Raw genomic sequence first — 72,089 nt, forward strand, 5'->3', positions numbered from 1 at the left:
TTCTTGTGTGATCAACTTTTTAGTATTCGACACTAGGTCTCTTTTGACAATGAATTTGCACGAGTATCTAAGACTATGATCTCTTTACACATTTAAACTTACGTTACTCTTTGATTCTTGTACATCAAACATACATTTGTGACTTGTAATCTATCATTCATTCAACAAACCATGACATATAAATTCCCATAAACATAGAGTTTGCAATGCTCATTACTACTATGCACTTGAGAAGGGACAATAGAACATTAAATTTTCCATAATTATTCTAGCAATTTCCTACATTATTGGTTTCGATAATATAATATAACTTGAAAAAAAAAAGAATATGATTAATTTTACAAACTTTGTAACTTGCTTATCAAATTTGGAACACATATATACCAGTCTGAATCCAATTTAATTTTTTCTATATGAAAATACTTTAAAAAAATCCTTAAATTTATTTCTTTATCTTTATACTCTAAAAATAGATTTATACTAAAAAAATTAATCTATTTCTATACATTATAAATTTAAAATTAAATTGACTAAAAAATATCTAATTTATCATCAATCTCTATATTTAATAAATTAAAAATTTATTTTTAAAATTAGATTCACTAAAAAAATTAATTTATCAATCTCTATATTTAATAAATTTTAAAGAGTAAACAAAAATTATTATTAAACAAATGGTATATATTCTTTCTTTCTATACCTAATAAATTTAAAATTAAATTCACTAAAAAAATCTAATTTATCATCAATCTCTATATTTAAAATTCATTTTCAAAATTAAATTCACTATTTTTTTTTTTTAAGATTATCAATCTCTATATTTCATAAATTTAAAATTAAAGTAAATTTTCAAGAAAAAACTAAAAAAATTATCATTAAACAAATTGTATATATTCTCTTCTTCTTTTTTTCACGTAAACTCAGGCTACATAAATAATATTATGTTTGCTTGGTTAACACCTCATTCAAGGTCTTTATTTGATTCTCTCTTCTTTTTTAGTCTATTGATTCTATTTTTTTTAAATTATTATTTGATTTTCTCTTTCCTTTTTCAAAGTAAAAGTATTGTATTGTTAAACAAGTTGCACCCAGATTTTCCGTTTTCTTTCTCTTAAATCAAGAAAGGAATCGTAACGAAAGAGTGTCCACCGAAATGATTAAAGGTTTCTCGATTCCATCGAACTTGCTTTAAAGGTTTCTCGATTCCATCGAACTTGCCTTTCCGTGCTTCCCGGAGAGATAACGGAAGAATGTTACCAAGAGATTATCAGTGTTTCCTTTCCGTTCCCGTCAGGCTTTAAAATTGACGCCCGTATGGACGTTTTACCTTTTTTAGCCGTCAAAAACGGGTGTATAAAAAATTTACCAGTTTTAAATTTTTACATATATATATTATATATCTATATCTATTTTATATATCAAAGACTTATCTTTCTCCCACATGGAATCTGCATATAGATTTTGTTGGAAATGGTGGCTCTTCATTATCATAAAGGCTCTTAATGTAGAGGAATGAGGGCAGATTGAATTTCGTCACAAAGAAGACAAGGACAAGATGACTTCAACGATGTTTAGGTTGGTGGGACCTAGGAAAGATGAACTAGGGTAATGAAAGTGATGAATATACTTCGTGTTTTTGGATCTTATAGTTAATTGCGACTTGCACACTATACTCATTTAAAACACAAAATTGCTTTGAGACAAGTCAATCCTCGCATTTACAATTAATTGTTGTACAGGAATGGTTCAGAGATTTCTTAAATCTCTGTTTTGTGCATATGGATCTCCTCATAATTATAATTATACCAGGTAAGGTAGGGCAAGGCATGGGTTGCTTCAGAGACAGCTAATTTGAAATACATAAATTCATTCTCATTTCCCATTCACATAATCCCTATTAAGATTTTTTCAACTAGCTTCAAGACCAGATCACTAACAAAGGCATTGGGACTTCCTTGGATTCAAACTTTGGCAAAACCAAAGAGCCACACGGTTCCCTGCACTACTCGGCTCCCCCGTGGGTTAGAGGTCCTAGAGGTTGGATTTTGGGCTCTCCATCCCCATCGAAGCTGGTTGATGCCTCATATTTAGTCGATCTGCTCTACATTCTAGATAGTAGGCCCGGTTTGTCCATTTCATTTAATAGATTTGTGCATTCTTCATCCACTAATAGCCATCAAAGTAACGTGGAATTGAGTGGATAAGTGAGTAAGTGCCTACAGAAAGAGCAATATAGAAGAAATAGCAAGCCAACTGAAAAAGAGTGGATGCAGAGTTAGAAAACAAAATGATGGCCATTTCAAAAAACGAAGCATGGTACGTGGACATCATATTTACGTGTTCAGGTTCTCCATTTGTTTTTCTCACATAGTTATTTTACGTATTTCCCACACGATTGCATAGTATTTTTTGAAAAAGTATTTTCCCACACAACATTTTAGTGCATTTGTCTGAGAATTTCCCAACATGAATTAATATTTGGAAGAGAAGTCTAACAGTTTTACAACTTGAACTTTGTTTGACCATAATTGTGATGCCCAAGGATAAATGTAAATATTTTATTTTACTGTGGTACTTGATAAACTGAATTGACTATTATTATCTGTTTGGATTTAATAATATTTCATGTGGTTCTTTAAAAAAAAAAAATGTTCTTGAAAAGCTGGCAACTTCCCAGGGAGGTGGTTGATGTGTGTCCCAAATACCCTAACTGTTTTCTTAACAAGGGTTTTTCTCGAAGGAAAAGGGTTTTTTTTTTTTTTTTTTTTTTTTTTTTTTTTTTGCACTGTAGGGACAGGCAAAGGGAGAGATACACACAAAAGAAAATAGAGAAAGCTAAGTCTGGTGAGGACCAGATAGCCACGCACGAAAGTGCAGCAATTTGCTGTGGGTAGTGGTCCGGCAAGGGAGCTAGGGGGAGATTTTGGTCCTGGAGGACAAATCTCAAGGTAGGGTGGCATATTGGAAGTGGGAGTAACAGAGGAGGCCTGACTTCAGAGTATTAGGAAGTTACAGCAGTGCAGGAAAGTGAGTGAACATTTATAAGTATTTCTATAAAGATAATAGGATAGGTAGTGTGCTGTATAGAATTACTGATTACTGCAGAAAATTCAAGAACTAGCTGTCGCCACTAAGGTGGTGCTAACTGGAATTAAAAAAAAAAAAAGAAAAAAAAAACAATAAGAGACGTAGGATATGTTCTCTGATTGATTATTAAATGCTGGTTTTTTTTTTCTAAAAAAAAAACATAGTAACAGTATAATCGAAACCTCACGAAGATGGCAAAAGGCTATGGCCATTACTGGGCGGTTGTAGTTAACAGCTTTAGTCGGCCTACCCCTAAATACGGAGGGACTTCGTAGTAAAGTTACTCTGAGAAAGAACTATTACGGCACCTTTGATAAACATTTGTAGCAAACGCGTGAAGCAAGATTTAGTGCAACAAATAATAGAAATACAGGTTTCATAGTATGATGTAAATTCTTTGTCGTGAACAAGAATAGTGTCAAGCACTGCGGTTCCCGAGACAAAACAAAAGAAATAAGTTAGGTTGACTCCTCTATGGGATCTTCCCAAGGCTTGATAGCTTGAGCATTGGACCCCTGTGAGTTGTGTCGGAAGGGAAAGTTTGTGGACCCTGAGAGTATAAGCCGGGAATGGGGAGTAAACAACAGGAAAATAAATTCCCTGCGAACTAGGACAAGAGTAGTAACCATGTTACCAACTAAATAAGTGACGTTTAATAAACCAGAATTCCAGTGGAATAATCCTACAATAGGAAACCTCCACTATCAGGAACCCATGAGGTTCTAGGTCTGTGGAATTACATTGCATGCATTTGCATGAGAAACCGCTGGGTTCTGAAGAGCGTTGAACTCATGAGGCAGGGTCTCGGGTTTTCAACTGCATTGGAAACGAGGTAACTGGAGGATAAGATACCATGGATATGAGTGGTAGGGCCGTAACCCATGAACCTTCAAGCGAGACCAACCTCCCCAACTGATTAAAGGACGGGAAAATACCTCTGTTTGGTTAAGCAGAAAGCACCACAATTGACACAGTCTAACACTGAAACCCTTCTTTAGAATGAAACGTAAAGATGGAAGCTGAAAAACAAATGTATATATACATACTGCTACACAGAGCCATAATTTCAGGGAATTGAACCAGCATTAAACAATTAAATAGAATTAAAAATCTGAGTGATAAATCCATTCAGTAAAGCCTTAATATACATGTATACTCAAGATTTCAATAAAATTCTCCATGTTCAGTTCCAAGTCCAGTGGACCAATGAACGGAATGCACAGTACACATTACATAAAAAAATACTGGGCCATGAAACTGGAGGAGTCGCCCAGGGTCACAAGTTATTCCCAGGCAGACCTGGTATAATTTTAACAAGCAGAACTGCATGCAAGATTAACAAACCGAACCACATGCACAGCCAGTGCGGCTCAGTGAAAACAACAAGAGGAACGAAGCCTCATACTCATTTATCTAAACAACAAAGGACTCCTCAAAAATGACTTCATCGAAACCCGAAAATGGGTTACCCATCAAGCTGTAGACAAAAAGAACCAGGCGCAGTAGCCTGTAGACCGGACCCTGATTCCCTTCTACAACAAAAGCAAATGGAATATCCTCATACCGGTGGAAGCCAGGATGGTTATCCGCTCACCACTTCGCCCAATGTTCTTCGCAACCCAGACAGAAGGATGGGGGCACCTGCGTGTGAACCAAAACACTGGGGTTAAAACTTGTACATATTAAATCTGTATATGGTAGATCTGCCTGCAAACCAAACGACTGTAAATCAATAAACTAGGAAAGGAAATTGTAAGTATTTACCCGGTCGATGAATTCCGGTAGTGGGATTGGGTTTTGAAACTTCACATACTCATTCTCTGCAATCCCAAACTTCAGAGCCGAGACTGCCAGCCTCAGTCGAGGCAGGAGGCGGAGCGGGTTCCAGGTCCTTCCGCGGAAAGAATGTGGCAACAGCTCAGCGCCAAGGTAGTGTAAGGTAGCAAGCATCCAGGCAGCCGTTGGATTGCCTCCCCTGCTTCGCAGCCGTCGATGCATGACGGATCCCAAGGCGGCAGCTGGAGTCTTCCCACGCCACGTACCCGGGGTGGGACGGATGAGAGACTGCTCAATTAATGTCAACCAAAAACAATGCGTACCAACTAACACAAGAACCATAGCATCGTTAATTTTCATACCCCTGGAGGATTACACGAATCATCGGGTGGGAAACGTGGCATTCGTTGGTAGATTCGAGTCATAAAGAATTGCGTGAGAACCCTTGCAGTCCTATCCACCCGGTTGGGTGGTGGTACGCCTACAGGACATTGTTTATGCCAGTTTTAATTGAACCATCATGGGAACGTACATACAAGGATAGGATTTCAGACCTGTCAACCGTGTAGAGTTTACAACAAAACCCGTTTATGTGTTGATAATTAGTGGAATATGTATAGATAAATTAAAAAAAAATATCACAGCGGGATATATGACAAGTGGTATTAGAGCTAAGTTTCAAAAACTGTGGCCTCTAGGGAAAACACCAGAGAAAAAGAGACAGAGTCAAATTATTATATGTTTTTCAATTGCAACCCTTTTTATATTTACACAAAGCAGTTAATCTGTTAACTCTCCTTTTTGGTTTTATTCTCAGGCTAAGAGCAGGGGGAAAACATCAGATAGCCAATATGTGAAAGTAGAGCAGTGCTCCCATCAATTTGTAGCAGGCTAGGGATTTGCAAAAGACCTTGGGGTTAACCCAGAATTATGGGTTCAACTTGGGGAGGAGACCCGCAGTAGAAATTTAGCAATATTAGAGACAATACAAGAATTGAAAAATGAAATTGCTCGATTGCAAGAAGATAATACCATATTAACCATGGAGCAGGAAAGGATCTTAAAGAGCCTATCAGACAAACAGAATCAGCCACCACTGAATCCCAGTGCTGAACAACAGCGAGAATCAAAAGAGCGAAATCACCATACAGAACCAGAGGAGTCGGAGGGAAGGGATGAAGAATGGGAAGAACGATCCGACAATGCTTCTGAGAAGCAGACATCAAAGAGGCAATGAATAGAGCTGCAAGGGGAATTCTGCAAGATCAAACCGCCCCACTTTGATGGAGAACAAGAGGAAGTAGCTGAAGCATGGTTGATTAATATGAACAAATATTTCCAGCTGTACGAATATGATCATAACCTCAAGGCATGGTTAGCCATTTTCTAGTTACAAGGGAAGGCCACTCTCTGGTGGGAGGAAGTTAAAATTGTGAAAGGAGTAAGTGAGTAGAATGTTACTTGGGACAAATTTCAAAAATATTTCAAGGAAAGGTACCTAACGGAGCATTTCTATGATGAAAAGGCGAGGGAATTCCATGACTTGCGGTTGGGACAGCAGATCATGGATGAATTTATCACTCGTTTTACATCCTTACTTCGTTATGTACCTTATATCAAGGAAGAAAAGACTAAAGTGCAGAGGTTTGTCAGTAGTTTACCCTCGAATATGAGGGAAATGATTGAATTTGACAATCCGAAAACAATGGACGAAGTAATACGTAAGGCCAGAATTTGTTACCAGCAGAGTAAGCAGAAGGGGGAAGTCCCGGGCAAGAGATGGGCTGATAAAAGGAACAATAAATTGGCTGGGAACAATAAAGGGAATCGAGGTGGAGGTAGTAAGGGCCTTGCCAAAGGGCAAACCAGTAGGAATTCCCAGAAAAGCTCCCTCAGATCAAAACCAGCTGGTGAGTCAAGGATCAGTGAACCACTTGGAAAATTTGATAGCGAAGGGTCAGCAAGGCCTCCCGTGCAGTGTTGGGGCTGCAGTGGACCTCATTACATCAAAAACTGCCCATAATGGAAAGGAGCTGAACAGATTTCCCAGATCCACGAGGCATCAATAGTCGGTGATGTAGGACATAGTCTGCCAAGGATTAATGCTGCCCTGGAAGATCGTCAAGCGGAGTACCAACCGACCATGGTGGAATTTGAAGGTAAAATTTCAGACCTTACTGTCACTATTTTAATTGATCCTGGAGCCACATTAAGTTACATTAGTCCTAAGATTGTGGAGCAATGTAAATTGCAAACTGTTAAATTTAGGAATCCATGGTTAGTATAGTTGGCTACCAGGGCAAAGCGGAGAGTACAGGCTAAGGTCGATAACTACCCCTTAAAGATATCAGGACAGTCAATAAGGGAAGATCTGAATGTACTTCCCCTTGTTTCATATGATGTTCTTATTGGTATGGATTGGCTGGAAAAGCATTGGTCCCTAGTCAACTGCAAAACAAGGACTATTTACTTCAAGGATGAGTTGGGGGCAAGGCAAGAAATGCAAGGGATTAAACGGCCTTTATAGGTGCAACCAATAATTGCCTCTCAGTTAGCTAAGTGCATTAGGAAGGGGTGTCAGATTTATGTCATCCAAGTAGGCTACGCTAATTCGAAAGATAAAACGGCCACTTTGGACAACATCCGTGTGATACAAGAATTTGTTGACGTGTTTCCGGAGGGGATTCCCAGACTACCACCTAAGAGAGATATATATTTTACTATCGAGTTGGTACCAGGGGTAGCAACGATATCCCGAGGCCCCTACAGGATGAGTACACCTGAGTTGACAGAATTAAAAATGCAGTTACAGGAACTGCGTGACAAAAATTACGTTCGCCCCAGTGTGTCCCTGTGGGGAGCTCCAGTATTGTTTGTTAAGAAAAAGGATGGTACCCTTGGAATGTGCATAGATTATCGTTAATTGAATAAATTGACCATCAAGAACAAGTATCCCTTACCTCGGATCGACGAACTTTTTAATCAAGTGAAGGGAGCAACAGTATTTATCAAGATCGATCTACGATCAAGCTATCACCAAATTCGGATTAAGGAGGAAGACATAGCTAAGGATGCTTTTTAGGACAAGGTATGGGCATTACGAGTTTGTGGTGCTACCCTTTGGGTTAACTAACGCCCCTGTGACCTTTATGTGTTTAATGAACAGCATATTTCATCAATATTTGGACAGATTTGTACTGATATTTATTGATGATATACTGATATATTCTCACACGATGGAAGAACACAAGGAGCACCTTAGGCTGGTGCTACAAACCCTTCGGGCACACCAATTATATGCCAAGTTCAATAAGTGCGACTTCTTTAAAGAGGAAATACAGTATTTGGGGCATATAATCACGAAAGAGGGGATCGCAGTGGACCCTGAAAAGATCAAGACCATAATGGAATGGCCTGTACCAAAGGATGTGGCAGACATCCGATCTTTCATGGGATTAGCCGGGTATTACAGACGATTTGTAGAAGGATTCTCTAGGATAGCGTACCCTATCACTTCCTTACAGAAAAAGGGGAGAGCTTTTAAATGGACCCCAGATTGTCAAAAAAGTTTTGAGCAGCTTAAGCATCTGCTCACCACCGCACCCATTCTGAGCATAGCTGATCCCAACAAGGAATATGTGGTGTGCACTGATGCGAGCAAAGAGGGTGTGGGAGGCGTGTTGATGCAAGAAGGGAAGGTAATCGCCTACGAATCTAGGAAACTGAAAGAACATGAGCATAAATATTATGCTTATGATCTAGAATTGGCAGCTGTTATTCACGCCTTGAAAATGTGGCGACATTACCTTATGGGTAGGAAATTCTTACTATTGACGGACCATCACAGCCTAACCAATTACTTCAGCTAGCCCACCCTAAATGCTAGGCAAGCACAATGGGTGGATTTTCTAGGCAGTTTTGATTTCGAGATCAAACATTTGAAAGGGAAAGAGAATCGGGTGGCGGATGCGTTAAGTCGGAAATTACAATGTCTATATGAAATTTCTTGTAGCGAATGGAAGAGCCCCTTTGAAGAGATGATTAAAAAAGCAGCAGAACTGGATATAGTATATCAACAAATAAAACAGCAGGTACAGCAGTTGACCAGCCAAGGAAATCAATCAAATTACTCGGTAAATGTTACTGGAATGTTGTGTTATAAGAAAAGGCTGTATGTGCCCAATCAAAACAGCATTAAAAACTTACTGCTGGATGAATTTCATAAAAGTCACTATGCTGGTCACCCAGGATATCAGAAAATGATCACCTCTCTTCAGAAGGAGTATTATTGGCCAGGTATGAAGAGAGATGTGGTTGAATATCTGGCACACTGTTTGGAATGCCAGCAAATTAAGGTAGAACATCAACACCCTGCAGGATTATTGCAACCGTTACCCATTCCAGAATGGAAGTGGGAGACCATCTCCATGGACTTCATAACGGGTTTGCCCAAAACAAAGAAAAATAACGATTCCATCATGGTGGTGGTGGAAAAACTAAGTAAATCGACACATTTCATACCCATGCAATCGACCTATAGAGTGGTGCAAATTGCCCATATCTTTATGCAGAACATATTTAAGCTACACGGGTTACCTAAAACAATAATTTCCGACTGTGACGTGAAATTTACCTCGGCCTTTTGGAGAACACTATTCGGGGAATTAGGAACTCAGTTGAATTTCAGTACAGCTTATCACCCTCAAACTGACGGCCAAACAGAACGGGTGAACCAGGTGGTGGAAGATATGTTATGGGCATATGTTATGCGGCAACCGACCAAGTGGGAAGACTATCTGCACCTGGTCGAGTTCGCATATAATAACGGCTATCATACATCATTGCAGATGAGCCCTTTCGAAGTATTGTATGGGTGGAAGTGTCGCACACCCGCAAGCTGGGGTGGGCCAGAAGACCGATTAATGTTGGGACCCAACATGCTTAAGGAAATGGAGGAAACGGTCAAGGAAGTAAGAGTCAACTTAAGGGCAGCCCAGGATAGACAAAAAAGTTTTGCAGATAGGAAAAGAAAGTTTAAGGAATATCAAGTCGGTGATCATGTATATGTGCGAATTCGAGCAAAAAGGAGCACGTTACAGTGGAGCGGGTGTGCTAAGCTGGCACCCCGATTTTGTGGACCCTTTCAGGTCTTAGCAAGAATTGGGTCGGTTGCCTACCAGCTCGCTCTACCAAGTCACATACGGGTCCACAATGTTTTTCATGTTTCCTTATTAAAGAAATATGTTTATGATCCCAAACATATAATCAGATGGCAAGACATACAGGTGAGAAGGGGTCACCGATTAATTAGTCCAAATGTTTTCCTTTTTAAAGAAAACTGACTTAGGATGTTGCGTGCTGTAGGTCGAACCAGAAGGAGAAGTCTTGGTCGAACCGCTGAACATCCTCGACCGGAGAGAAGTAATGTTGTGGAAGCAAGCTATTACCCAAGTTAAAGTGCAGTGGCAGCACTTTGGACCTGAGGAGGCCACTTGGGAAGATGAAGAGCTGATGAAAAAGGCTTATCCAGGGCTATTCATGGCCAAAAGACACCGGGACGATGTCTAATTTTAGGGGGGGACGATGTGATGCCCCGAGATAAATGTAAATATTTGATTTTACTGTGGTACTTGATAAACTGAATTGACTATTATTATCTGTTTGGATTTTATAATATTTCCTGTGGTTCTTTAAAAAAAAAAAATATGTTCTTGAAAAGCTAGCAACTTCCCAGGGAGGTGGTTGTTGTGTGTCCCAGATACCCTAACTGTTTTCCTAACGGGGGTTTTTCCCAGAGGAAAGGGAGCAGGAAAAGGGTTTTTTTTTTTCTCTGCACTGTAGGGACAGGAAAAGGGAGAGATACACACAAAAGAAAACACAGAAGGCTAAGTCTAGTGAGGACCAGATAGCCACGCACGAAAGTGCAGCAACTTGCTGAGGGCAGTGGTCTGGCAAGGAAGCTAGGGGGGAGATTCTGGTCCTGGAGGACAAATCTCAAGGTAGGGTGGCATATTGGAAGCGAGAGTAATAGAGGAGGCCCGACTTCGGAGTATTAGTAAGTTACAACAGTGCGAGTAAGTGAGTGAACATTTATAAGTATTTCTGTAAAGATAATAGGATAGGTAATGTGCTGTATAGAATTAATGATTACTGCAGAAAATTCAAGAACTGGTTGTCCCCACCGAGGTGGTGTTAAGTGGAATAAAAAAAAAAAAAGCAATAATAGACGTAGGATATGTTCTCCAGTTGATTATTAAATGTTGGTTTCTTTTTTTCTCAAAAAGAAAACATAGTAATAGTATAATCGAAACCTCACGAAGATGGCAAAAGGTTATGGCCATTACTGGGTGGTTGTAGTTGATAGCCTTAGTCAGCCTACCCCTGAATACAAAGGGACTTTGTAGTAAAGTTACTCTAAGAAAGAACTATTACGGCACCTTTGATAAACATTTGTAGCAAACGCGTGAACCAAGATTTAGTGCAACAAATAATAGAAATACAGGTTTCATAGTATGATGTAAATTCTTTGTCGTGAACAAGAATAGTGTCAAGCACTACGGTTCTCGGAACAAAACAAAAGAAATAAGTCAGGTTGACTCCTCTATGGGATCCTTCCAGGGCTTGATAGCTTGAGCATTGGACCCCTTTGAGTTGTGTCGGAAGAGAAAGTTTGTGTACCCTGAGAGTATAACTGGGAATGGGGAGTAAACAACAGGAAAATAAATTCCCTGTGAACTAGGACAAGAGTAGTAACCATGTTACCAACTAAATAAGTGACGTTTAATAAACCCTAATTCCAGTGGAATAATCCTACAACGGGAAACCTCCACTATCAGGAACCGGTGAGGTTCTAGGTCTATGGAATTACATTGCATGCATCTGCATGAGAAACCGTTGGGTTCTGAAGAGCGTTGAACTCATGAGACGGGGTCTCGGGTTTTCGACTGCATTGAAAATGAGGTAACTGGAGGATAGGATACCATGGCTGTGAGTGGTAGGGTCGTAATCCATGAACCTTCAAGCGAGACCAACCTCCCCAACTGATTAAAGGACAAGAAAATACCTTTGTTTAGTTAAGCATAAAGCACCATGATTGACACAGTCTAACACCGAAACCCTTCTTTAGAATGAAACGTAAAGCTGGAAGCTGAAAAACAAATGTATATATACATACTGCTACACAGAGCCATAATTTCAGGGAATTGAACCAACGTTAAACAATTAAATAGAATTAAAAATATGAGCGATAAATCCATTCAATAAAGCCTTAATATACATGTATAATCAAGATTTCAATAAAATTCTTCGTGTTCAGTTCCAAGTCTAGTGGACCATTGAACGGAATGCACAGTACACATTACATAAAGAAATACTGGGCCATGAAACTGGAGGAGTCGCCCAGGGTCACAAGTTATTCCCAGGCAGACCTGGTATAATTTTAACAAGGAGAACTACATGCAAGATTAACAAACCGAACCACATGCACAGCCAGTGCGGCTCAGTAAAAACAACAAGAGGAACAAAGCCTCATACTCATTTATCTAAACAACAATGGACTCCTCAGAAATGACTTCACAGAACTCAAAACTAGGTTATCCATCAAGCTGTAGATAAAAAGAACCAGACACAGTAGCCTGTAGACCCTTAGTGTAAAGAATGTGGCAACAACTCAACGCCAAGTTAGTGTAAGGTATCAAGCATCAAGGCAGCCATTGGATTGCCTCCCCTGCTTTGCAGCCGTCGATGCATGACGGATCCCAAAGCAACAACTGGAGTCTGCCCACGCCACGTACCCGGGGTGGGACGGATGAGAGACTGCTCAGTTAATGTCAACCAAAAACAATGCGTACCAACTAACACAAGAACCATAACATTGTTAATTTTCATACCCATGGAGGATTACACGAATCACCGGGTGGGAAGTGTGGCATTCGCTGGTAGATTCGAGTCTTAAAGAATTGCGTGAGAACCCTTGCAATCCTATCCACCCGGTTGGGTGGTGGTACGCCTACAGGACATGGTTTATGCCAATTTTAATTGAACCATCATGGGAACGTACATACAAGGATAGGATTTCAGACCTGTCAACCATGTAGAGTTTACAACAAAACCCGTTTATGTGTTGATAATTAGTGGAATATGTATAGATAAATTTAAAAAAAAAAAATCGCAGCGGGATATATGACAATAATTATCAGAGGAATTTTACTACATAATATTTTGAAAATTTCCCAACATAAATTAATATTTGAAAGAGAAGTCTAATCGTTTTACAGCTTGAACTTTATTTCGCAGTAATTATCAAAAGAATTCTACTACATAATACTTTTAGCAAATTACAATTTTTTATTTTGTTATATGATTTTTTGAATTAATAGTAGAAATAAAGTTTAAATTTATATATTTGGATGTTTATATAATTTCATTAGGTTATTCTTGGATGTTTAATCTTTGATGGAGAAGTGTAATTATTTGCTTGAGAAAAATGGTTTTTGTTTTTTTTGTTTTGTTTTGTTTTTTTTTATAATAAATGCCATAATATTTGGTGTTTTTTTATAGGCTTTTCTCACATATACAAACCATGTCTATACTAGCATATTTGCATGTCGGAAAAACACCCATAAGTAATGGAATAGTTTGTACGAAATATGAAAAATAAGAAAATTGGACCTTAATATTATGAATGTGATATCCCTAGATAGTAGGTGAACTCATTGTTTGTAAAAGTTGTTACAATTTGCATGTTATTAATAATTATAAAGTTTCACTTTTGGACTTAATGCAGCAAACAAACACTACAGACATGCTAGGTGACACAGTTGAATATTTGAAGATCTTTTAGAAGAAGGCCCAGATATGTAGTTTGTTTTTGTTTTTTTATTTTTATACATTTACAGATCCTTATGGCCCTAACATGTATTTATTTTGACAATTACTTTGTTTGGTAAAGCTCTCCAAAATTTAGTTTTTGTACATGATGATATTAAATGTATTTTTTAAAACATTTACATATTTCATGCACATTATGTTTTTTTGTTTGAAACTTATGTCATGCATATTATTTTTTAATTGAATTGGCATTGAAGCCACTTAAATGGAAAACATGGTATGTGCATTCAATTTCTGTTAAACTAAATTTAATTGTTTAATTTAGTTGCCTACATTCACTATTTTAATGTGAAAACAATTATGAATATGATTGGTAGAAGTTAAAAAAAAACTTGTAAAAATAAATATTAAATGTCAGGCCCTTTAAAAATAAAACCGTCATTAATTCTGATGGATGGGTAGAGTGACCTGTCAAATTTAACCCCTGTACTTCCCGTTCCCGTTCCTTCTTTATGGGAAAATCGAGAGAAAATGTAAAGAATGGATGCTGTTCCTTCTTTATGAGAAAATCGAGAGAAAATGTAAAGAATAGATACTAATGCTATATATTTTGTACATATATAGCTGTGGAGTGCAGTGGGAAAATTTCACAATAATGCAACTTGATTTCTAATTACACGGCAATCATGGCAGGAGCGGAGAGCAGCGGCTGTATTTGCAAGGTAGTTGACTCACGAATGACGTAAATTCATGTAAATCGATTATGTTATTGTAATAGGATCTATATTTTGTACATTGTTGTTCAATGCAGTGGCCAATTTTCACACAATTTTACTTTGATTTATAATCACGCAGCAACCATGGCAGACCGTGAGCGCAACAGAAGCTCCGAGGGTTTGGGAAAATTTGACAGAATTGTAATTTGATTTCTAATTACGGAGTAATCATGGCAGACGTGGAGAGCAGCAGCTGCGAGGGTTTATTCGCATTCTACGAGAAATGAAAGGCTGCTTTGGCTGTGAAATCTGTTAAACTTGGCCCCGCCGGAATGGATATGATTTCAAAAATTGCTCTTCATCAACCAATGTCACACCGTTCTGTGTGCCATTTATATCTATTTTGGACAGATGTACATTGTTACAAGACGGATATGCATATTGAACATGAGCGCTAAGATTCTAACAAAGTTTGTATTTCTTTTTTCATTTGCTGCAGGAGGGCCAGGCCATTTCTCACATTTACCGCTTTCAGCCTTATTTTTATCCGCCCATACTACCTTCTAACGTCCCCGGCCCCTAACCTACCTTACACCACAGCTAGGTATTGCGAATTTCCAAACCATGGCTCTCTGCCACAGCCCTTGAGACGTCACCAGGTCACATCTAGCCCTCCATGTCCATTGAATGCGCCTCATTGCTTGTTAATTATGTGTCAGTACTACCATGGACTGAACCGGCTGAGAATAAATTGTGTATTATGAAATGCATATCGACATGCTTATGTAGTGCAATACCCAGCCATACGCATACAGACAATTACATTAGTATACATTCATATTAATTAAATTATGCGCAATAGAAATTGTAATCATATAACATAACTCACCCTAGGGTTTATAGAAGACGAAGATTAAAAATAAATACAATAAATTGTACACTGCACCAGCTGAGAGCTTTCCACGTTCTACTCAGTTGGGAGTGAACGGGGTTGAAAAATTGTGAACCGAGTAGAGCACATTTATCACTTTTAAGCTGGATTTTTTTGAGTTTGTATTTTATAAACAATAATATTGTTAGTCATTATTTTACTAATTTTTGTTTCTGGAGTTTTCGTGTTTGGAATCTATTTCCTAAAGTGTCACTGGTGTTCCCCTAGTGTAGGAAGATATAAGCAATATGAAAGCAAGTCCAATAACCAATTTGGACATTTGGAGTTTTGGTGTTTGGAATAGATTTGCAAGAGTCCGGCCTATGTTCAAATCTCTCAAGGTGTCTTCCACTTCCACCCATACTCATGTAGTGTAAGAAGATAAAAGAAATATAAAATCAAGTTCCATCACCAACTTATGTTTAATTTAATTATTGATGATTATTAGGTGGATGATAAAGCCATTTAAATTGAATTGTTTAATTAAAAAAATGTGATAAGAACATGTTTTATATATGCGAGTTATAGTAGTATTAGTAAACCATGATATTTGATCATAGTATTTAACAAAGCCCATATATAAGTTAAGAATCTACATGATAAAATGAGAGTGAATTTCCATGATAAAGAATATCATTATATATTTTTTCAAATGTATATATATTTAACTCATATATTAATTATTTTAATAATAATAATAAAGTTATAAATTAATAATTAATTTTATGACAATATAAGATATATCATGAGATCAATGTTTAGATATTTATCATCATTTACTAACAATTTACTATACATAATTGCACTAGTTATTTATTTAGTATCCAAGTGTTGTTTATTTGTTTGTAGTGAATTTGATATATTATTAACTTTGCATTACCTTAATATTAGCATGTTGCTATGAAGTTTGAGAGATAAGTATAATCCCAAACTATTATTAATAGAAATGTTTCTAAGATCTCAATCTTTTCCAAACCACCCATTCTTAATAGAATTGGATTGAGGGTTGTAAACACTAGCTTCAACATATATGTGAATATTTTATAATGTTCTTTATTGATCTAAAATATTATTTATTTTTTGAATTATTTAAATCTATTTATTTGCTCTGTGAGTGATAGAAACGTTTGAAATATTATTAATTAATTAAAGTTTTAATTTTTTTTTTTTTAATGATTTTCCAGGCTTCTTAATTAGGATTTTAGTCTTTTATGGCTTTCCTTGGTTCTTGATTTTATATTTGCACAAACTAAGTTGCCATGTAGCATTTGGCTAATCATCTTATTTTATATCTACACAAACTAAATTGCCATATAACATTTCTCTAATCAGAGGTCACTTAATATTCATAAATAGTTTTTTTTTAATTGTAATTTTCAAACTTAATTTAGCGTGGGATAGATTTAGGTTTAAAATATTAAATTTTTATTGTTATGTATATATCACCTTTGGTTACAACAGTTTTGGATGATAATATATGCTTCTAATCTTCACGATTGTTATATTTTGGCTTTGCACAAAATGTTTAGGTTCATGGCTGAGGTTTTCAGCCTCCATTGTATATCTGGAACAATATATCATCTTGTCTGTAGCATCTCGCCTAATGTATCCACGATCTTTATATCATCTTAATATAATATATTTAGCTTTTCTTTCTGAAAAAAAATATATATGTAATTATAATTATATATATAAATAATAATATTTTAAAACATTTTAATTACCATGTATAAGAACTTTTATTTTAAAATTTGCTAGTTAAAATGATTGTTTATCTCTTACTTTTTCATTGACAATATCATCTATCATCAGAATATCTCATCAAATGCGCCTCTCGCGGACGGGAATTTGACCACGGTGCCCAATTGCTCATGAACTGGAATTTTAAATCCATTGGGTGGTTCATTGTCGCGAGTTGCTTACTGAAATGAAACGAGATTTGATAGGTTTTTTTTTTTTTTTTTTCTTTTTCTTTTTTAATTTCAGATAAATTAATTAGGCGTGTTTAAGTATTTTAAAAATAAATTTTATTTGTCCTTATTATTAAAATAGTTTTGGTTTATAAATTAAATATCTATTATTTATGTAATATTTATTGATAATTATATAATATTATTTCAAGTTTATTTTATTTTTATTATAAGATTTAAATGTTTAAGTATGTTTTTTTAAAAGTTAAATATTTAGTATTTATATTAATATATTTATTGATAATTAATTTAACATTATGTTAAGTTTTGTTCTATTTTAAATGTTTATACATACTTTTTAAGCATTTATATAATCTAAAAATTTATGAATTTCAAACTTTTTTTCAATAATACTGCACTTTCACTATTATCCTTAATTAAATTACCTAAAAAATACTAATTAAATTACCTAAAAAACTTTGATTAAAAAATAAAACTTTATATTTTTCGAAAATTATTATAACAAAAAAATATTATATATCTATATATCTATATATATATATATAATCCCATCTCACTCATCCCAATACTCTCTCTCAGTTTATATCCCATGTAGTTCAATAGGTTACTTCGTGATGGCATTGGATATGGGGATCTTAAAGGAGAAGAGTGATTTTGGAATCTGTCATCTTTAAAACACATTTATTATTTATTTATTATATTGTGACTGTTGTTCAAATTGTATTTAAAAAATAGATTAATTTTAAAATTTGAAATTTTGTTTAAAAATTATATTTTATGATACATGTTTAAATATGTTTATTTTTTTTATGATTATTATTAAATGTTGAAGACATAATTATGGGTAAAATCATAATTTTGCATTGAGCAAATTACATTTGTGGATATATAAATTTATTTAATGTTTTTAGAAATCTTCAAACTATTTTCATTATCCAATAAGATTTTCGGTAAAATTGATTTTAGGAAATATATATATATATATATATATATATATATATATATATATAAATGATTTAGATTTCATTTATTTTATTTTTCATTTAAAATTATCTCATTCCAAACTAATTAATAATAAATAATTAGATATACCATAAATTATGATTATATATAATTTTATAAATTAAAAATAAATGTAAGATTAAAAGTTGAGTTTTATTTATTTATTATTTTATTTTAACATTGAAAATTTTAGGAAAAAAATTATTTTTGCAAAAAATTGATTTTTAATGTAAAAGAAATAAAATGAGACAACAATATTAAAAATTAAGATTGCTATTTACAATTAAGAAAATTCAATATATTAATAAAGAGTCCAAAAAGAAGATGAGGGGTCATAAAGCATTACATTTTGAATAAAGATAAAACAACCACTAAATACAACCAAGTAATCATATTCATAGATCCCAAATAACAATCATAGAAAATCATTCCTAATAAAAATGTTGTAAAAAACAATGTTCACACTTTCCAATTCCATGGTTCAATTTTACTTTCTTTATTCTACAAACAATAATGGACCTTCATGACCCTAGTGCTTTTGATTTTTTACCATAAAATATGATCATAATACCCTTATTACAAGTTAGTTGTCATCCAAACAACATCATATGCATAAACTAGTAACAACAAAGAATTTATTATTATGTGAACTTCATATGCATAACGAGTAATAACAAAAAAAATTCATTATTATTTGTACTCCACCTTGACATTAGTATTGATTTTGACTTCCTTCTTTTAATTTTGACATTTGAAACCTTAATTTTTCAATAAATTTTTGATTTACAAAGAAAGTAGTTTCCCTCATCCCAATCAAATCCTCACTTTCTTCTTTGTTTGTTAAAGTTTTATTGAAAGTATTATATCAAATGAATTTAGCAAACTTTACGAAGTAAAAATATATATCACTACCTTTTCCAAATAAGAGTCACCCGTGAGAGACTCAATTAAATTTAAATATTACCACACTTAACATTTATAATGTAGGTTTGACAAATGAAGAAGCCATGGCCACATTGAAGGCAGATGAAATACCAAAAAAAATATAAAAATGTTGAAATGTGGTAGAAAATATGCTCCTCTTTGGTATTGAATCTTTTGACACATTGGTGTTTCCTAAGATATTTGTAACATAGAAACTCTACCACTACCACTATATTTATGCACTACTTTAAATTCATAGTGTCTCTAGCTCAAGATGCTTTTGCATCTACCAAACTTGTTCTATGGGAGGCGTAATCTTATTGAGACTAATAATTTCCATCTACCAAACTTGTTCTATGGGAAGCATAATCTTATTGAGACTAATAATTGAGCCTCTTCACAACCATCTACCTAAAGATATGCTTAAGCTTGCATGTAGAGCTCACTATTCTTGGAAGATGGTCTCTACCATGTAATTTTCTAAGTCTCTTATAGAAATCCAAAGTGGGGCTGTTTAGAGCATTAACCTTGTAAAGAGCTGTCATATGTTTATTTTTTCACTAATGCTAATTTTTTTTATTTTTATTTTTTATTTTTCTCTTCTTTTTAAGATAAGTTATCAAATTTAGACTTGAATTTTAAAAGTTTATTTCTCTATTAACACTCTTTTTTTTAATACTATATGATAAACTTTAAATTTATATTTTAAAATTTACTAAAAAAAATCAACTAAATCAATTAATTCATTTTCTCTTCAAAATCCCCTACCTACCTTTCTATTCACCCACCACACCATTATCTTATGATTCATCAATACTACTTCACACACACACACATATATATATATATATATATATATATATATAACTTTGCAAGGACTCTATTCTAACTTTAATTAAAAAAAAATCCATAACTTCTCAATAATAATTACAAATATTTTAACATCTCTTAAATATATCAATAAAAAAATATTATTTTGTATTTTAACTTTTGATTTTTAATTTTTGTTTTTAGTAGTTTAATCATGAAATATTAATATTTTTCATTTATAGTTAAAAAGAAATTAGAATAATAAATTGGAGTTTTGTAATTTGTTTAATCAAAATGCTCGATGCATTAAAAGCACATTAAAAAACACCATCATAAAATATTTTATCACTTAGGCCAACTAAAAAACACCTAATAATTAATTTGCGCCTTAATTTTTCTCTCATCAATAAATATATTAGGTGTATTTCACAACATTATATATTGTTAAATGCCTTACATGTACTCTTACAACAAAAACATTTTAATTCTCCACTTCACATTACATAAATCAAAAGTAAAACAAAGGAAACTTTCGTTGGATAATTATCAATCCACATAATCCAACGTGGAAAGTAAACATCAACCCAACTAAATCAAAGTTCATGATTTGATACTGTCGATCTTCCTTATGTTGTAGTTTACGAATACTTCGCAATTTTTATTTTTTAAAGGAACCATTAGCAACCTGATAAAGGTAAAAAATCAAATCCCTAGCCATTTATTTGTTTGAAATAAGTTCGAAGTGTTCGTTTTGAATAACAAATAAATGAAGGGAATATCTATTAAAACACGCAAAGAATAGGTTTAGCCGCCCAGGGAAAGGAAAAATGGTGGTAACTTGATCAACACTTCCTATCCGCATCGGGAGTACTACATATTGTGATTGAAATTGCAAGTGTTTATACTCAATTTACCAGAAATCAAAGGCTGTTTTGGCAATCAAATCTGATCAATTGGGCTGAACATGATTATGAATTCAAAAATTGCTCGTTCTCAACAAATGACGCAGCTGGCATGGGTTTTCTATACAGTCTTCATTATCTGCCTGTTGATGAAAAGCGCAGTTGCATCTAGGGCTGCTGTTGCTACTCTTCAGAATACTGGTAAGAATAAAGATTGGTAATTTATGTGTGACTGCAATCCATTGGGACATTTTCTTTTAGGTTTTTAAAGATGTGTGAATCAAGCTATTTATTATGCTTATTTCGAAGCACTGAGTGGAATGGAATTGCAGATACAGCTTCTTTCGGCAGTGAGGGCATCCCTGCAGTGGATAGTTTGAGTGGAATGGCAGATATAGCTTCTTCCAATGGCGAGAACGTTCCTGTGGGGGATAAAACACCGGCAAAATGCCATCCAGTTGATCACTGTGGACAATGTTTTCCATGTCCGCAAATCAAAGGAGATTACTTTTGCTGCGAAGGGTGATTATCTTAAGATAAAGGAGGTCCCGTTTGCTGCGATGGATGATTATCTTAAAATAAAATAAGACTATTGATTGTTGAGTTAAATGAGACTATTCCGAGTGTGTGATTATTGTAATCATTATGTTTTGTGTGATCAATAGAAAAACAACAATTAATATTTTAGGTGAGAATTATTTATATCTTGTTTTTTTTTCTTTCCTAAAAAATTATTAGTTTGAATGTATATAAGTTGAATGTGCTGGATTAGTTAGATTTATGTGATTAGAAAAAGGGATAGAAATGGTTTTATACTGTCCACTTAGATTATATTTGCAGAATTGACGTGTCCGCAATTTATTTTGGGTGTTATCTATTGAAATAGAAAAAGGAAAATCTGGATACTATGTTTTCCAAATAATGTGAGTTATGTATAGATATTGATATTGATGAATCATTGTGAAAAATAATATTATGAGATAGAAAAAATAAAAGATAAAGAGTTTTAAATAAAAGGAGATGTTAAAATATTTTTATTTAGTTAAGAGTTTATATTTTTAGGACTTAAGGAAGTAGGTTATTGGTCTAAGGTTCAAAGATATATTTGGTAGGAGTGAAAATCTATTCCTTAGTGATGGTAGATAGAATGATTTTTCCCAATTCCTACTTAAGTAAACAATAAAATAATATTATTTTAAATATAAAAATAACTATACATTTTTCTAAGTGTATATTGTATTTGTAACATGATAAATGTTCTTAAATATATTTATAAAATTTATTTATTCATATCAAAATGAAATATTGTTTTAAAAAAATATATATATTAGCTCCAAGAAATAATTTAATTAGTTTATTATTAAGTATCTAATTTATAAGAAATTCCTTAACACCCTTGGAATTAAGCGTTACTTGACAGACGATCAATTAATCTACCTGAATTTTCCAGATATCGTGGCCACTCACTATCCCTAAACCAACAAAAAAAAACAATTATATATTATGAATTTAATCGTCGAATGAAAACATTAAGTCCCCAAATTCAATATACAATTTGATCGTCGAATGAAAACATTAAGGCCACACATGAAACAATATTTGCTGGAAAAGTACATAGTACTGTGAAAATAGCGGAGGTCGTTGAACAAAGACAAAAATATTCTTTGTTAGGTCGGTTATTGATAAGACATTGGGAGGAAATAAATTTATCTTTTTAAAGTTTATGCAAATTCCGAGAGTGACGAAATGAGTAAGTTCGGCTTGTTTCTTATTTCATGCTAAAATTTCTGCTTGCAACGTATATAGTCCCGTCAACAGAGCGGTTGTTGAACAAAGACAAAAATACTTTTTCTTAAGTCGGTTATGGATAAGACATTGGGAGGATCATATACATCCCGAGGAAATAAATTTATCTTTTTAATGCTTAAACGTTTATTATTTATATTTTGATTAAAATTTTAAAATGTTATTCTTTCTTTATGTAATTATATTATATTATTTATTTTTTTATGTAAAGGAAATGATAATTAACTTGGTTTTGTACTTGTATAATATGGGATAATTTTAAAAATCAATTTTATAAATTTTAAGCTTTTTATATATATATATATATATATATATATATATTTTTTTTTTTCCGTAAATATATTTAAGGAATTTAAACTTTGAAACTTCTAACCCATAACACTTCATTTCCACAATTAAATTATCTCTCAGAAACTAAAATTATATTTTTTTATTATTTAAATTATACTTCAACTTTAATATTTTAAGAACTCCTTTTTAACCTTTAAATTATAAAAACATATTTTAAAAACCCAAAAATGAAGCACGCGTTTTTTAAAAGGAGGAATTGCAAGGATATTTGAAAATGAAGAATGGAAGGACTTTAATGGTTGTGGTCACTGTGGCAGTTTGGGAATGGTGTATTTCATTGAATTATGTGTACTCTTTTTAATGTTATAATATATTTTATATGATATATAAAATAATTTGGAAGGAGTTTGATAGATGTGGTAGTTTTTTATAAGCCGGAAAATTTATTATAAGGATAATTAATTGCAGTTGTTATTTATTTACAAATAGAGGTTGATTTATCAGTTTTGCTCAAGGAAAATTAGGGTCACTGAATTTTTTTTTGTTGGTAGTTAATTTTTTTTTGGTTATGTCCGAAGAAAAATAGCTCTTACCTAAATAAAAAAGTTTCAGGATATACTCCAGGCCTAATAAATATGAGAATTATGGAAACAATATTTTTTTCCTAATATTATAATATTTTTATAGGGAAATTATGGAAATAATGTTTTGGTTTTTCTCATATTATAATATTTTTATATGATATGTAAATTTATTTATTTTATGTAAACTAATTACTTACTATTTGATTTGATTTTCTTAATTATTTTTTATTAAAATTCACTGGGTGAAGAAATTGACTATGTGGCGTAGTTCAATGGATGATATAAATAAAAAATATAATATTTATTAAACTAAATGAATTATTTTTAATAGATACGTAAATTATCTTTTATGTAAATTATTTTATTTAGTTATCGGATTTGGCTTGTTCAACCAATTTGTGATTAAGATGAGGATACTTTTGTCAAATTCCAACCGGCTTAGTGGGTAATTCATTAATTACCCACTAACCTGTCTTTAAAGGCGGCCCACACCCACACCCACACCGCCCTTCAAATGTGCTGCTCAATATCTTTCTGACTTGCCCTTCTGCTCTGCGGCGCTGCTCTGTTCTTCGTGAGACGCATGGTTATTCAGGTTAGGTATTCGTGCCCATTTGGATTTAGAATTAAGTATTTAGTTCGCTAAAGAAGCCCATGCCTCTGATATCTTTGTGTTCGTTCTGTTTTATCAAATGTAGCTTGTTAAATCAAATGCCCTGTCTCCATATCTGAGTGTGCAGATTTGAATACAAAGCCGATCTGCATTACCTAGTCAATGCTGCTCGCTGGCTTTTCCTTTTCTACTCTTTTTCCTTGTATCATCCTATCTCTCTCACAATTTGAACGTCAATCGCAGGGTTTGAGAGCCTTGGACAATTTTGAAACTCCAGTTTTCACATTTTCCTGTCTCTGTGTACTATTCCGGCGGATTTTGTAGCCTCGGTTTTCACATTTTCCTTATCTCGGTGTATAATGATAGAGGATTTTCCTATCTATGTGTACTATGTTGTGGCTTTGCTTCCCATATTCTTCCTTTACGGATATACAGGAATTGGGGTTTGAAAATTTTCTTTTCTTTCTTACACCGCTTAGGTAATTATCTATATCCCTCCCCTTATACAGGGATTGGGGTTTGCATATTTTCTTTTCTTTCTTACATAACTTAGGTAATTATCTGTGTCCTTCCCCCTCCGTTCAGAATTGGGCAAGAACAACAGGCACGAATCACAAATCATCTGATTTCTCCCCAATCCACCGGTATTGATTGAATTGTGGCAGGCTCTGCATTGATTTGCTGGCACCCCTACCTTTATTTTAGCGCCCCCTTGCTAAGACCTTTGCAAGCAAAGAGGGATTAGAAATAGACATCATTGTTGTAACGAGTACCTACCGAACCAAATGATGTTCCGCTTTCCTTCCTTCCATGTTTGAGGCACTGTAAGAGCCAGTGTAGATAGGGCATAAGGGTGGTCAAACCCCAGTCCAGTGCATTCCCCTCCTGTAAATGTAAGGGTAAGGATTGTACAGGACGAATTATTAGGCAAACACATCTTACACGAACTGCTGTTCAACGTAGTCTTACCCTTTTTTGCTGTTCAACGTAGTCTTACCCTTTTTTTTTTATTAAACCCTTTGTTGGATATATGTTTTTGTGAGTTTTAGTTAAAATAATAAATTTGAGGTTTTAAATGTTGATAGATTGACTGTATTTTGAAAGTTTTCAGAATTCTGAATTTTTTTATGCATTAAAAAAACCAATTTACCCAGAAATTATATTATCCAATACCAGTTATAAACGCAAAAACTTAGAAATGGAGGAATAAATTTTTTTTGTAGACTCATCCCTCTCCTCCATATATGTCCTGTCTCTTTTTTCCGCTCTTTTTTCCGCTCCCATATCATGACTGCCTATGCCGACAGCCCCTTTTGGTTTTCTCTCTTTATCTTCAGATGCTATATGTTTTGATTATTAGCTTTCTCTCAGGCGATCCATGCTACAAATCCATCAGATCAGATCTTCTATATCTGTCTCTCTTTTCAGATGATCATCCATCGATCTTTTCAGATCTATCATGTCCATTTTGTATATATTCCCTCAATATAATACAAAACTTTTTCTTCTGGAAAAAAGACAAATCAACATATAATTTTCCTATCTCATTTTCTTCACCCTTATTTGTTTGTTTGTGTTTTTTTATTGTGACGGGAGGAGGAATCAGTAACGGGCTAGCTCCCATATTTGCATGACACGGGTCGATCTTTGATGGCTGCCACTATAATTTCCTGGTACACTGCACAGCCCCAAACACGGCGCATAGGTAAATCGAGATCTGAACATGTCACTTGGATAGCCACACGAACTCCTTAACAAAGAATTCACTGGCCAACAAACAGAACCCCTCATTGGCTTCACGGTTGATAAACACCAAAATAATAAAATTGGATACTCTAACAAAAATTGCCACTTTGCATAATACAAATTGTGGTTTTGTGTCTGGCGGTAGTTAATCCTGTTTGTGGCCAGACTTATGAATTGCCAATCATCCTTCCCTATCAACTTAAATTTTATGTAAGGATGTAATGTCAATGTTGTTTTTGATATTTTTTTTCAGGCCTACTTCAGCATACATCATGCCTAAATACTTTTGAACTAATTTATATTCATGAAAGAGTATGTATTGAATCTATAACCGTAGCTAACAGTTTTTGAAGGTTGGAGTAGCAGAATATATGCAAAGGGTTTTGGACAAGACTTTTGAATAATGTTTTTTATTTTCATGGGTAACCCTAATGTTTAACCACTGTGGTCATTCTATTCCTGGAACGCCATATGTCAAATAACAATAAGGCAAAGGTGTACTGGCTGGTGAATGTGCGAATTTGATTTTGAAAAAGTCACTGATGTAAAATCACATTAAAATGGCATAACAATAATGCAAAGGTGTACTGGTCGGTGAATGTGTGAATTTGATTTTTAAAAAGTCACTGATAATTTATTTGGATGTTATAGGTCAAAATAAGCGATTATTTGCGATTTTATTTTAAATTCCTAATCTTCACTTATGAACTATTGACGGAAACTTAATGTGATGTGAATTCATAGATTCATAAGCTTTGTGCTCAGAGGTTTAACTGAGAGTCACTGTTTTTTCTCAATGAGAGTAATACTCCAAATTTGCCAATCATCTAGTTACAGATTTGTATGAAAATATCATTATTTGGCAAGTTTCAGGTTTTTCTAAAAATATTATCGGTAAAATAAATGTCAGGACATATAACAGTTTAGCAGTATAAGTAAGATCATGATGGCATTTTTTTTGATATGAAGTAATATTTATTTGTTTAAAAAAAATAAAAGCAATCTCTATCCTCCTAACTCAGGCTTCCAAAGCGAATTTACCAATGTATTTTCCCCATTCATTTGTTTAATTCAACAATAAGCGGCTTAATTGCCAAAATGGATTATAAATCCTATCACAGCCACATCCACTTAATACAAAATTCGAACACCACTTAATTCCAAATTCGAACACCAGCATAATTCAAAAATCAAGATTTGTAATTACTAAAATGGCATATAAATCTTATGAACAGCCGCAAACAACGAAGTTCAACATTCAATACATCATATAACTAAAAACTAAATGATATGCATACAGTTGGATGTATATTTGCATAACCATAGCCTTCATGTAACACAACTCAATTAATGATAGACATAAAGTTGTATATATATTTGTATAAATTTATTGTTAAAAATACCTTTTATAATTAGGCGAGTGTTGAGCATTGTGACAAACTCATAAACGCTACAGTAAAGTGCAAAGAAATTGTTGGATTTAAAAAGTATTGTGTAACTTATATTTCGAGAGTAACTTTGGTCAAACGAAGATATTTCAAGCGAAACTTTTATTAATGAAATGGTTTGAGTTTGATTAAAATTAAAATCCATCTTTGTACGTTACTGAATTGTTATAAGTTGAAATCATAGTTTTCATATATAAAATCTCTGGACAGGGATTTCTTTACTCAAATATTTTATTGCTAAAATTTTATTAAATTATACATATGTATCTTTCAAAATTTAAAATGGTTATTTTTAGAAAAGAAATAGTTAATCTTAATATTCAAAGGTACGCCAAAATGAAAATAGTGAAAAACAATATTTATGTTATTTTATTGAAATACCATTCATTAAATCAGATGTTCCATATCTCACTATATCTGAATGTGGGTATTTGAATACAACGCTAATCTGCATTACCCAATCAATGTTGATCACTCGCTTCAGCTTTCTTTTCCTTTTCTACTTTTTTTTCTTCGTATCATAGTATATCTCTCACAATTTTAACACCAATGACAGGGCTGGAGAGCCCTGGACAATTTTATAGCTTCAGTTTTCACATTTTCCTATCTCATGTGTCATTGATGTAACTTCAGTTTTTGCATTTTCCCATCTGTGTATTATTTTGAAAGATTTTCTTATCTTTGTGTATTATGTTGTGTCTTGGTTTTTTCGGGCCGTGCATCCCCATATTCATCTTTTACAAATAGTGATTCGTGTTTGTCCTGATCATCAGGATGGAATTTTGGCGTGAAGGTAATACCCACCTGCATCAGGGCAAGAGTTGGCTCTATCATGTGATATTTCAGATCATTTTGGCCAAGAATTCTCTTCTATTTACGCCATTCTTTATTGTTATATAACAGATTAAGCCATGTATTTTTTATAAGTTTAAGCTGTTTATATTATTATAAAAAATAGGTGCATAGCATCATGAAGGGTAAGATTTAAATAGTAGAGATTTAAAGTCTTTAAGTTGATAGTAGAGATTTAAAGTCTTCAAGTTGTAAGTCAAAAAGAGTTTTCTCTTCCACAATTTAGACCAAAACAAACTAATATGTTAATAATATGTCAAATTTATCATGTTTAAAAGATGCAGCCTCACAGCTGATTACAACATAACAAAAACTAATTATGTAAACCATATTAACTAGAAGAAGAGTCCACCTAAATTGGAAGGGGTGGATTAGTGTTTGCATTTGGTAGAATGATTTTGAGGTAAACTAACCTTTTTGCGAAGATTGAGACTTTGTCATCTAGTTTTCACTTTTTGTACTTTTTGTAGAACCTTGTTAATGCACAACAGTTGCTCTTGCTAAGTCTTTAAATACTCCACTAGAGCATGTCCCCAATAGTGTTTTAATTTTCCAATAGAGGTCAACTACTTGCATGTATTAGGTCTTGTGAGACTTGGTATTTCATGTTTCAGTGATCTAGCTGTGAGTTTCAATCTCCACATGTTGATCATGGATAAATCTTCTTTTAAAATGCACTTCCTCTTCCATATCTAAAATGATGTTGTGAATTTCCACTAGGGTAGACTCATTATATCTAGCCATGGAACGTCGAGCTTCCACTTGGCCTCGTAGCTATGAAGTTGGTTGATCCTTCTTGGTACCCTACCCCCCAAAGGGAGCTCTTCGCTATGCATTTCGATAGAGAGGCCACATAGAAGGTAAAATACCCCCTTTCAAGAAGAGTAGAAGCCATGCCTTGAAGAAGAGCCCATAAAATAGGTAAAGAAAGGACACAAAAGACTAGAAACCAACCTGACCAAGAGAGCAGACAACTTCTCCAACCCTACCAAAAATCTAGAGAGGCCTCGAGGAGGACACAAAAACTAGATGGGACTTCGGACAAGACAAAGAAAAGAAATAACCCCCAAACACCCCTAAAACTTCTTGAAGAGAGAGATAAATACTCGACTAACGAAGGAGGACCTAAATTCAGCAAGAGCACCAATCCAAAAACAAACAAACACCCAAAAAATGTAAAAAGAGACACCCAGCAAAAGAACCAATTCCAAGCACCTGGAAGAAGAGCAATCCCACCTAAGAACAAAGCTTAGAGTTGGTGGAGAGAACCACTTGACCACCAAACTAGAGAGAAAAGGAAACAACCAAATGCCTAGAGGTAAACTTAAACCAAGTGAACTCTTCTCTTAACCTAAAGCCAAAAGTTAAGCAAAATACATAAGGCATTATTGTAACAACCATTTTTTCTACCCCATATAAATGTCACTACGTATATATTTGTTTATGAATAACCATTTTTTCTACCCCATATAAATGTCACTACATATATATTTGTTTATGAATTTATGTAAAAATGAAAATTATGGTTGGAACAGAGGAGTGGACACAGATTCAAATATTTAAGGAGGGGGAGGTTACTTATGTTGTGTTTAAGCCCAAAACCCACACCTACTTTATTTATTTCCCCCGTCTATCTTCCTGACATATTAATGGTCTATTGGTGCAAACATTGAATTTGTGTATGGGCAGTCTAAAGTGAAGAACAAGGCCCATGTTGTCCCTATCTTCGTGGGATGTGTTGGGAAAGTCAACACGCAAAGGGAGAGAAAGGCATGAAATATGCAATGAGGTGCACCTCTATGTGGAGAGAGAAGACGAGGATGTGTGGGAGAAAACAAGAGCATGTAAAAGAGTGATGAGGAAAACACATCATAGAAGAGGAGAAAAGAAGATAAGAGAATATGGCTACAAGCCAATGCTTATAATGGCATGTCGATCCCTATAATATTGGTGTGGTCAGTGTTGCTTATCGACGCTGGAATGGCCAACAAAGATTCAGTGGAGATATTGACTTACTAGTGTTTTTTTTAGTGGTTAAACCTCTAAGTGCTTTCCTTGGGGCTGATAAACCACATATAGCTTGTTGAATAGGATGATAAACCACTGGGGTGCTTGTTGGAAGGATAATAAACCACTTGGTAGGATAAGACACTCAAGTGCTTGCTAAAAAGGGGTGATGAACCTCTAAATGCTTTCCTTGGGGTTGATAAACCACTTAAGTGCTTGTTAAGTACGTTGATAAACCACCTGGATAGTTGGATTTGGAATCTTGTAGTGCTTGCCTTGAAAATTGAGCTGATAAACCACCCTTAGAGTGTGGTCATTCTCTTGAAACTACGCAGAACTTCATTGAGCCTTGAGTGAATCCCTGTGAGCTATTTTGGAGAGGCAAAAGAGTCACTGTGCTGCTTACTGCATGAGGCAGTTTATAAACCACCTATATAGTGCACTCCCTCTCTTTCTTGGTTGACTTGATATCAATGTGAAATTCCTTTGAGCAATTAACTCCTCAGACTTTGAATCTGGCTTAGGGGTGGTCGACTACAAGAAAGATTGTAGTGTAGTTTGCCTATGGTTGGGTGGAGAGTTGAAATCCCTTCTTCGGTATGTAGTCATTCAAGTTGAATAGATAAATATAGTTACTTGTATCCATTATGTTATGGATGATGAACATTTTATAATATGTGATATGAAAGTATATGGATCAACACTACCAATGGAGGAATGTTGATATATTTGCATGTTTATTATGAATATTTATTTACATGATTTCATGGTTATGTGAAACATTTGAACCTTTGTGTTCACTATTATTCCCATGAACTACATAGTTATTTACATGAATATGCATGGTTGTTGATTTCTCTTAGTTAACCTATTATGGTATGTGATTTTTATTATTTGACATGTTATGAATATCACAATCCATGGTTTGTTAAAGGTTGTAGACTACCTTCTATGATGGGGAAGGTAATCAAATACTACCTGATGCATGAAAGATTCAATTAGATTTACTAAATACTTGTTTAAGATCAAGGTGAGAATTATGTAGTTTTGTATTTCTATGTGATTTTATGAGGTTGGACTTCACAAAGGAAGTTTGGCATGAAATTCCGGCAAGATGTGTGTTTGTAGCCATTTCTTAACCTTTATTATGCATTTGATATATGATAGGTCTGGTAACACCATTTACCTTTTCATGGTCTTGGTAGAATCCCTTGGAGGATTCATGTTCAGATATGGATTTTATTCCTAATAAATTTGGTGTTCTAGGCAATGCTTTGCCTAAAGGAAATTTTTGTTTAAATCCTTCGAATTTCCCTTCATGCAAGTTCTGGTAGAATTCTACACTTGTATCCAGGGGTTGGATGGTTCTTGGGTGAGCCCTATATCCTGGTTGGATATATTTGTATTTCAATAAGATTAGTTATACCTAGATATACAGAGGGCTAAATATCTGTAAGGTTGAAAGATGTATCTGGAGATTCGGGCATTCGATGAGCCATCGCTTATGCACAATCGAACAACACCAATTATGCAACAATTTGGATTTTGGTGGTAGTGTAATTTAGTTTATCTGGGGGAAGGGTCACTTTAGGTGAACTATAAGTGTGAGACCAAATAACATCACAAGCAGAGTAGGTATATGAGGCATTCAGAATCTGGGGTTGCATGTAGTGTGCACCTTGGTGGAACTCCCATATGTCTGCTAAGCCGGACACTTTGCAAAAGTGGCAACAAAAGTTCGAAGGTTCGGAATATCTAGAGAAGTTTAATTATACGTTCACAAAAGTCCCATATGGGGGTCAGGACTGGATCTACTTGGAGTTTCATGTGATCTCAAGGTTCAAGGAGTGTGCCAATATGGCATATTGTGTGTACTCAGATTTCCCTTAGAACTAGGTATAATGCGAAGGAGTTGAATTGCATGGTGGGGTTGACTTAGTGGGGACTTTCCAAAATGGGATGAGGTGGAAACCCTGCCATGTTGGTTACACGGGTGATGTGACATTATTCGGGTGACATCGCAGAGCCACGTGGGTCACATGTGGGTTCCATGTGGCAATGTCTTATTGATGCGGCAAGAGTTTAATTGGTCAATTTTTAAATGGGCATAACTTTCAATCTAGGAGTCAGATTGAGAAAATTTATACCACCGGAAAGCTTTTGATGACACAGACATGATGGTGATATTTAAAATTTATTCTACAAACTTTGTACAAGGAGGATTTTTGTAACCCCATCTTCATAAGAAATCTTGGAGGTTGGGTGAATTCATTAGTAACACCTCCCACAGTTTGAGAATGTGCAAGGGGATGAGAGGGAGCACTATGGTGTGGTATCAGAGTGTAAGTTTAACACTAGACTTTTGAAGATAAAATTGAGAGCTCCGATACAGAGTGGTATCAAATTTTCCAAGTTCAACACTTGGACTGAATGGGCCTAGAAAATAATGATTAGGAGCTTTATGAAGAATCACAAAAAATTGTGTTTGTTTTGATAGTTGATTGTTTTATGCATATGTATGTTGATTTCATAACTTTGACTGATAAGATGGTTGGCATGATATATTTTTGTGTTATTTTATTTTCTAAACATACCTATTAACCTTATTTTTTATGTTTCATCTAGCTTTGCATCATCATGCTTGTTACAAGCATGCGAAGATTACAAGTGATGAGTGAATGACTATTCGTTTTGATTTCACTAACAGTCTCGTGTGTGTAACAAAGCGTAAGAAGATAGCAAGGTACAAAAAGAAAATAAAAATAATGAGCAACAAAATGGTGCAATACTACACTGATAGATCCCAACATTTTCAGGAAGAAGACTTAGTTGGGAAGAGGAAGGAGGAAAATTGCCTTGACTAATTGGACACCCTTAGAAGCTTCAGGGTTGGGTTGAGAAGTTGTTGGGAAAATAATGAAATGATTTCTGGAGCTCAAGAGAAGCAAGAAGAAGTAATTGTAGTGATATTTCAAAGCTTATCATATATGTGAAGATAAAAGCAACACGAACTAGGTTCCAACTACATAAGAAACATAAATCCAAGCAATGTCCATCAAGATTATGGAAGCATGAGTTAGGGGCCAATGGAGCAAAAGAAGTAATTTAAGGAAAATACATAGATAGGCAAATCAAGATATAGTGAGAGGAGAAAGTCCACTCATTACTCTAGAGAGAATAATAGGTTTTCATGAGCAAGTATCTAGTGTTGCGATAAGAGACATCACTAGCAAAGGAAGAATGAGAAAAAAATGATGCTAGAGGAATTTAAGAAGGAAAAAACTCCTACCTTTAATGGGTAGGTCAAGAAGGCTGAAGAGGTAGAAGCATGGTTATTAGGAATGAAGAAGTACTTCATAATACATGACTTCTCTGAGAACATGAAGGCTAGAGTGGCCATTTTTAGCTTGAAAGACAAAGCTGACATCTGGTGGGAAGACTTGAGGAATGTCAAGGACATTAGAGAGAAAGAGTTTTCCTAGAGAATATTTGAGAGATATTTATGTGAGAAGTACTTGTTTGAGAGGTATTTCATGAGCACAGATTGGGGAAACTTACAACTGGTGAGTACACTAATAGATTTTTGAACTATTGAGGCATGTACCATAGATCAAGGATGAGAAAGTAAAGATTTAGATGTACCTCAATGGGTTGCCACAAGATTACAAGGATATAATTGAGTTTAAAGAGCCAAAAACATTGGAGGACACCATCTAAAAGGTGAAATATTGTAATGAAAATTCCAAGCATAAAATAGAGTTCTGAGAGGATTGGAAAGCAAGAGGTAGGCTGAGCGTTGAAGGAAAGGGTCAAAAAGTTTTAGGACAACAGTAAGGAGGAACGAATGTGAAGTTCACAACTCATGCCAAGGGTGAGTTTTAGCAAAACAGTACTACTTCCAGTAGAGATCAATCCTCTAAGCCAACAAGAGAGGATGCCAAGGGGTTCAGAAGAGGACCCATATAGTGTTGGACTTGTGGAAAATCCACATGTGGAAAGATTTTCCTCAGCAACAACAATACGACCCAAGGTTGTATAATGTGCAAGAAGTAGAGATGGTGAATGATGTGGCTCAAAACATGCCACAAACCGATGCCATGTTGGACAATAGGCAGGTTGACCATGAAGCTTCGGTGATTAAGATAGAAGTTATGGTTGTTAACCAACCTGTTTTGATTTTGATTGATCCAGATTCTAATTTCACCTATGTTAGTTTGAAGGCCGTGGAAAAGTGTGAGCCACAGAAGAAAGCCAATGAAAGATCATGGTTAGTTCAGTTAGCAACGGGAACCAAAAGGTGAGTTGCTAACATGGTGGAATAATGCTTAGTGGTAATTAATGACATGCCCATGTTGGTCAACTTGAATCCGTTGTTGTTGGACTCATATGATATGCTAGTCGACATGGACAAGATAACAACCCACAACACAAAATTCGATTGCTACAACGAGTCGACAAAATGTCTTGGCAATGAAGAGGAAAGAGTGACATTTGAGGGGATAAGAAAGTCTATGAATGTCGGGAAGATATCAACGCTAAAAATGAAAAGATGTAGTTGAAAAGGATGTTCTTTATATGTGGTTCAGGAGACTAGTGAACTAGATAATGGTAGTGACAAAATGGAAGAGCATATGATATTAAGGTAATTTAGTGATGTGTTTCCTGAGGAAAAACCATGATTTCCATTAATAAGAGAAACCAAATTCTTCATCAAATTATTGTCGAGATTAACACCCGTGTCAAAAGCTCCATATCCTCTAAGCACGCCAAAGTTAGTGGAGTTGAAATTACCATTTAAGGAACAATTGGACAAGGGGTATATTAGACCCAGTGTGTCACCTTGGGAACCCATAACGTTATTTGTAAAGAAAAAGGACAGGACACTGCGATTGTGTGTTGACCACATGAAGCTAAATAAAGCCACAATAAAGAACAAGCATCCTCTGCCTAGGATTGATGACTTGTTCGACTAGTTGAGAGGGTTCGTAGTATTCTCGAAAATAGACTTGAGGTCTGGGTATCACCAAGTTTAGATTAAAGATAAGGATATCCAAAAGACAGTTTTTTAAAACCATATATGGACATTATGTGTTTTTGGTGGTGCCATTTGGGCTTACAAATGATCCAACCACATTTATATGCTTAATGAACAATGTCCTTAGTCCATATCTAGACAAGTTTATGTTGGTCTTTGTAGATGATCATGGTTTACTCCAAAACCAAAGAATAACATGAAGATCATTTGAAATTAGTGTTGCAATTGCTGAGAGAGCACGTGCTTTATGCCAAGTTCATCAAATGAGATTTCTTCCAATCACAAGTTCATTATTTGGGACATATTGTCTCCAAGGAAGGAATGGCAGTAGATCTTGAGAAGATCAAGGCCATTGTGGAGTGTTCTTCTCAAAATGTTGTATAAAGTAGATCATTCATGGGGTTAACTGGATATTACTGGAGGTTCATTAAAAAAAATTCAAATATTGAGCATCTGATCATAGTTGTACAAAGGAAGGGAGTTAAGTTCCAATGGACATCAGAGTGTGCAACCAATTTTGAACAATTAAAACACCTACTCACACATGTCCCAATATTGGGAATAACTTATCTAGAAAAATATTTCGTGTTTTGCAAAAATACTAGCAAGGAGGCAATCGATAGAGTCCTAATGCATGAATCACATGTGTTATGAATCAAGAAAATTAAGTGAGTATGAGATGAATTATGTAACTCATGGCTTTGAGCTTGCAACAATAGTGCATGCATTGAAAATGTGGAGACATTACCTATTTGGAAGAAAGTTTGTTTTAATGTCAGATTATGGAGGGTTGAGATATTTGTTTAATTGACCCAAGTTAAACGTAAGAGAAACAAGTTGGCTAGCTTTGATTAGTGAATTTGATTTTGAAATAGAGTACATCAAGGGAAAAGAGAACAAAGTAGTATATGCACTTAGTAGAAGTCTACAAGTGGCACATTTGGCAACTATAAGAACTTGTGAACTTGATATTAAAGAAACGATCAAAGCCGCAATGCATCAAGATGTGAAGGAACACTTGTAGCAAGAGCCAAAAAGATAGTTGAGTAAGAAAGTAAGAATTACTCACTGACTAATTATGGTATGTTGAAATTCAAGGATTGATGGTATGTGCCTTGCATGGGCGACTTGAAGAAGCTCATCATGGATAAATTTCACAAAATATCTTATTCAGGTTAACCTGATTATCAAAAAATGATAATAACTATGAAGAAATTGTATTATTTGTCGGGAATGAAAAAGGAGATCGTTGATTATATTTTTAGGTGTATCGAATGCCAACAAGTTAAAGTGGAATGCAAACACCTAGTGGGATTATTGTAGCCAATCCTCATTTCTAAGTGGAAGTGGGAAGCCATATCTATGGATTTTATCATAGGACTTCCAAAAATGTCCAGGCAACATGATTTTCAAGTCCACCCAAAAGGAAATTGACATAGCTCAGGTTTCCATGAAGAAATATTTAGATTGCATGGTATAATCAAGAAGATCATTTCAGATAGGGATGTGAAGCTCACTTCAAAGTTTTGGACAACATTTTTTGTTGATTTTGGAACAAAGTTAGCACTTAGCACAACGTATCATCCACAAGTGGATGGAAAAATTGAAAAAGTAAATAGAATTCTAGAAGACATGTTGAGAATGTATGTCATGTAGCAACCAAAGTGGTGGGAAGAGTTCCTACCCTTGGTTGAAATTCCCTACAAAAACGGGCATCAAAGAGTCATCGAATATGAGTCCTTTTCAGGCTCAGGAGTCATTGTAGATGAGGCACACCCATCATCTGGGATGATCCTGTGAGTAGGGTGGTTCTTGGGCCTTATATGCTGAAGGAATTAGAGTATGAAGTAATTACTCTTAGGTAGAAATTAAAAGCAGCCCAAGATAGGTAAAAAAATTATGAAAATCAACAGAGAATGCAAAAGGAATTCTAAGTGGGATAGCATGTGTATCTCTTCATTAGACCTAAAAAGAGTTCATTGAGAATAAGGTTTTATGCGAAGCTAACAAAAAGATTTTGTGAACCAATTCATATTTTGGAAAGATTGGGGTCAGTGGCATATAGATTGAATTTTCTACCCATAGTGAAAGCACATGATGTTTTCCACATTTCTTTGCTTAAAAATCATGTACATGATGCTAATCAAATATTTTATTAGTCTATGATACAAGTGGAATCCAAGGGAGAATTCTAGCTAAACCCACAATGCATTCTGGAATGGAGGTAGATCATGTTATGGAATCGAGAAATGGAGCAGGTCAAGGTGTAATGGAATCACTTGGGCGAGATGAAGCCAGTTGGAAAATGGCTAATCAAATGAGGGTATCTTACCCATTTTCTTTTACTTTGTAAATGAAAGAGTTGTGTATATATATAAATCTCAGGGATGTGTTTTTTGTTCTTTCTATAAAACCTCGAGGATGGTGTTCCTTTAAGGGGGTGGGGTCTATAACATCCCTTTTTTGTTGCCTCCCCCCTATGTATAAATCACAATATATATATATATATATATATATATATATATATATATATATATATATATATATATATATATATCTATTCTATGTAAATATATGTAAAGATGCAAATTATGGCTGAACTAGAGGAGTGGACACAAATTTAGATATCTGAGGAGGGGGAAGTTACTTGTGTTGTGTTTAAGTCCAAAACCCACACCCACTTCATTTATTTTCCCCATCTATCTCCCTGGTGAATTAATGGTCTATTGGTGCAAGAATTGAATTTGTGTATGGACAGTTTGAAGTGAAGGACGAGGGACATGTTATCCCTATCCGCATGGGACATGTTGGGAAATTCAATATGCAAGGGGAGAGAAGTTCATGAAAGATGCAGCGAGGAGCACCACTATGTGAAGAGAGGGGAAGATTAGGATGTTCAAGAGCACATAGAAGAGTGACGAGGAAAACATCACATAGAAGAGAAGAGAAGAGAAGAGAGGAGAAGATGTCTACGAGGCACTGCTTGTAATGGGACATATTTCCTTGTAACTTAGGTGTGGTCAACGTTGTTTATCGATGTTGGAATGTCTAATGAGGAGTTAGTGGTGATATTGACTCACTAGTGCTTGATGTATTGACTGATAAACCTTTAAGTGCTTGCCTTGGGGCTACTAAACCATTGTGGTGCTTGTTGGAAGGTTGAAAAACCACTTAGCAGGCTGCGACACTTAGCTGCTTGCTGAAAAGGGCTAACAAACCACCAAGTGCTTGCCTTGGGGTTGATAAAACACTTAAATGATTTCCAAGTAACCTAATAAACCACTTGGATGGTGGCATATGGACTCTTGCAGCGCTAGCCTTGAAAATCCAGCTGATAAACCACCACTAGAGTGAGGTCATTCTTTTGGAATTGAGCAGAACTTCATTGAACCTTGGGTGAATCCCTATGATCGATTTGAAAGGGGTACAAGAGTCAATGTGGCACTTACTACGTGAATCAGTTGACAAAACACCTAGATAATGAGCTCCCTCTCGTCTGGTTGAATTGATATCAATGTGAAATTCCCTTGAACAATTAACTCCTTAGAATCTAAATCTAATTCAATGGTGGTTAGCTACATGAATAATTGTAGTGTAGCTAGCTTATGGATATGTGGAGAGTTGAATTCCCTCCTTCAGTTGCCTACCATTCAAGGTGTACATATAAGTATAGTTACTTGTATCCATTGTGTTATGGATGATGAACATTGTCTAATATGTGATGAAATTATATGGATCGACACTACTAATGGAGGAATGCTAATATTTCTGCATGTTTATGATGAATGTTTGCTTACATGATTTCACAGGTATGCGAAACTTCTGAACTTCTATGTTCATTATTATTCCCAAGATCTACAAAGTTATTTATATGAATATGCATGGTTGTTGATGTGTCTTAGTTAATACGTTACAATATGTGATTTCTATTATTTGACATGTTATGAACATCAAGATCCCATAATTTGTTGAATGTTGTAGACTACCTCCTATGATGGGGAATGTAATCAAATACTATGTGATGCATGAAATAGTCAATTAAATTTACTAAATACTTGTTTAATCACAAGGTGAAAATTCAGTGGTTATGTACTTCTATGTGATGTTATGAGGTTGGACTTCAAAGAGGAAGTGTGGCATGTGAAATTCGTGTGAAATACAGGTTTTGAAGCCATTTCTTAAGCTTTATTCCACATCTGATATATGCTAGGTATGGTAACACCATTTACCTTGTTAATGTATTGGTAGAATCACTTTGAGGATTCATGTTCATTAATGGATTTTATTCTTGGTAAATTTGTTGTTCTGGGAAATGCTCTGTGTCAGGTAAATTCTAGTATAAATCCTTAAAATTTCCATTCATGCAGGTTTTGGTATAATTCTATACTTATATCCGGGGGTCGAATGTTTCTTGGGTGAACCCCATATCTAGATCAAATATCTTTCTATTTCCCTAATGTTAGTAATATCCGAGATATGTAGAGGACTAGATATGTATAGGATTGGCAGATGTATCTGGAGATCTAGGCATTTGGTTATCCATCACTTATGCACTCGGTGAATAAGATTAGATATACAACAATCCTAGATTTAGAGGAAGTGTAGTTTAGTTTATCTGGAGGCGAGGCCACCTTGGATGTACTATAGGCATGAGACATGATAACATCATGAGTGGAGTATGTGTCTAGGGCATCTAAATTTCAAGGTTTCTTTTAGTGTGCACCTTGGTGGAGCTCCCAAATGTTTGCTAATCAGGACAATTCACAAAAGTGTAAAAAGAAGTTCAGAGATTCAGAATACCCGAGGAAGTTTAATTATGAATGTTTGCAAAAATCTCAGATGGGGGTTGAAATTAGATCTACATGGAGTTGCATGTGATCCGAGGGTCTAGGGAGTGGGCCAATATGGCATATTGTGTGTACCCATATTTCCCTTAAAACCAAATATAACGTGAACAAGACGAATTGCATTTTGGGGTTGGCCTAGCGGGACCCACTAGCATGGGATGAGGTGGCAAGCTTGCCATGTTGGTTACACGTGATGTGGCACAGTTTGAGTGACATGGTAGAGCCATGTGGTTGCCACTTGGCAGTGTCTTGTTGATGTGGCAAGAGCTTAATTGGTCAAATTCTAAATGGACATAACTTTTAATCCCAGAGTTGGATCAAGATAAAATTTATATTGTCAAAAAGCTTTCGGTGAGTTAGAGATGATAGTGATATCAAAAATTAATTGTACAAACTTTTTGCAAAGAGAATTTTTATAGCTCCATCTTCTTGGTTTTCTTAACTAACCTTGACGGTTACATTAACTCATAAATAACACCTCTCATATCATGAAAATATATAAAGGGCTAGGAAGGAGCATTAGAATTATGACACAAACGCTAGAGGAAAAACCATATTAAATTTTTGAATTGCGAAAAGCCATTTGAAACTAGAAATAGCCTAAAACATAATAAAAACAAGAAGGGAATACCTTAAGTAGTTGCAAGAGCTACAAGAAAACATCATGTATCATCCCATATAAAGGAAACCATCAAACAAGATGCATCTTTATATTGGATGTGCGAATAGACATCGATAACCACCACCCTACCACATGGTGAGCAAAGCCCTTCAAACCACCTTCCATAATGACGATGAGGATTTCCAAGGAGCTAGGTGGAAGATCAGGCTGTCTTGTAAGGACAACCCACTTTGCCAACAATATCACATCACAAACCTCGAACCCCCTCATATATTTAATTTCCCTCATCGCAAAATGACAACTCAAATCCCTTGATTTGACACCCAGCCTGACGAAGATTAAACTATGGTTATCATAATAGATCTCAATGGGCAAATGAGTATATGGGAGTTTTAGTTAAATACAAACATCATTACTATAAAGTGAATTGTTTTTAATACTCGTTCTCCCCATCTCTTTACTTCCATTTTTGTTGTGGATAAATCTGAGTACTGATCTCCTTACGATGAAAAAGGGGAAGGATTAATTGGTTAAAGTGACATGTTATTTAGGAGAAATTGATATTAATTTTGTTGTAGTCTTTTTTTAAGGCTATTTGGATCAAATTTTCCCTAAAACATGATTATAGGTATTCAAGACTTATTATTTTTTAATTATGATTAGTTTAAGATTCCATTTACTTATTTAAAAAAAAGATTGGATTTGAAAAATCATTCTCTCACACATATGTGATTTTTAACACGTTTTAATGGGATGATTATAATGTGTTGATGACAAATTAGTTTTTTCAAAGATATAAAATAAATTAAAAGGAAAGTTGTGTATAGGTGATCAACATAATACAAACCAATGTAGTCATATAATTTAAATGGTTAGTAAATCCAAATAAACATCATTATATGATAAGCATCTAGACACTTCTCTCATGATACATCTTAGATTATAAAGATTTTAAAAAATCATAAAAATCATAAAAATTAACTAAATTATAAATTTATTTTCAATTATTTTAATAATAATAATAATAAAGAATTATATATATATATATATATATATATATCTATATCTATATCTATATCTATATCTATATATATATATATATATATATATATATATCATCTTGAGGATTCATCCCCACTTTGCCATGGAGATTCTTAGCTTGTATATAGGTTTTGATGCAATACCATGGTTTATCAATACTACATACCCAAAAAAACATAATTCATTTCACAGTCAAAATATTTTTTATAAGCCTAGTCTAACTCAAAAGTTTTTGACCTTTCTAATTAATATTTTTTGATAGATTTTGTTGAAATATTTCAGGGATTTCTTGGAATGGTAAGTTCAAGACCTGTAACCTACACAATTTGAGTGCTTCAGGGGTTTTTGAGGGCACTAATTCCATTTATGCATTAAAAATCACATTTTAAACAGAGAATATCAATGATCTCATGAAAATTTTCATGCTAGGGCTAAAAAGGTAAAAAGTTTGTTATTATATATATTTTATTTTAGAATAGGGTTTCGAGAATGTTAATTTAGTTATCAATAATTGTTAGGTCGATGGTAGGAATTTAACTTCCATGGAATATTATAGAATATTTTTAATAGTAGTTATAGATCAAAGGTTGAGATTTATCTCCAAAGTAGTTATGCTCTTTCTTCCCATTTAATTAAAATTGATTAATTAAAAAAATGTCAAACAACCAAGAATTAATGGTTTTTGGGATGTGGTGTCAGTAAACCATTGTATTAGCCTATACTATTGTAACAAACCAAGGTTAAGAATTTTAAGAATTTTGTTATATATATATATATATATATATATATCAGTAAACCATTGTATTAGCCTATACTATTGTAACAAACCAAGGTTAAGAATTTTAAGAATTTTGTTATCTATATATATATATATATATATATAGATAACAAAATTCTTAAAATTCTTAACCTTGGTTTGTTACAATAGTATAGGCTAATACAATGGCTTACTGACACCACATCCCAAAAAACATTAATTCTTGGTCGTTTGACATTTTTTTTAATTAATCAATTTTAATTAAATGGGAAGAAAGAGCATAACTACTTTGGAGATTTATCTCCAAAGTAGTTATGCTCTTTCTTCCCATTCAATTAAAATTGATTAATTAAAAAATTGTCAAACGACCAAGAATTAATATTTTTTGGGATGTGGCGTCAGTAAGCCATTGTATTAGCCTATAGTATTGTAACAATCCAAGGTTAAGAATTTTGTTATATGTATATGCTTTAATTAATAATAATAATAATTTAAAATAAAATTATAATATAGTGAATTCATATGATTTTTTTGTCAAATCTTGTCAATGTGAGATGTATCAGGAGGTAAGTGTTTTTATTCCTATCCGCATTTACCAACCATTTAATTTATATGAGTGATTTAGTTTTAATTAAAATGAAAGGTAAAAAAAATTGTTTTCCTAGAGCTTTTGACTTCTCTAACTTGATATTGATTGTATGTTACGACTTCCCTTAATCGTATCAATGATATACTCTCTATAATATTGGTGACTAACATATGAGAATGTATTCCCTTAGAGGGAGGGGTGCAAGCCCCTCCTACCGAAATATTGTTTTAGGCAATGGCTCCTCTTAACCAATGAGAGTCATGGACAAGGAATGCATAAGGAGAAGATGGACAATACATGATTAGGTGCAAAATGGAATTCTTGATTCAGGAGAAAATGCTTATTGAAAGCTTATAAAGATGCCAAACAGGAAGTAAGATCCCCCAAAGTTAACAATTATATACAATATATGAAATGCCATGCTCTTGACTATGAGTTTATTGATGTATGACCCACTTAAGGGGACTTAACTAGATACGACACAAATGGAATCCTAGAGATTATTCATCTTCAAGAATTTGGCGGACCAAGCCAAAGTTTTCAAAAATGGCCCATATTTTTTCAATGATGCTAGGTTATTTATGAGATTATGGGAAGAGCAATATTTCCCAAAAAGGGAACATTTTATGGCTACCTCAGTTTGGGTTCGAATGTTTTCACTACCTAAAGAGTTCTTGGATCCATAAATCCACGAGGGAATATGAAATACAATTGGCCCTTTGGTGAATATGTTAGATGTTACAAGAAGAGGGCATTATACATATTATGCAAGAATCTGCATTTATATGAATATATATAAGCAAATGCTAGAATCCATTGAGATCTCATATTGATATGAAGTTTAGAAACAAACCTTTGATTATGAACATGTTCCCTTCTTCTTATATTATTATAATGAGTATGGCCACCTTTTCTGAGATTGCCCACTTCTGTAGGAGGAGCCTGAGAAGGACTCCAAAAAACAGACTTAGAGGGATTTACAAGATCAGTAACTAGACAAGGAAACTAAACACCAAAAAAGCCACTAAACAAACAAAAAGGGGACTTTATTCATTAAAAACTAAGCTCCCATTTCTTACTGATCAAGAAGAAGAGCTTGATTTTCTAGAAGATATTATGAACCTATATCCGAGAAAAGAGGAAACACAACAAATAGTAGCATCACAAAGAAATAAAACTCTGGAAGATAATCAAGAAATCCCAACCTAGGATGATAAAATTTTGCTTGATGCTTCAGTGGCTAAACTGAATGAGTAAATATAGATTCTACATAAGGATGAATACACTTTGCTAAATTATATTGAAGAATAAAAAACTAAAGATTCAAAATACTATTTTAGAACACCAAAAACTCTATTACCATCAAACCTAAGGGTAAAATATCAACTTCAAGTGTCAATGAAAGAGATGGGGTCAACCAACAAGGGATTTGGGGTCCATACCTTCTATTACAAGGAACAACAGCTACAGATGAAACAAGGTAAAATGTGGGGACGAATGATCATAAAGCCTCAATCCAAATAGTTGGAGATCATTTAGTCAATATAGGATAGGTTACCATACTATCAAAGGTGTTCTCATCCTCTAAACACCTTTCCTACCGAAAATCACATCATGAAACATTATAGGTCTCAAAAATAAAGGAAAGAAAACACTTCTCAAGGAAATAATTTAGATCGAAAGCTCAACAGTCATTATACTACATAAGACAAAAATATCTAGAGACAAAATTGGTGAAATAGCCCCCATATGTTGGAGAGATTGTGAATCAATAGCACTTGATGTTGTGGACACTGATGGTGGCCTAACGATCTTATGGAATCCCAAGAAGTATCATTTATTGACTAGATTTGCATGCCTTGCATTATATCAGGAAGATTTCAATATGTACGAGCCAAGGAGATTGGTTGTCTTACTATGCTCTATGGCCCCCATCTCCCAATAGAAAAACACAGTTTCCTTAGAAACATAGAAGCCACTAGAGCCATCCATTAGGAGGAACTCTGGACACTAGGAAATAAATTTAATCTAATAAAATCCATATATGAGAAAAAAATGCAGTATCCAAAGGTTAGATTCAGATTCTCGACAATTTAAGTACCTATTTCAACAACTCCAAGTTACAAATTTGAATAACATAAATGATACATTCACCTGGAATAATAGATATGGAGGGAAGCATCAAATCACCTATGGAATTTACATATTTATTGCCTTTGGATCACTCTTATAGAAGGAATTTTTTGTGGAATCTTCAATCTTACAAAGTACAAGCTCAGATCACAGGCCCATATTCTTGGAATTAGATCTTAACATCACGCCTCGTAACCATCCTTTCTTATTCAAAATTTTATGGCTACAAGACTCATCATTCTAAACTAAATCTAAGGAATAATGGTTGGAAATAGATAGGCAAGGGGAATAACATGCCACACCTTCTAATTGAAATTAAAGGTGTTTAAACAAAAGTTAAAAAACTTGAGTAAATCAAAGTTTTGCAGTATTTTAACAGATAAGCAAGATTTAGAATCTCAAATGTAGAAAGTTCAACCAAAAATCATCATGGAAGGCCACAAAGAAGATATGACAAGGAAGAAGGACAACTACTCACTAAAATAGAGGAGCATTGTAAGCAAGAAGAAGTACTATGGAAACGAAAATCCTGAATAAGGTGTTTAAAACAAGGACAAAAGAACACAAAATTCTTCCACAACACAAAAAAAAATAAATCTTACCTTGAACCTCTATAGATGGGAGCAGACTCATGGAAAATGCAAATCTAGAACAAGAATCAGTAACATATTATCAATCCCTCCTTTCGGAACCATCTCCCAATTGCAAACTTTCCATCCAGAGGATAACCTAAAATATTCCAAACCTAATACAACTAGCTCAAAATGATGCACAAATGAAAGAAATATCATTTACGGAAGTGAACGAACCCATAATATCTATGCCAAATAATAATTCTCTTGGGCCATATGGATTTAAAACAGACTTCTTCCAAGCTTGTTGGTCATTCCTAGGCCTTGAAATCCACTCACTTATTTATGTGGTCAGGCCTTAATGTTACGCTCGTCACGTTGATCCCAAAAGAGGATAAAGCGAATGCAACTAATAGTTTTCAATCGATTTCCCTTTGTAACATTGTCTATAAATTTATCTCAACAGACATAGCTAATCACCTCAAATACATTTTAAGCTCTATCATATCCCCTGAACAAACAAGATTTCTCGAAGGATGATAGATCTTGGATCGAATCATAGTGGATCAGTAAACAATACACTCTCTGAGACAAACTAAGAAGGTTGGGATGATGATTAAGCTTGATTTTTCTAAAGCATACGACAAACTAAATTGGGATTACCTCCTTCATATTATATAAGCCTATGGATTCCCAGGCCATTGGATCAAATGGATCTACTCTATGATATCAACTCCCCTCTTCTTGATACTTTTGAATGGCTCCCCCACCTCCACTTTCTACTGTTTTAGGGAGATCTTCTAGGGAGACCATTTATCCCCATGTCTATTCATTCTAGTGGAAGAGGGTCTAGGCTGTTCACTTAAAGAAATATTAAATCAAGGTAAACTCAAAAGGGTTGTGCTTATAGGGAGATGACATTCTCCTCACACATCAAAAATTCATAAATGATATCATGTTGTTTGGTGTACCAACAACTAGAGAATCCAATGCTTTGAAACAAATCCTCAATGATTTCATGGGTGCATCAGGTACCTCTATTGATGCTAAAAAAAACCATTTGTTTTTTTAATACTAATGTGGTTGTGTAGCACCATCTGGCTTGACTAATGCGATTCCAAATCAACGCCCTGCTAGCCAATACCTCAGTGCCCCTCTATTTGAAAGCTCAATATGAACCACTCACTTAAAAAGCACCCTATAGTGTATTTCACAAAAGCTCGATAGCTCGAAGTTCTAGTCATTAAAATTAGTTGGATGATTAGTGCTTTTGAAATCAGTCTTATAATCTTGTCCATTATACTATCTCTTAGTGATTCCAACCCCAAAGAAATCCTCAGAGTAATAAAGAATATTTATAGAACCTTCCTCTGGGGTGGGTCTACTAGAGAAAGAAAATGGTCATTTGTCACATGGGAGAAACTTTGTCTTCCAAGATTGTCAAGTGGGTTGGGTCTATGGGACCCACAAATACTTAACAATGTAATGAGTGAAAAGTTATGGTGGAGATGAATCTAAGGTGGACAATAACTATGGAGATAGATATGCAATCGTAAGTATGGTCTACATTCTTCCCAATCAGAGAAGTTGCTTACTCAAGATAAAATAAAATTTACATGATACAATGAGAAAATAACATGAAAAAGCAATGTTGTCCTTGAAAACAATCATTTCTCTAAATGGAACTTTGCGAAAACTACATATTTCAAGACAAAAACACCATTTAGAATGTGGTAATGTAGAATTAGATTACATCACCCTAAATTTTTTCTATACTAAATTGGATATGCATCAAATATTTTTATTGATTTAGAATAATCACTTTACATTAGCATGGAAATATGGATAGGAAGGGATACACATATGGGTAGAGAATATAGGACTTGAATAAGTGGGTTCATGTTCTAGTCCTAAATTCATACAGCTCGTAGTTCAAGGAGAATAATAACTCTAAAGGGAGAGAAATGCCAATGATTTATCACATTCTAGATGCCAACCAATGTACTACACCTATTGTAACCAACAAATATAATAATTAAGTGCTACACTATGGTATAGCTAATATATTAAGTAAAACCATGAATAGAATATATACCTTTAGCTAAACTTTATTCCTAATGTAGTTTGTTAAATTACTTGATACAATTTATTTATTCAAGTGCCAGAGCCTTATGTATTTCATACATTTTGAAATGTTGATGCCATAGGTAGTTAGGATCTCGCTATCCACATATATCTTTTTGCATGCATATTGAACTTTGAAAAGCACCAAATAAGAGGCTTTAACTTCTTTATATGCCTCAATCCCTGCTATATATGATAAATGTACACAAACAACCCACCAACACTAAGCTTGATGAATGTAGTGATGCCAAGATATCCATAGCCTTTAACAGAAATGGTTGAGGAACCAATGTATCATGTCATTTTGTGGAGACAAACCAACTAGAAATATTGAAAAAATCATGTATGAACACAATTTATCTTGGTGAGTGTATGTAGACATTGAGCATAATTCTTGAACTTTTCTTCCCTATCGCACTACGTATCTTACTTTACCTTAGTTAGAATCATTATTGGATTGATTTATGCCTACAACAAGCATTTTACTTACCTGAATAAATGTTGTGTGATTTGAATCATCTTGATTAAAAACATATTCAACTCTTGCAATAATCATGATTGAGTGTGTATGATAATGAAATAAGGAGATCCTTTATACCAATAACTACTCATATGTCTAATGTTCACCATCCACATGCATGGGTAACAACAAGAGAATTTTTTCCTTCCATGATATATATTTCCAACTAGTAGCTATGCATGTTCTTCACTTTTCCACATTGTATATGATTGATGATGCCTTTGATGCCTTGTTAAGCTCGTATTCAAGTTAGATGATTATGGCACGACATACTTACAAGGTACATTATTTCCATTCTCCATAATGGGTGCCATTTTCATATATATAAATCATCCTAGAGATAATTGGGAGATTTTTTGAATGGATCAAGAAACTCATTATTTTTATTTTTCATATTTTTTTTAGTTTTTAGTTAGAGGTCATGACGCTCTTTAAGTAAGGTGAGGAATTTATTGGGTTTGGTTGTGCTATTGAAGAGTGATTGAAAATGGGTATCGTGTACATATCCCCACTATACATAACATTTTCCATCATTTCCTCATACTCTCACTCATGGTTGAATTGTACATGTCTCCCATCATTCCTTCATATTGAAATCATTAAGTTGAAGATATTACTAACTAGTGCATTGATCCTTTGCATGCCTGATATGGATAAGGACTTCTCTATATGCATAGATGCTTTAAAGCAAGGGTTTGGAGTTGTGCTAATGCAAAAAGGGGGAGTAATAGCCCATGCCTCTAAGAAATTGATGAAACATGAGGAGATTTATGCTACACATGACTTATAATTGGCATCAATGATGCTAGATATGAAGCTTTGGAGGAATTACCTCGTCAGGAGGAGCTTTGGTCTAAAGAATAATCATCAAAGATTAAAGCATCTCTTCACCTAGGCAAAGATGATATAGCGAATTCATGATCAAGTACAATTTTTGGATTTATTACATCAAAGGAAATGAAAATGTAGTGGTCCATGCACTAATTAGAAGACCACTATATTTCTCCTTGGTATCATTGAGGGTCAATTTGAGTGAACACGTGATAGAAAAAATCTTTGAAGATAGTTTGTATCTAAAGTTGACTTTAACCCTCTAGAGTCACAAGCAGTTAAAACCAAGGTTTGAGGGCTATGTCCTTGAACCAGATGGGTTGTTAAGATTCCAAGGAAGGATATATATCTCACAGGAAGGGAATATACAAATAACTATCCTTGAGTAATCGCATAAAGAAAATTATTGTGCACATCCTAGTGTGAAGAAGATCTATGTATGCATTGAGAAGATTTTCTTTTGGGTAGGAATGAAGCATGACATGGTCTAGTTTGTTGCTAAGTGTCTTGAATGGCATCACGTGAAGGATGGAAATCACCACCTAGCAATACTTCTATAACTACATGGAATTCCTATGTCCAAGTGGGAATTAATCTTTATGGATTTTTCCGTGGGTTCTCCACTCACGCCATAGAGGCACAATCCCATCATAGTCATAGTGGATAAGTTAACCAAAATATCCCATTTCATCCTAGTCAAAGATACTTATAATGTCATCGATGTACCATGAGTGCTTATAAGAGAAGTTATTCAGTGACATGGGTTACCCACAAAGATCATTTCTAATAGAGAATATTGATTTACATCCAGATTTTGGACAAGTTTCCAATCAACATTAGGGACTCAGTTGAGCATAAACACTACATATCATCTAGAAATAGACGGGAAGACTGAAAGATTAAATTATGTTATGGAAGACATGTGCATAATGTATTTTATCGATAAACAAACCCAATGGGATAAGTATGTACCATTTGTAGAACTCACCTATAACAAAAATTACCACACTTCAATTGGGATGCATCCTTGTCAAGCTTTATATGGGAGGCCATGTAGGACATCATTGAGTTTAGAAATGTTATAGGATAGAGTAATAGAAGGGCATGGATTGGTACAAGAAATGGAGGAACATGTTATTCAAATTAGAAAACAATTAAAGCAAGCTCAAGATAGAAAAATGATTATGTTGATGCACATAGGACTAGTTGAATTTATGTGCTGGGGGATCAAGGTTTTATTCATATCTACATAATAAGAAACCATTTAGCATGGAGAATGGACAAATTTGTTACCTCAATGGGTAATTTAGAGACCTAAGTTTGGACACAATATTCATATCAATCCGATGTTCATAAAGTTGGAATCACACTACAATATGTAATGAGTTAGATTAGATTAGTTATCACTTCTAGGTTAAGTCAAAACTAGGGGCTAAATTAAGGAAGCATGAAATAAAAAATTTAATCTAATCACATATGCTTGGAATGTAAGACACATCAACTTGACATATAAACACTTCATACTAGGCATATACCAATACTTCTGACACAAGTCAATGTTCTCTATGCGATCATGCTCAAGATATCAAGCTTTCACTTAAATTATTGGAAATGAAAATCGTTAAAGCGATTTTTAATCCAATTTTTTTATTAATACACTAAGGCCTTTCTTTCTATTAGAGGCAAATAGAAACTTCAGTAGTATTTTAGACAATTCAATAGATTTTGACCCAATACTAGTTAATAGGTTGAGAATGCGCTACAACTTTCCCCAGTTGTGAGAGTGAAAATTAGTCTTCTACTCATTCTTTTAGCTATTATGTTCTCAAACCATTAATATAATCTAAGGAAAGCAATAAATGAAAAAAATAGTGAACTATGGTGTTTGATAGCTCAAGGATAAATGGAAAAGTTATCAAGAAGTTGGGGACTTTTTGATTGAGAAAGATGATGAATGGCACTCCCAATGACTTGGTTATTTTTTTCCAATTAGGTCATCCTTCAAACAATAGTTACTCTATGATAAATAAGACTCATAAACATAATAAAATCTATATCAAAGTGTATATATTATAATGATGGAGTGTAAAATAAATATGAATGTTATGATATACCAATGCAATGTAATGATATATGGTGATATGTGGTTTATGAAGTCTAGTGAGCTCATAGTAAGAATCAACTGATATAAATAAATTAAAAAACATCGAAAGCTTTAGAAAGTGGATAATACAACTATGGTATAATAAGAAACTAATACTTATAAACAATGATTTTAAACTATCGTTAAAGAATATCTACACAATGACTAGGAAACTAGTTTTATAAACAACTTTAGATTTGAATGTAAAAAATGTAATAAGAGCATAAGAAAAAGAAAAATATGATACTAGACAGCATTAAAAAGAAAACATATACCATATTAATGCACGATAGTGAAAGAGTGTACTAGCTTGAGTAGTGGGGGCCCTTCTACATTTCAACAAGCACTCTTAATTTGAATCAATGATTGAAAACATTAAAGACACTCCATAAATTGATTAAGATGACTAAAAATGGGTTTGCAAACAAAATCTAAGCTCTCAAGTCAAAATCAAAGTTATCAAATATAATAACATGCCTTGGAAAGCTAAGTTTGTTTTCCTTTATAGGAAATAATTCAACAAAATACCCAAAAAAACATTTTCTTTATTAATTACAGCCTATTCTAGAGAAGAAATCTAATCCAATTGACCTTGTTGGGCACTCAAATTGTGGATTCTCTCTCTAAAAATCACATCAAGGTGAATTTAGAAGTTTGTGTTGTGTTTTTCCTACTAGATTTCCCACGTTGACCATGCATTGATTGGGTGTCTCTAAGTTGTTTCAAATTGGGTGAGTAGGAAACTCACCATCTCGGGACATCCATGATCAACCCATGTTCTATATTTTGCCTAGACCTCTTGCAAATATCACAACGAAGGACGATATATGAATTCTAATAAAATCTATAATTTTCTTTTACAATGCAATTAATTACTTGAAATTTTAAAAATAAAAAATTAAATAAAAATACCTTTGGAAAGTGATTATATTGGCAAAATATGGAAAAATATTTTCATAAGTGACTAACATAGGTATTTTTAGAGCTAAATAAGTAAAAAATCATAGCAAAATCCTTGATCAAAGATAGGACTGACAAGGACCTTTTAAGATCAAAGAGAAAATTGTATCAATTTCCTATCGTCTTTTATTGCCACCCCACTTGCATAAAGCTCGTGGTGTTTTTCATGTCTATGTTTTACATAGGTCTCACACGTGGGAACTATTATGGTTAAACAGTTACACATATTGGACCGTAGAGTTTGAAAACTCAAATGTCATTTGGTGGACCATGTTAAGATTCAGCAGGACAAGTATAACCTATGATTTGGTACTTGGGAGGATGTAGAGACTTTATGTTAAAAATGCTCCTTACTTTTGTTTTTGATCATAAGTAACAACTAATTGTAACCTAGGAAGTTACTTATATTGAGGCCCTAATCATATTTTCATGATGTATTATTTATGAACACTATGCAATATTGTTTCATTTCAAATTTTGGACTGATGGACTCATTATATAAAACACTTGAGGATTATTTTTATGCTCTAAAAAATAGATGTATGATCTAATCCCAACATGTTGATGTTAATTGAAAGATTCTGGTATGTAGATAGCCGATATAATAATATGATAATTAGGATGAAATTTCTATGTTATAAGTGTGGGTGTGTGTGTGCTTAGAGTAAAACTAACTTGTAGATTTGAATGGGGTAACATGATAGTTAGAGAACCATACTGGTAATTGGTCCATGTCATGACATTGAATGAATAATGGTGTGATGTACATTGTTCTATTGTATTTTTTATTAATTGATGTGAGTTGTTGTAATAGTGGGTAAGATGCAGGTTTCTAGGTAACATGACTACCCAATTGTATAATTTGATGATAATCACCCAAAACCAATGTCATATTGTGGTTCATGGTAGGGTGTTGATCCTATTTCTATGAGGAGGGGTGGAAGCATCTCCCATTGTGTAAGCTCCAGCCTATAATCATGGGAGATCTGAGATGGACGTGCTCCCCTAGACATTGTTGAAAAATGTGCAACAAGAAATGCTAAATTTAGAATGTGCTAAAAATAGACCTGCTAAAATAGCATTTCTAAAAATAGTAGTTTGGCCAGTGAGGTCAATGGCCACACTGGGTGAGAGGTGAAACTGCTAAAAATAGAAAGTTCTAAAAATAGCATTTCTGGGTCCATTCCTATTTTAGCAGTCCCTAGTCTATCTATAGGAAGTAAAATTAATTTTGGTCTTAACAATAGTTGGAAATATTAATTAATTAATTCAGTTGAGTTAATTAGTTAAGGAAATTTGAATTTGAAGTCTTTGTGAGCATGCACATGAGTTGTCCCATTGATTGAGGAATTTATCCTTAATTTCCTCCACTGATTGAGGGAATAAGTATGAGTTCTATAATGAGAGAATTAGTTGAGTTAGTTCTAACTAGTCAAGTCCAGTTAGATTATTTTAACAAGTTGTTAAAATAATAAAATATAGTTTGTTAATGCTTGCATGCATGGGACAACTATTATTTTAGATAATTGAGGATTCACTCATGGATAACTGTTGCATGTCAGTTCTGTTAGATACCTAGTTGAGATCAGATGTGGGACAGTGTACTAGAAGATGCTTGGATATTTCTAGTAAGTATTCCTTGCATGGATATTTCTAGTAAGTATTCCTTGCTTGGATATTTCTAGTAAGTATTCCTTGCATGGAGAAGGATCTATTATAGGAGATTGGAGGATTTGTGGCCTATATATTGAGGCCTAGGTAGTCCATGATTTTCATATTTTGATTGAAGGTCATCAGGATCTTTTGATTACAGAGAGAGCAGGATAGCTATTGAGCTGATTCGTTTTGTATGTTGTTGAGGATCTCCACTTGATTGATAATACATGGTTGGGGTTTTATGCTGGTGCTTTCCCCTGGATATATCTTGTGTTATGTGTGATTATTTCTCTTGATGAATTATGCATGTTTCTACTTGATGTTGCTCATGAATTAGATTATGCTTCCGCTTAATGTTTTGTAGAAGTAGAACAAGTATTATGCTTTAGGACATTGCATATATTAGTTTGTTCTACAGGTGAAATTTCTACATGGTATTGGAGCACAAGTGATCAAGCAAGAACAATATACTAGTAGGAGAAATTCGAAGTTTATTATTCGAGATATAGATCTCAAGTTCTTATCACATCTATTTAACCGATGGCATTCTATGGTTTGAGGCTTAAGTATGCCCTTGGTGGAAGCTCAAACTATATAGCTTGGAAGGATCACATGGAGGTAGTTTTGGAAGATAATGGCCTTAAGGATTTCATTGATCAAGAAATTCCTAAGCCTACTGACAAGACTAAGCAAGTGGAATGGAGGAAGTGCGTGGCTAGAGCTAGGAGAATTCTCTTGGAGGGAGTGCGAGATCACATTGTCTCAAGCCTCCATGGGAAGGAGTCTCCATTTGCAACGTGGAAAACATTGAAAGATTTATATTAGAATAGCAATGACCAAAGGAAGTTGGCACTGAAGGACAAAATTCAAAAGATAAAGTGTGAAAGGGATGAGACGATCTCTATGTATCTGACCAAGCTCATCACATGCAGGGATGTGCTTGCAAGTGTAGGGGTCATGACATTGGATGAGGATATGGTGAGTCTAGCACTCCTTGGCCTTCCTAAGAGTTGGCATAGCTACTAGGACTATGTGAATGGAAGAGAGAAACTGCCAAAATTGGGAATGACTATGGTCGGATTTGATGCAAGATGAGATTAGACAGAGCACCGGAGATAGTTCTTCATCCATGCATGATGAGGAGAACTGTGCCTTAGCAAGTAAGGCGAAGAAGGGGAAGGAGAAGGTTTCTCTTTCCAAATCCAGCTCTTCCAATGATGGGAAGAAGGTTGAAAAATTGAAAGTGTAATGCTTTCATTGTCATGAGGTGGGCCATTATGCTGCAAATTATCCACGGAGGAAATCCAAGAAGGGATTCGGGGAAGGATCTGAAGGTGAGGCACTTGCTTCATAGTTTAAGTTGGATTTCACACTCTTCGCATGCATGGTTTTATCCATGGTGGGAAGTGGTTGGTTTCTTGACAGTGGAGCTTCTTTCCACATGACTGGCGACAAGAGTTTGTTTAGTACTTTGGAGGAGAAATATCTCCAGATACTCATAGCGATGGGTAATGATGAGAAGTATAATGTCTCAGGTGTAGGCACGGTTATTTTTCAGAGGGAGCATGGATCTCACCTTACCTTGACCGATGTCAAGTATGTACTAGGACTGAAGAGAAACTTGGTGTCAATCGTAATGCTGGAAGACAGAGGCTATGTTATGGTCTTCAGTAAGGGAAAGGTTTTCCTTAGACACATCATCACTAGACAGGTGAAGCAGATTGGTTCACAAGTCAAGAACCTGTATGCTCTTGAGGTTCAAGATGCATACAAAGCATTGAGTAGCAAGGCAACTGATGGAGAATTGGTGGTTCAGAGAGAGGGTATATTACCTCTCAACATGCAGAGCCAGAAGAAGTCTCAGATGATTGTGGAGGAGCCACGATTGGTGCAGCAGCTTTAGGAGGTTGTGGAGCAGCCACAACAGGGGAAGCTGAAAGGAGATTGAGTAGAGACATCTACTCATGCAGAGACCTCCAATAGGGGGAAACTTCGAGCCAGGTGGGTAGAGGGATCATATGTAGCCATACCTCTAGGTAGGAGGTGGGGCGATATAGAGTGATCGTCCCAATGAGGAGGGGCAGGATCCTTGAGGTACCCAACCTCTTGGATGAGACCTTTCTACAGGAGCCCCAATGTGGAGTAGCAGTAACTCACTGATTGGGTAGAGATAGATGCGGATGGAGCGGCAAAGAGAGCGACAGTGCAGGGAATCCCAGGACAACACATAGCTAGCAGGCTGCAACAATGCGAGAGGCACAAGTGTTTTGCATAGTGCTAGGTGGCACAGAGAAGTGTGCAATGGTGCGAGATGCATGGAGATGTTGCAATAGCGTAGATGTCAGAGAGGGAGCACATGTCAGTAGCAGGTATAGCTTTAGCATTAGAGTATGTTCCTAGCCCAACAGAGTGATCAGTTGGGAGTGTTTTTGTTCCAAGTGTTGTTGGAGCAAGTGGACCGGGTAGTTGTGTGCATGCAGAACATTCCAAAGTTATAGGATCGAGTTCGAGAGGAAGCCTTTATTGTTGAGAGGGAGTGTTGAAAAATGTGCAACAAGAAATGCTAAATTTAGAATGTGCTAAAAATAGACCTACTAAAAATAACATGTCTAAAAATAGTAGTTTGGCCAGTGAGGTCAATGGCCACATTGGGTGAGAGGTGAAACTGCTAAAAATAGAAAGTTCTAAAAATAGCATTTCTAGGTCCATTCCTATTTTAGCAGTCCCTAGTCTATCTATAGGAAGTAAAATTAATTTTGGTCTTAAAAACAGTTGGAAATATTAATTAATTAATTCAGTTGAGTTAATTAGTTAAGGAAAATTGAATTTGAAGTCTTTGTGAGCATGCACATGAGTTGTCCCACTGATTGAGGAATTTATCCTTAATTTCCTCCATTGATTGAGGGAATAAGTATGAGTTCTATAATGAGAGAATCAGTTGAGTTAGTTCTAACTAGTCAAGTCCAGTTAGATTATTTTAACAAGTTGTTAAAATAATAAAATATAGTTTGTTAATGTTTGAATGCATGTGACAACTATTATTTTAGATCACTGAGGATTCACTCATGGATAACTGTTTCATGTCAGTTCTGTCAGAGACCCAATTGAGATCAGATGTGGGACAATGTACTATCAGATGCTTGGATATTTCTAGTAAGTATTTCTTGCATGGAGAAGGATCTATTATAGGAGATTGGAGGACTTGTGGCCGATATATTGAGGCCTAGTTAGTCCATGACATGGAAAATTTTAGGGGCTAATGTTCGCCCAGTGGGCTAATTTTCCATGATTTTTCCACAAAAAAGATTCGCCAATTTCCAATTTTATAAAAGACGATTCGCCCAAATTTTAGAATATAAAATTATTTTACCTTAAAAATCGCCAACATTATATAGAGACGATATATAAAATAATTATAAATTTGAATAATTTTACAAATATATCAATAAACATTTATAATTTGCATATTAGGGATTAGTGAGATTCGCCAATGTTTTAAACTTCAAGAAAATTTTCCATCCTTAAAATTTTCCTTGGTCCATGATTTTCATCTTCTGATTGAAGATCATCATGATCTTCTGATTACAGAGAGAGCAGGATAGCTATTGAGTTGATTCTTTTTGTATGTTGTTGAGGATCTCCACTTGATTGATAATACATGGTTGGGGTTTTATGCTGGTGCTTTCCCCTGGATATATATTTTGTTATGTGTGATTATTTCTCTTGATCAATTATGCATGTTTCTACTTGATGTTGCTCAAGAATTCAATTATGCTTCCACTTAATGTTTTGTAGAAGTAGAACAAGTATTATGCTTTAGGACATTGCATATATCGATTTGTTTTACAGGTGAAATTTCTACAGACATGTGATTACAACTACTATTTTTTTATTGGGAGAAATAGGTAAGTGTAGTTAGAACTTCAACCATTTTGATTCTATCAATGGTTACGACTGTATATTTGACACCATAGTATATTATAGTAGAGGATGGATAGGGTGGAAGACGAAGTAGGTTAGGGGGGATGGAATGATATATGTTTCTTGTGGACCCCACATGAGAAGTGGTTTTTGTAGTACCCTACTTTGGTTGATCGACCTCAATATGACATTAGCCTTGGTATAGTCTCAAGGCTCATACATTATTCTTTGAGGACCTTAGTTTGAGGATATGGGTATTTTACTCTTGTTGTTAGTGGATATGATAATAATTGTTTTCCAGTTGATGTTGTGATGATAACAGTTGTGATGGCTATGTTTTATGACTGTATAATCATGAGATGGATTCATTATGTTGTCTGTTTACTTTAGCTCTTGCTCACAATTATGAATTTTTTGATGATTATGTCATGATGATGATTTAGTATGCACAATTATAGTGGTGAATGAGATTATGAAAAATATTGCTAAAGATTATTTAGTGTGGAATGAGACTGCCCAGATGCACTTGCATGTGATGATTCGACGACATCTGGTTTGATTTGAATTGCATAATATTGTCTCAATTTTTTTAATTTTTGAATTCTAATGATATGTTACTGACTGAAAGAACAAGTTAGTTTCCCATTCGTATGACTCACACATGGGTGATGGGGTTGTACATATAGATGGAAATTCATGGGAGGGGTGGGACAATGTCCCTGATTTCACCCACTAGCACTCCTACCATGACTTGGGTTGAAAGGTGTTAGGATACCTTTGCCTTAAATATCACGATGTCACGGGGGCAGACCCTGATTGGGTCGCTCACGAGGATTTTACTAGGGGGCGCACATCAAGGGATATTCCTTGATCTCCAGCACCATTAGTCTCACTATAGAGGGTGACATGGGAGAGGATAGTGGAATTCATCATCGCACCTAGTTTTTCCTCTTTTAGTCATTGGATTCCTGAAGGGCAAGTAGTGTGGTACCCTTGGAACTTCAATGAAAGTTCTTGAAGGGCATGACCGAGTAGGCACCCTTGGCATCAAGAAGAAATTGATTGGCATGACACCCTTGGAACTTCAAGGGAATTCCTTGAAGGGTATGACCGACTTGGCACCATTGGCACCAAGAAGAAACTATTGAAATATAATTAATATTTGATAATCATACTAATTCACATAACATAGTAAGTGACCTTTCAGAACCAAGTTAACTAAATCAAGAGTAAAACTTTGGATAAAGGTAGAATATGAAGAAAAAAAATAATTGGACCTATTGAGCAACTTTATCCTTCCAACATTTGGAAAATCTTGAGTAGATAATGTGCATATAAAGTAACTCCAAAATATGCAAGTGTTTTAATAAGAAAAAAGGGAAGGGGGAATAGGTTTAATTAGAACATTAATCCTAGTATAGATTAACCTCATTAAGACAAGAGGATGGTGAATGTAAATTAGATCAATTTCATTTCATGAGAGAACCTCCATGTGGCAAGATCCAACACAAGGATCTCCATCTAAGAGTCAATTTGAGATAAACTAGGGAGAAGTTTGGGAAACAAATTTGAGACCTACTAATTGACTTCAGTAATGAGCACAAAGTGAGGATAATAAAAGGGGTATGAAGAGACGACTACGATAATAAATGAGGAATCATGTTGGAGGCGAGGGAAATTATTATTTTTAAATAAGAATTCAAGTAAATAATTTAGGAGAGCCTTGGTGAGAGGATGACACATGGATGGGTGAATAATCAAACTTCTATTTCAATTAAAATAATTATTTTTACATAAGTGACAAATATCACCTATGAAGCCTCCTATAAAAGAAGAAAACAAGCTATGGGAGAGGGATCTCTTTTTTCCCTACTATTGGATGGATTACATTATGCTATTATGAGTGACTATGAAGTATATAGTGAGCTTCGAGTGGTGGAAGCCATTAGAGAGGGAACTCTCGAGCCATGAGTGCTCTCCTCCATAAACTAGTATTCTTTGTCTATTTTAAAACCCCATTTCAACTCAGGGGCCCGTGCGGAAGAAGAGTACCCAAGGAGTAGGTTGGGAGGTCAACTGTTGAGTCAGGGATATTCGGCCGAGACGCAACATCCTTCACACATGTGCATGGACAACAACAAGGGGGCACAGGAAGCAACAAGTCAAGATCGAGTCTCCACCTCTTTGGTAAATGATACCTCGTGTTTCCATAAACTTTTATTGCATGTTTTATTTATCAAATTGTAAAAGTGAATGATATGATGGTTGAATTGTAAAATTATGGACTATTGATGTATGTAGCTTGAAATTTATACGTGCTTCCAATGTTGATGTGTTTTTAATTACTATGTGACTTTCATAATTGATGTTGTTAGCAAATGATTAGTTTTAAAATGGAAATCTTTATTTGCTTATCATTTGTAATATAGTAACTTGAATGCACCTCTTATTTGTTAATGAAATGTAAGCATGTTTTTTCACTTGCTATTATCTAGATTTGGTTGTTAAAAAAATAAAAAATCTTAGGGAAGGTCTCGACACTTGGTATCAAAGCCATGTTTGAAACCTTAAGGCATGTGTACCCAAGCCTTCCTATCTTGTTTTGTTAAATATATACTTTTTTTTCCCCTAAACAATGTATGAGGGCTTCCATCCAACCTTTAGATTTAGAATAACATTATAATCTTTTGAATTTTATCCCCTAATCCAATGTTTATGTTTAGGTCAACTCCAACTTAACATTAGATAAATTTTGAGGTAAAAAATGAGTCTCAAAACAAAAATATACAACAAAAGTCAACTTTATAAGAACCAATACGATTATATATGATGATGTCAACCATGGGAGATGATTCACCATTTTTCGAGTAAAAAGCTAAAAATATTAAAAATAAAATAAAAAAACTCAACTCATATTTATAACGTATCTCCCTACAATTTTACTCAAATTTAAAGTGGGAACACTCATTGGATGTGGAATCTAATTTTACATCCAAGGAGTACCCATGTTGCATACTTTTGATGGATCCTACTACACGAAAAATGTGAAATACATGAAAAAACATGATTGCAACCATGTCTTTCATGTATTTCACATTTTTTGTATAGTAGGGTCCATTGAAAGTATGCAACATGGGTACTGCTTGGATGAAAAATTAAATTCCACATCTAATAAGTGCTCTCACTCGAAATTTGAGTAAAATCATTTTTTCCCTCCAAAACTTGATGAGGTAATCTAATCTTATTTTATTATTTCCACTATTTTTTTTATAATATTCCTTGAGACACCCATTTTAGACCTCAACATTTATTGAGTCTCTTTTGGGTTGGCTTGACACTTCAAACTTGTAGTTTTAATGTTTTTTGTCATCTTGTTCATTTATTCATGTAGATCAGCTCCACGTTAGACCCTCCACCATTGCAATTTTTTTCATGACAACCATTCACTTTGTTTTTAATATAAGTTTGCACAATAAATTCAATAACCACTCTAGAGCCCTTAAAATACTAGGTTGCACCATTTTCTTTTTCTGCTAGGAGGCTGAGGGGTGCAAAAGGTATTGGCTACCATACAACTATATAAAGAAAAAATTCTATAAGTTATGCAAAGGCCCATGAGAACGAAATCAAAAAAATTAGATCATTTGCACATACTAACACAAACGTGTAGGAATTTAAGATTCATTAACATTGAAACAATGCAACATACATCATGACATTCTTCTTCTCATATTTCACTGCTACCCTCTCAAGATTTGAAAGAGCTTGGACACACTCACTAGACTCTGGATGTTGATATAAAAAAATACAACCAACTTGCCTTAGATATTATAAAGGATCCTTGTGAATTATAGGAGCAATATAGGTAGGGATATGAACACATGGGAAGCCAAAAACAAGGGTTATATTGAAGAGAAGGGATGCAAATTTCTTGTAAGGCTATTCATCAAGCATTTCAGCAAGCCCCATGTGTTAGGCAGAAAGTGCCTCTTACTATTTTTGATACTGACCTCAATTATCCTTGCAGTGAACCTCTTGAGGAGGAATATTCAAGCTAGGAAATATTTGCATCATATATATATATACATATTCAAGCTGGGAAATCTCTACAACATATCCTTCCTTATCTTTCTATGGGTGCCACAACTTCTATCGAGAAATATTTTCCAGTCTCCAACGTTTAGAACCTATCCCATAAGAATCTCTCTACGATTCAACCTTCATCCAACCTTGATGAATTCTATTCTTCTTCATATATTACTCCCAAAGAAGATTACATAGAGAAGTAAATCACCCATACTGACCTTTATAGTATATTCCTTATCATCTTTGCCCTTGGAAGTGGCATGAACAACTTAAAACTCATCCTCATCCATTGAGGAATTAACTTCCCTTATATTCAATCCAAAAGATGGATGATGGTGTGTTTTCTTATTTAAAGGACGAATTTAACCATTGACAAAAATATCTTCTATAAAGGGCTGATCTCCAACCATCTCATAGTGTTGTGAGATGAGTTAGCAACAAACACTTCTCCACAAAATCTAGAGTTATTATCACTATTAATTACACCGAACACTTCTCCATGAATTCTCATGGACTAGAACTGATAACTAAGCATGATTTTTACTAGGATCAACTATCTCTTGTTGTGCAGTATATTAATAAATGAACTCAATGTTGACAAAATAAGAATATGTAGTTCAATGACCATATTTTGAATAATGGCAATTGTAAACACTGTACTGAGAATATCATACAAACATAATATGTGTAGTAAGGAATTCCAATTCCAAATGATATCTTAATTATTAGGGAACGAGTTGGTACTTGGGCATTTATTTACATGGCCAATTTGCAAGTAATTCAGTGGCCAGTCCCTGACTAATCCCCACCCCATAGTTTTTGAAATGGTGGTTTTTGTCAAATAACTTAAGATATCCTTTCAACAACTATTTGGATTAATTATGAGGTTCTAGATAGTTTCATGATTTGGGACACGATTTATTTCACGAATAGGAAAATCATCATGAATACATTAAGAATGACTTGAAATGCTTCTGTTACTTCGAGGGAGTTGAATTTCTTTTGTATCCTAGAGGAACCCAACAACCCGCCTACCACGTAGGTACTAGTAAACCTCTGGGGGTTTATGACCTATCCTCCTCTCATATATTTGGTCACAATCGGGGGTGGGGGGGGGTTTGAACCTTAGATCTCCCAATTTTCTTAGGACCCACATTACTTCGATCACCAATTGAGTTTCCCCCCTAGGACAGTGAGTTAAAATTTTAATTATTAAATAATTTATTTTATGGGAAATTGAAGTTGTTTTTATTAAGTTATAATAGTAATTAAACAAAGGAAATATTGTAATGAAAAAAAGTGTTTTTATATTCTTAAAACTAATTGATACACACACACACACACACACACACACACACATTTATGGTGAGTAGATTATGGTGACTAGGTTATATGCTATGAAGTCTTAAAAGTACAAGATCAATAAATAATATCTCTATTGAACTGGGTAAGCTCGACCAAAACCATAAATCTCCATTAATTTTGCTTCCTTCAGTTAATTAGACTGGGTGAAGTGAATAATCTAAGCAAGGCATTATTAAACTCAATGTATAAAGATGCTACTCTTATGTATGCTATAAATTAATAATATATGAGCATAATTATACTAAACGTTATGTTGTCATTGCCACAACACCCTGCAAAATTTTAGCCTACACCAAATTTGGGAGCCTACTTTGATCTTGTATACTATCGTCATAAACATTAAGACTTATTGCATGTATTTTCTCTAAGTGTTTTGGTCCCATTTGTGAGAAAGTCAAAATTTCCTCTTTTCACATGTTAAGTGTCGAACGATGTACATAAGCTTCTTTTGGTGGTTTCAAGGGGTTATCTTGGAGTAAATGAGTTGATCTTACCATGTAAACATTCGTTACACTCATTTCCAAAGTTTTAAGCACTGTCACACAAGTGTCGTCATAGTATTTATAAAGTGTATCTTTGGTGTCACACTTGTTGTGAGTCATCACGAAGTTTTCGCACTGAGGGAAGTATGTTTTTCATGTGTTCTAAATGATATATGTTGTGTTTTTAAGTGTTTTAAGTGTGCGATCATAGTCAATTATTATCATTGTTCACATAAGCTTCATTGATCCCACACTTAGCCAAATTCGAAAAACTCCTTGACTAAGAAACTTAGCCTCATCCAACCCTCCTGAACTGTGAATTGTGCAATCTCAGCCCTCAAGCAACAATGCTACCTCTTGACACCGTGAAATGCATAGTTCTTGACTCCCAGGACTGCGCATTGTGCAGTCTCAGTGCTCAAGCCTGAACCTTGAGCTCTAAAACTGCACAATCCTGCCCTCCAGCCAGGCCTAAACTGCACATTGCGCAGTCTCAAAATTCAAGCCCGGCCCTTGAGCTGCTGAAGAGTGAAATTGCATAGTCACCTGGCCTCCTTTTCTTCCCAGCACTGCGTAGTGGGTAAATTCAGTCATCAAGCCCTTAGTCTGGCTCCTTGAGCTCCCCAACTGTGTAATCATCATGCCTAGTCCATCCTAAACTGCACTTTTCACAGTCTCAGGGCTCCAGCCTAACCCCTGACTTCATGATTTGTGCAATTGCATAGTCATTGAGCATCTCCCTCAGCCTGCCACCCAGATGCGGCTCAATCAGTGGATCATCATGCAACATATTAGACTAGGGATTGATCACACTGATGTCATATTTTCATGAGTGAATTGCATATGCAGATACTATATCATACCATGAAAGGAGGATGAAGAAGGAGAACATGTTAGTAGATGCCTTTGTAGCTAAATACGCAAGTTTATCAATCAAGAAGAAAGAAAAAATACACTAGTTTGCGACTGCAACTCAAGACTTGATATCACTGAAGAATCCATATCTCTAATCCATATGGAGGTAGGCAGAAGAAAATTCTGAAGAAGACATATAGCAAGAAACAGAAAGAATGACTTGAAATTTCCATGTCATCAGTGTTATGTCATGAGTCACCATATTCCACATAATTTTTTGGGATTATGTAAATTCCTATTCGAAAATGTATTGTAAATTGGAAGTCTAAAGGACATGTACAAAATATGAAGAGTCATGTAAATTCGAAAAGTCATAGGAAGTCAAACAATCATGAGGGTAGTCAAAGAGTCACAAGGGATGTGAAGGATCACCCCATCGGTTATTTACACACCCTCATTGTATGTTCAAAGGACTTTTCACCTTGTCTCCTCTCGGAAGGCATTAGAGAGACAAGCTAGTTCTTTTGAGGAGCAAGTGATGGCTCTAATGCTCCACTATTGGAGATAATGGTGTTTGATATATACATGTGCCTTGGGAATTTTACTTAATATATGAAGCTTGATGGTCATCATGTTCTTCATGCATGGATTATGAATATTTGTAAGATTTTTTTGTGAATGTTTATGATTCATGTTTTTTTTCACCTGTACTAAAGTAGTTGAACTATTTTGGTTATTTTAGTGCTTAACATATTGAAAATGTGTTGTAATGGTTGCAATGTTTTTCACATCTTTGTGGACTATTCCGCTAGATGTTAGACAAATATTTCATGTTCATGTATGTCTCTGCTAGGGTGGTACTATTACCTCTCTCTTAGAGGCTCACTTTTTTTTGCCTCTGCAATAGAAGAACCTTAACACACCTACAACCGAAAACTCACCAGTCACACTTACTTTCTTTTCTAAGGCACATATGCATTCCTCTCTCTTGCTAATAGTTAGAGCCAAACAAAACCTTTTAGAAAATAGTAATTGGGCAGTATTCCGGATGGGGATCCTATCCCAAACGGTGTGAGGTCTAATTGGGACCACATATCAGGGAGACCCATTAAATGTTGGCAGGTCCAACATTATCAAAATTTCTGGTTCTAGAAGGAGGGAAACTAGATTTTTATGGCTAATAACCTCACCCACCCTCATCATACTTCTTCTAGTCAATGCAACAATATTCCCAGCACCTCCCCTTCTCGTATTCTTGAATTTGGTGGATCTTCTTAGCCTAGTATTGAACAAACTTGTGAAATCTCTTACAAGCACATCTGGGCCATCTAGCCTATAACCCATAAGTTTACAAAGGCTATTGGATTGATTCCTAGAGTACATAATCTTCCTTATTTTCCAAAGAAGAACACAACCACTCCTACTGGGATAGTGGTTTCAATAGTCAAAGATCTCGTTCTCACTACCCTTGAATAGTTAGCAAAGACTACAAAAAACACATAGAAACTAGAGCAATCTACATCTTTTAACAAAGGTGACAGAGACAACATTGTACTCTCAGATGAAACTTTCTGTTGGTTAGTAGGTGACGAAGAAGAGGAGGAATGTCCATTATATTCTGATGAAGAGGAGGAGCACAAAGACAGAGATATGGTGGACCAAGATCTAGATTGGATGTCTCAGGGCACACTTACTCTTTCGAGTGTTCTACACAAGATTTCGAGGCACCCATAGAAGTTGTTAATGAAGTAAAACCATGGCAAAGAAGTAAAAGCAGAGGATCATTTGTACAAATTCTACCTACATCTGCAAATGCTTCAAGTACGTTACGATGATGTTACATGTACGACATTTACCTTGTACCTTAGATTGCAGAGAAGTTGTATGGTACCACCGCTTTCCTCCAAACTCAATCCAAAATTGGTAGGGGTTTAAAAAGTTGTTACTTGAAAAGTTTTCCGATGACAAAACCCTTGCCATGTTACTGAAAGATATGGGCAATCTGAAGATGGATCAGAAAGAAAAAATTAAAGATTTTAATCAGTGGTTCAATCGTATATTCAACATATTTCCTACATATACGAAACCTCATGACTCCATCACCATTGATTATTACACTTCTACCTTACCAAAAAGCATCGTGCAATTCATGAAGAGAACTACGAAAGGAACTTTGGTAAAAAATTATGAAGAGGCCATTATGGTTGAAAATGACTTGCACAAAATTGGAGTCATCGTAGACGATGAATCATCGAAGGACTCCAAGAACACAGGAAAAAGGTCTCAAGTCTCCTTAAGTAATACCAAGTATAAATAAGCTACCAATCTTGAAAACTTGACCCGTACCATCAAGTCTCTGTCCAACGAGTTGGCAGAGTTGAAACAGAGGTCAAGTGAGACCATCGCCAGCAACAAGCTCCCAAATTTCAACTTCTTGAGAAGGGATGCCAACTCCAACAACAAAAACAATCAACCACCCAAGTTTGCACAAAGCTCGAATGTCATGTTGAATGTTTAGAGCATGGGCATGGATCAATATTGTTTGTTTTTTCATTCCAGGAGGTAACTCCACAATGAAAATTGTGATTTTGCATTAATATTTCTCATGGATATATTCATGGAGGGAGAGACTCTTGGGCTTCACCTCCTAGTGTATCTTCATATTCTTAATCTCCTTATTTTCTATTTACATTATTTACATACATTTCCTAATCCCAAAGATTAGGTGTCAACATTGTCCCCCTTAATCTGAAGGGATGTGGGTCAGTCCAAGCATCATTTTGAATCTTTTGAACTTTTCTCTTCCAAGTGATTTGGTGAAGATGTCAACAATCTACTCATTTGTGGAACAATGGTGTAGATGGATTGTCTTGGCCTCAACATGATGTTGAATCAGATGGTATTTTGTATTGATGTGTTTCATTCGATCATGGAACTTTGGGTTCTTGGCCAAATTTATGGTAGAAGCATTTTCAATCATGAGTGGAGTTGAATGCACTTGTTTCACTTGCAAATCTTCTAGAATTTTCCTAAGCCACACAATTTCCTTTGTTGCTTCATCTGCTGCCACATGTTCTACCTCTATTGTGGAATCTGCTGGAACTGATTGTTTGTGTGACCTCCAGGGGACAACTCTTGATCCAAGATTCATAGCATAACCTAAAGTAGATACCCCAGTTTCTTTATCTCCATCGAAGTCTAAATTAGAGTATCTAATCAAGCTAAAGTCGCCCACCTGTGTATACTTGAGTCCAAAGTCTTGAGTTGCCTTCAAGTACTTTAGAACTCTTTTTGCAGCAGACCAATGTCCCTCACAAGGCTTTTGCATAAACCTAGAGAGGATTCCAACAACAAATGAGTTGTTTGGTTTGGTAGTAGTTAGGTAGTTGAGACTTCCTACAAGCTTTCTATACTTTCTTGCATCCTCAAATTCTTTTCCTTCAATGAATGTGGGATTCAATTTTTGTTCATTAGAGTAGTCAAATGATTGCACTCTACCATGCTAAACCTATTCAACAGATCTCCAATGTACTTCTTCTGAGAGAGGAATATAAACTTTAGATGTTGAGTTACTTCAATACCAAGATAGTAGTGAACATAGCCCAAGTCATTCATTTCAAAACCTTTCCTAAATTCCTTCTTTATGGATGCAATGTAACTCTCATTGTTCCCTATCACCAAAATATCATCTACATACACCACAAGATATACAACTATTTTGCCAACTTTCTTGACAAACAAAGTTGCATCATCAAGATCATAATGTTTGGAGTTGAGTTTTAGAATATGCTCAATTAAATTTTCGTACCAGGCTCGCGGTGCTTGCTTGAGGCCATACAATGATTTCACAATCTTGCATACTTTGTGTTTTTGGCCCTTCACAACAAATCCTTTTGGATGGGACATAAAAATACTCTCATTCATATCTCCATTCAAGAAAGTAATTTTTACATCCATCTGATGGATGTTCCAACTGTTATGAGCTTCCAAGGTAGATAATGTTAGGATGGTAGCCCATTTTGCTGTGGGGGAAAAAGTATCCGCATAATAGACCCCTTATTTTTGTGCAAAACCCTTTGCCACAAGCTTGGCTTTGTGCTTGTCAAGTGAGCCATCAACTTTATACTTGTTTTGTAGACCCACTTGTAGCTAATTGGTTTGGTTCCCAATGGAGCATCAACAAACTTCCAAGTTCCATTCTTTATTAAGGCATCATATTCTTTCTGCATTTCATCTTTCCATTCATCATGAGAAGGGCTTTCTTTGAAAGAAGTTGGTTCAAAATTTGTAGAAAAATTCAGTTCACAATCATAAGAAACATCCATATTAATAGGTGAATCATAATCGTCTACATCATCTCCATTTTTCCTGGTTGAATTTATTGTTCCTATATTTCCAACCCCATCAGGATGAACACTTTCTAGTGTATTTGTCGGCCATTTTGGAGGACCTTTCTGAGATGGCCTAGGATGCTCAGTTGATGGAATTGGAGCTAAGTCAATATTTGATGAACCTCATCATTGGATAGTTATATGGGCCTTAATTGGCCTTAATTAACCTCCTAGCTTAGTCAAACAAGCTATTCTCACAACTTATTGCATGCTTTTGATTAAATTTTGTTTATGAGATGAGTTAGAGTAGGATATTTTTCTTTGTGGTCTAATGTGCATGTAATGCATGAATAAAGGATAAAAGCAAGGAAAAATGCAGGAATAAAGGAATAAAGGGTAAAAGCAAGGAACTGTGGCGAAGAACTTGGTAAAAACTCGAATGGGACAAGGGAGAGTAATTATAGGAGGTAAATACTCCTTATTTACTACCCCTCCATTCGAATATTCCTCCATCAACTCAGAGTGCAAACACCCATCACTTTGAGGAGTAGAAGACAACCAAGCAAGTGAAAGGGATAGAAACCAGTTTATCTTGAGTGGGGAGCCTAGCCTCCCTAATTGAAAGGAATTCATTGGAGACTTCAGATGTATATGTAGAGAGGCTTAGGACCTCAGTAGGATTTAGATTATTATTGTAAAACTCTGCTTTATCTATGAGCTGCAAGACTTGTGACAATTTGTTATGTAATCTATGGTTTTGATAATAAGAATGAGTTTTGTTTGAGCCAGCTCTAAGTTAACTCAGAGGGTTGAAGCTCTTGGGTTAGGGCCCAACCCGAGCAACCAAAGCTCCTCTTTACTATATATGTATGCTAGCATAGGTTTATGTTTTTGTTCATTTGCTTAAGTAGCTTTCTAGTTCTCTTCATTTTCTTAAGTAGCATAGATTTCTGTTCTGTTCATTCTCTTAAGTAGCTTTCTGGTTCTGTTCATTTGCTTAAATAGATGCATTTTCATTACAGTAGTGTAGAGTAGATCAGTTGTGATTAAGTTTACTTCAATTTGTGTCTGCTTTCAGTTCACAGGGTAGCTAGAGGAAAAAGATCAACATAAGTTTGTGCGCAGGTGTCTCGGCCTCATCTCCTCCCTCTGGGACCATGACTTGAGGAAGAGACCCTTCAGCAACCCCAAAAACACAGGTTTCTAGTTCTCGCATGAGCTATGGAGTTTGTAGTTTGATGCAGTTACTTGTCCACATTTACTGGTTTTTCTGTCATTTTTCATTTAAAACTGCCTTCAACACGTTCTTCATGCATCATTTCATTACCCTCCGATCCATAACAAGCCTTCCCAATCACCGTCCAATTCATTTGTTTATCCAACTATCGCCTCGCGTGAAGTCTTCCACTTACTTTATGTGCTTTAAGTCCCCACCGTCGATCTGCCTTGCTTGATCCGATAGCTATCGCGTCACTCGATCGCCAACTAGCTTGGCTGATCTCCACCGTTGATCTGTCTAGCCTAATTTGACGGCTATCATGCAATCTTGCACAGATTCTTGCATGACCATTATCCGCCTAAGAGCGCGCAATAAAAGTGGTTTTCTCGTGCTACGTGTCGTGCTGTTAGGCTAATCACGTGAAATTTCAAAATACAGCTTATAGCCTTGAGAGCGTGCGAGAAACTACTTACCGCCTTCGAAACCCGCTCCATCATTTCCACACATTTCTTTTTCCCGCTATACGATCTCCACCGTCCATCCTCTGATTAATCCTGTCTGTCCATCTCTTGACTTAATATCTGCGATAAGATCTCTACCATTCATCTTGTTCGTTCATTCGGTTCCTCCATCGATCCACTTAACCTCCGCGATAAGACCTTAGTCGTTCATCCTGTGTGTTCACCCTGTTCATCCATCTAGTCACTTAAGCCTTTGTGATAAGATCTCTACCATTCATCTTCTGTTCATTGTCTAATCCAATAGTTCTTATGCACTACTTCTTCCTTACATCCTCCTTTCACTGATTTCGACCTCCGATTTCTCTTTTTCTTGAAAATTGATTTAGCTTAAGTTTCTTTGGTAACACCTTTGTATAGTTTGATGCTCTTTACCTCTGCATCTTAGATAGCAGCATTAGGTTAGTGATTGATTTAGCAAGTTTTCTTAGCATAGTTGTTTAATTTGTTAATTAGGTTATGGTGTGGTTTAACATTACATGTTGTTTTCTTGATTACTGCAGTAGAGTAGCTCTCTCTTAGATTAGATTTTCTCTTCTTCCATCAAAGAATTAGGCTTCTTCTGACCCTATAGAAGTCTGGCTTGGAACCCCTGGGGTCTCGTGCTAGATGAGCAATGACAACATGTAGTACCTTCACTTTTACTTGTGCATATAGCACTCTCACCTGTAAGTTTATACAAACCTCGGGTTGATAAGTAAAGTTGGTAGCCCTGGGAGTTGCAACATTCTTGTTACAATAACTAGGCTCATCAAATTTTCGCGCCATTGCCGGGGAGGTGTCTAAGTAGAATGTGATTACTTCTTTCTTCTATTTCTAGTCTCCAATTTTATTCCATTAGTTTATTTATGTAAAAGTAATCTAGTTTCTTCCTTTCTTTCAGTTGTCATTATCTTCTTTCCTTTCCATTCTGCAAGTAGAATTTCAATTTAGCAAGTAGTCTTTTTTTATTAGTAGTCTTCCTTCAATCAACATTTTCATTCTACAAGTAGAATTTCAATTCAGCGAGTAGTTTTTCTTGTTAGTGGTTTTTCATCCAATCAACAATTTCCTTTCTGCAAAGTACTTTCCAACTTTAAAAAAAAAAATCTTACAAAAACCAACCCAGAAACACTTCTTTTCATGCCTCGTAGGAATAGGGACAATTCAGGGAAATTCTTGTCAAATACCCCCACTGCATCCAATAGTCAACCTTCTCTCTTCTTCAGTGACGGTGAATTGGAATAC

At 35.0% G+C, this 72,089-nt stretch overlaps 1 protein-coding gene and 2 long non-coding RNA genes across 3 annotated transcripts; all 3 read left to right on the forward strand.

Moving 5' to 3' along the window:
* The first annotated feature begins 14,320 nt into the window (after nt 1-14,320).
* LOC149176973 (uncharacterized) lies at nt 14,321-15,503 on the forward strand. Its single transcript, XR_016258697.1, has 2 exons — nt 14,321-14,414; nt 14,548-15,503. It is a non-coding gene; the product is annotated as an uncharacterized LOC149176973 (long non-coding RNA).
* Nucleotides 15,504-20,404: 4,901 nt separating this feature from the next.
* LOC149176974 (uncharacterized) lies at nt 20,405-21,593 on the forward strand. The gene is made up of 2 exons (XM_089423248.1): nt 20,405-21,109; nt 21,241-21,593. Exons 1-2 carry the CDS (start codon nt 20,971-20,973, stop codon nt 21,432-21,434), a joined length of 333 nt encoding a protein of 110 aa, XP_089279374.1. The 5' UTR covers nt 20,405-20,970; the 3' UTR covers nt 21,435-21,593.
* A 2,515-nt stretch (nt 21,594-24,108) lies between these two features.
* On the forward strand, nt 24,109-24,580 carry LOC149176975 (uncharacterized). Its single transcript, XR_016258698.1, has 2 exons — nt 24,109-24,184; nt 24,288-24,580. It is a non-coding gene; the product is annotated as an uncharacterized LOC149176975 (long non-coding RNA).
* The last annotated feature ends 47,509 nt before the right edge of the window (nt 24,581-72,089 follow it).

Source organism: Pinus tabuliformis, chromosome 4_1 (assembly GCF_031772625.1).
Source record: "Pinus tabuliformis cultivar Carrire ecotype Pingquan chromosome 4_1, CPIR1, whole genome shotgun sequence".
Classification (NCBI taxonomy): Eukaryota; Viridiplantae; Streptophyta; class Pinopsida; order Pinales; family Pinaceae; genus Pinus; species Pinus tabuliformis.

Bases quoted from the DNA above. Each gene is read 5' to 3' on its own strand.
- LOC149176974 (XM_089423248.1), top strand. From the start codon at position 20,971: ATGATTATGAATTCAAAAATTGCTCGTTCTCAACAAATGACGCAGCTG. The intron at 21,110-21,240 runs GTAAGAATAAAG...ATGGAATTGCAG, and splicing joins TGCTACTCTTCAGAATACTG to ATACAGCTTCTTTCGGCAGT.